Here is a 72,089-nt window from a genome sequence, read left to right as displayed (position 1 = left end):
GAGGTCTAGGATGAAAGAATGGTTTTGTGGGCTGGGCCCAGGGCCCTGCTGCCCTGAGCAACCTTGTGATGCTGCTCCCTGCGTCCCAGCTGCTCTAGCTCCAACCATGGCTAAAAGAGCCCTAGATAAGTCACAGGCCACTGCTCCAGGGGGTGAAAGCAGGAAGCCTGGTGGCTTTCATGTGGTTTTAAGCCTACAAGTGCACAGAGGACAAGAATTGATGTTTGGAGCTTCCACCTAGGTTTCAGCCTGGATGTCCAGACAGAAGTCTGCTGCAGGGGCAGAGCCCTCATGGAGAACTTCTACTAAAGCAGTGCAGAGGGGAAATGGGGAGTTGGAGCCCCCACACAGAGTCCCTACTGGTGCACTGCCTAGTGGAGCTGTAAGAAGAGGTCCACCATCCTCTAGACCCCAGATTAGTAGGTCCACTGACAGTTTGCAGTGAGTGCCTGAAAAAGTCACAGACAATCAATACCAACCCATAAAAGCAGCTGAGAGGCTGTACCTTGCAGAGTCACAGGGGCTGAGCACCCAAGGCCTTGGGAGCCCACTCCTTGTGTTATTGTGGCCTGGATATGAGACATGGAGTCAAATGTTATTTTTCTGGAGCATTAAGATTTAATGACTGCCCTGCTAGGTTTCAGAATTGCATGGACCTGTAGCCCCTTTGTTTTGACCAATTGTTTCCTCTTGAAATGGGAGCATGCATCCGTTGCCTATATCCCCATTGTATTTCGGAAGTAACTAAATTGTTTTTTACTTTGGAGGTTCATAGGTGGAAGGAGCTTGCCTTGTCTCAGATGTTACTTTGGACTTGGACTTTTGAGTTAATGCTGGAATGAGTTAAGACTTTGGGGCCGGGCGCGGTGCTCAAGCCTGTAATCCCAGCACTTTGGGAGGCCGAGACGGGCGGATCACGAGGTCAGGAGATCGAGACCATCCTGGCTGACACGGTGAAACCCCGTCTCTACTAAAAAATACAAAAAACTAGCTGGGCGAGGTGGTGGGCGCCTGTAGTCCCAGCTACTCGGGAGGCTGAGGCAGGAGAATGGCATGAACCCGGGAGGCGGAGCTTGCAGTGAGCTGAGATCTGGCCACTGCACTCCAGCCTGGGCGGCAGAGCGAGACTCCGTCTCAAAAAAAAAATAAAAATAAAAAAATAAAAAAATAAAAATAAAGACTTTGGGAGACTGTTGGGAAAGCATGACTGTATTTTGAAATGTGAGAAGAAGATGAGATCTGGGGAGGGCCAGGGGCAGAATGATATGATTTGGCTCTGTATTCCCATGCAAATCTCCTGTTAAATAGTAATCTTCAATGTTGGAAGAGAGGCCTGGTGGGAGGTAATTGGATCATAGGGGTGGACTTTCCCCTTGCTGTTTGACACACAATTAAACCTATTTTCTTTATAAATTATACACTCTCAGATATGTCTTTATAGCAGTGTGAGAATGGGCTAATACACATTTGTTGCTCAGAGTGAAGCAAAGTAATTTCTCTGGTGCAGGGGCCATATTTACTCATATGACTAAATGAGTAAGATATATGTGTGATTGCAAACATTTAAAGCAGTGATGAACTTATTGATCCGTTAGTTATCCAAGAAGCAGAATTGAAGCAACACATATATTTGTAACTTTTAACCTACTCTTTTCAAATTTTTATCTTGAGCATTTCCCAATACCCTTAACATGCTTGTCAAATATCTTTAATTGTTAAATTTTTGCTGAATGGTATTACCATTATTGACTTAACCAGCTTCATATTTTATGAATGTTTTCAGGTTTCACAAATACTCCCCAAAATCAAACCTTCTGCCTTACTTAGACGTATTTTCAAAAATTATATTTTAAGAAATATAAGGTTATTAACATTTTAAATTGTTGATGCATAATCCTGTTGCTCAAAAACTATAGCAACAATTTTTTCCACCTTAAATATTAAATTACATACCAAAGCTATTCATCATTATTTAACAAATATTTTTAGTTTTTTATTTGTATTCTGATTCAACTTACTTAATTATTTTCTTACCAGGACATAAATGTTTAATCTTTGTAAATAAATTAATTTCTTTGCACAGTATTTTCTTAAAGTACTTCCTTAGATATAAAATAATAAGGTTTATAATGTATATATCCATGTGTAAAAACATAAAAACATAAGCCAAAATAAAATGCCAAAATCTCAAATATAGTAAATTTCTTTTTGAGAATTAATTCATATTCTAACATTCTGAGAAGTTTATTATCTATCTAGCTGCTAGACATTTTCTTCTATTATATGAGAAATTTATTTGTAGTGTATACTGTTGTTTAGTTTTTGTCTTGTTTTATTTTGCTATAAAATATTGATTAAATTTGAACAAGAATTGGGAATATTCATTTTTGACATGATTTGATATTAAAATAATAATCAATATCTATTATACATACTTAAATATAAACACTCCCCCAAATTATAAATCCAAACTGATCATTACCAAAATGTCATATCAACATACCAACAAATAAACTAATAAACAAAATAAACTCCTTTTATTTGCTGGTATGGAAGAGGAGGACAAAAAGAAGATAGAAAAAAAAGAACCATTCCTGCTACTATCTTAAGGGTAAGAAAAAACAGTTTGAGTAATAAAAACCTTTCAAAAGCCAAATTCCTCATTTTAGCAATATGTATAACAACATAAATGTTTTAGGTATTAGAAAACATCACACTGAATTATATATTTATCTAAATAAAAGAAAAAATGAAAGAAGAAAAAAGGAAGGAGAAAAAGAAGGAAAGAGAAAGAAAGAAATAAAGAGAGAAAGAAAAGATTAAAAGGCAAGAACATGAAACAAAAAAAGTTATTGTAAGTAAAAACATCAGGTTTCAAGGACTGATTCATATTAATGTAAATATCTGTTTTACTTTCCTACAATAATGTCTTACATTATTCTAGTCCAGATATTTGCATTATATTAAATATTGCTGATATATCTCATTTGGATCACATAAATAAATTATCTGTCATCACCAAAGCTGAAAATTAGTGCTAAATTTCTGCACTATTAAAGGACTATGAAGTGTTTCACTTTTCTAATCTTAGAAAATGTAGTTTGAACAAGAAAATTTGCTAATTACTAAGGCTAGAAAAATCAGTTACTTAAAGTCTGAATGATGTATTAGTTTGCTAGGCTGCCATAACAAAATTTCACAGACTGGGTGACTTAAACAACTAACATTTATTTTCTAGAGGATAGAAGTCCAAGACCAAGTTGTGAGCAAGGGGATTCTCCTCTGAGGCTTCTCTCTTTTGCTCGCAGATCGCTACCTTTTTGTTGTGTCCTCATGTGGCCTTTCCTCTGTGCACCCATATCCCTGGTGTCTCCTTGTGTGTCCAAATTTCCTCTTCTTATAAAGACTACTTTGCTGAACCACATTTTAACTTAATCACCTTTCTAAATGCCCTATCTCCAAATGCAGTCACATTCTGAGTATGAGGGTTATGGCTTCAACATATGAATTTTGGAGGGACACAATTCAGCCTATCCCATATGGGAATCTCAATTCCTATGGTCTATAGCTATATTATTTATGTTTGTTTTCACCTAACAATAAAAGTAAACTTGCATTTAAAGCATACTGTTTCTTTTTAACAAACTCTAACTCGTCTTTGTTTATTTATAACCTTTAAAATGTATTGTAAGTTACAGAGTATTCAAATAATCTAGAAGCGTACAACTCAGGAATATGTGTCATTAAAATGTTGCTGCTTATCTTTCAGAGGTTTATATCAGATAGCACTTTTGTAATAAACAAAATTAAGATCATACTCCATGTAGTGCTTTAAAATATAAACAGTTTTTATCACTTAACATTACATTGGGTACATTTTATACAAAAGCTCATACAATAGCAAAACATGATTTATAAATATATATATCACCTATATTTCATAGCTTATTTTATCTTTTCTCCTTTTTATTGATGATAGGAATTTTTAAATGTATATTTTTCAGTAAAACTATGATAAACAAATTTCTATATAAAATTTTTATGTGCCTATAATTTCAAGTTAATAAATTCTGAGAAAGCGGGCATCCGCCTAGAATTTTAATCACATTAACAACTTTAAAAGCAGGAGCGCAGTGTAGTGGAATGAACATGGGTTTTGCAGGTGATGACAACTTGGTTTACTAAGCTCTCCTTCTTACCTATGCAATGTTTTACAAGATTCTTAGGCCTCAGTGTCCCCATCTGTAAATTGGGGAATATTTTATTCTCCATTTTAGGGAGGAAGATTAGGATTAATGTGAGAGCAAGAAACAACACACACAATAAGAATTTAATAAACACAGCTAGTATATAGTTCACTATAAAAGCACAAGAAAATTACACACTCAAAATAGCCCCATCAGGTACCAATGTGCCTTCCTAACTCCTGATTAGATCTGTTTAGTGCCTGACATTTCTGTATTTGCTTCAGCACAACAGAGCACACACTTGAATTCTTCCCTGTACCCCATCAGTGATCCATGAGCTGGTATTTGTTTATGCTAATGTCTCCACACTTTTTGTTCTAATTTACCATGTTGTCATAAAATTTCCGGAGAGAACTGTATCAGATGCTCACACCTTTTCCACTCTTTTCTAAAACCTGTGTGTATCTCATTACCCTTCTCTCTACCCAACTTAGACCCACATTCCCCTCATGTATCAGTTTTTTACTAGCTGACCTTGTTGGAAGAACATATGCCATTTTGTACTTACTCTCTGAAACGAGCTTCACTCTCAATCTTCCTTTACTAATAGTCTTCACCCTCCTTGTTATTATTAACTACAGGAAATTCTCCATTCCTTTCCATATTCAGTTGTCTTTCCTTCAATATCAACCAAGCTGTTCAGTCAATAGGCAGCAGTGACCTCTGGAAATTAGTTCTGACAATATCAGGCCAGTAAATGGCCCCTCTGCACACCAGCAACAAAAACAATTGCCATAAATGTATACATATTAACAAACCTGCACATTGTGCACATGTGCCCTAGAACATAAAGTATAATAATAATTAAAAAAAGAGTGATCTAAAGGGAAGAGAAATATCTCAAAATGAACTTCCCTTTCCTTATAGATTGTCTCAGAATGTTCAGATCATTATGGGTTCAGAAACTCAATGGATTTTAAATAATTCGAGAGCAAAATAAATAGAGGCAAATTGTGTCTTTTAAAAAACATGCTAATTTGGCTAAGATGGATCTACTTTCCTCAATATCCCTTCTGGATTAGAGATAGCCAACAGAGTCACTTGCATGAGTTGTAAAGGGTAGAAGTGAAGTGACAGGCATTACTTTGGGAAGATTAACTTCAGTGAGACTATGTAAAGTGTCTTGTGAGTTCCAGCTCGTGCTAGCTCACCCCACTTCATGTTCAGCTCTTATTCCCGACTTCTGGCTCTGTGGACCAGCAACAATTCCAAGCTTACCACCAGATGTAGAGGCTACAGCCTTCCACGGAATTCCCCATCAGTTCTCCTCCATGGTTACACACAGCAGCTGGACCCTCATGGCTTACCAGACTTTTCTGCAAGTTGTGTCTTTTCCACCGCAGCACTGTTTAGGAAGATGGGTCAGAACTTTTCCCTGATTCTCCAATTGCCCTTGTGACCCCGACTTCCTAGACTCCTCTCTCAACTATGTTGTGTCTAGTCTCTGTCGTAAGTTCTTACTCTATAATTTTTATAAGAGTTCTGTTTCCCCGATCAAATACAAATACAGACATTTTCTATTTTTCTTTATTTACCATTTACAACTAGCTACTATTCGTTTGTTTTATTCATGATTCCAAAGATTACAGCCTCTTATAATTAATCACTATGGACACATACAAAGGGGATGTTATTGGTAGTAGAATAGTAAGCATTAGGTTGTTAATCTTGATTTTTTAAGAGTAGTGCCTATACAGTATAGCCAGTTTATATTAAGAAAACAGTCAGGCCTCATATACTTGTGCAAGATACTTAAGAAATAACTGGAAACATCATCAAACATTTTGAGTATTTCAAATATTTCACATTAAAATAATAAATTGAGTAGAGAGGTGAAGAGTATGACTTTGGAATCAAATATACCTGATTTAAATCTCATCTTCATTTACTATTTAGGTAATTTGTCTATTTATTTAATTGCATAATATGTCAATTACATAGAGTTAGATTTCTGTAATCCATTTATCAAAATCCCTGGCCTATACTAAGCACTTTTATTATAAAGTGACTATCATTAACTAACATTCTATATTAATCATGTCACATAATATCATCTTTAATGAACAGTACTCCATGTGGCAGTTTTTATAATCTTTATTTTCCATACAGGAAGATTGATGTTTAGGGCCTCTTCCATACAGACTGAATATCTGTACTAATTCATAAATATGTATTTTAGAAAAAGCCTCTCTTGTACCTATAGAGTAAAAATCAAGAAATAAATAATAATTTTTATTCACTAGACTAACCAAGGAGTGTAGAGACATGAATAAACCAAAGAGGGAGGTGATCCAAAAATTATATCTATCTAATGTTCAAGCATGAATCACCTGCAGCTTCCTTCAGCAGATTTGCTTCCTGATTCAAAACAGTGAAATTGTTTTATACCATGTCAGTCAGCATAACTAGTGCACAACCCTCAGTTACTTCTGAAAAATGTTAGAAAACAGAAGGAAGCTGAACTCAAATTCAAAACTGTACAACAATAATCCTCAATGCACATAATTTTCCTAAAGACAACCAGAAATTAATAGACTTTAGAAAACACACTGGCTTCTGTGGAATAAGTATAGCCACAAGAAATTATCATGAGTTTCCAGTTCCAAACTAATCTTTGTACACGTTTTAAGACACATTAGGACTAGTTAAAAAACAAGTTTTGCTTGTTGTTTTAAATACTATTTTTGGACAAATCAAAATTGACAAATTAGAATTACATACGTTTGCCAGTCGCAGTGGCTCAAGCCTGTAATCCCAGCACTTTGGGAGGCCGAGACAGGTGGATCACAAGGTCAGGAGATCAAGGCCATCCTGGCGAACACGGTGAAACCCCGTCTCTACTAAAAAATACAAAAAACTAGCCGGGCAAGGTGGCGGGTGCCTGTAGTCCCAGCTGCTCAGGAGGCTGAGGCAGGAGAATTGCATAAACTGGTGAGCTGAGATCAGGCCACTGCACTCCAGCCTGGGTGACAGAGTGAGACTCCGCCTCAAAAAAAAGAATTGCATACGTTTATGCCATTATATTTTGCAATTGCATACGTTTATGCAATTATTACAATGTAATAATATAATATATGCAAACAATGTCTAATGATTAGATCAAGCTAATTAGCATATCAATCAAATTGCTTACCTACTATATTTTTGTGATAAAACATTTGAAATTTATTCTTTTAAATATTTTGAAATGTACAATATATTTTTATTAACTATAGTCACCCTGCTGTGCAATAGATCCAAAAACGCATCCTTCTTCTCTGAAACTTTGTACCTTTGAACGACAATGCCCCATTCCCTCCATCCCTATTAACCCAGCCTCTGGTAACCATCATTCTACTCTCTACATCTATTAGTTAGACATTTTTAGATTCCACATATGAGACAACGTGGTATTTACAGCTTAGTTTTGTCATCTGTAAAATGAGAACTATAAATCCTAACTTACTGGAATACTGTAAATATTAAAATGAAATAATATAAAGAAATAGAGTTTCATGATATATGGGCAAAAGATGTAAATAGATACTTCACCAAATGAAATAAATAGATGTGAAAAGCCATGAAAATATGCTTAATATCATTATTCATTAGAGAAATTTAGCTTAAAATTATTATGAGTCACCCCTACACACCTATCATAATGGCTACAAACCAAATGAAACAGTTCAAGTGAAACAAATATGCTGATACCACGTGCTGGTGAGCATGTAGGGCAACCAGAATCCTTATACAGCAGGACTTGGATAATGTTACACAGCTGCTTTGGAGAAAGTTTGTATAAAATTTAAATATACACTTACCCTATGACCTAGCAACCTCACTTCCAGGTATTTATTCAAGGGAAATTAAAAAAATATGTCCACATAATAATTTGCATGCTTTTATTTATAGCAGATTTGCTCATAATCATCTAAAGGGAAAATATCCAGATGTTCTTCAACTGGGTAAATGTGTAAAGAAACTGTCATAAATTCATACAATGATACGCTCTCCAGCAATACAAGAAAACAGACTATTGATGCACACAACAGCATGAACAAAGCTCAACTGTGTTATGCTAAGTGAAATAAAACAAATTCAAGGCAAAACTGGGTACAAAACAAATCAATGTTTGGTAAAGACCGGGGTCCTGAGGAGAACTTGACTATTTATAGGCATAAAGAATATTTTAGGAGATGATGATGGAACTCTTCTAAATGTTGATTTACTTATAGTAACATTACTGTGTGATTGTATCAACAAAGAATTGCACACTGAAAAGAATAGTTTTTACTTTGTGTAAATAATACCACAATAAAAAGACAATCTCATGTTTGTTCAGCCTTTTATAATTTACAATGCACATTTCATACATCATCAGTTTGATCTTCACACAATTTAATTGGTAGATACTATTCTTTTATTTCATAAGTAAAAAATAAACTTTGAATAAAAACAATCAGGATTGATGCCAAGTTTCATGATTCCTGACCAAGTATTCTCTCTGTCCGACATTAAGATGCCCATATTTGTTTGTGCTAATATAAGTTGCCTAATACTCCATGATAGTTTTGTGATTAAATAGTTTTGCAATGAACAACAACCCAATGTGTGATACTTTTCATGTTTTCATTTGTTTCTTATTCTTAGAAAAGGCTGAAAATTTTCCTAGATAATTGACTACCCATTGAAGTTTTATATTTTATATCTTTATTCTATTGCTATTCTGACCTTGAAAAAATTAATGCCTAGAAGATGTATCAACAACCCCTCTGCGAAACAACTGCAAGGGAGCTGCTTTTGGAGAATTTAAGAATAGGTTAGTTTTGTTTCTAGCTATAAACTTTCTCACCAGGGACAATAAATTAGACAAGCTAGGAGGTCAGCTTTGAAGGTACTCAAAGCAGACGTTTGGCACCAGACAGATTACTTTTCTTTAGTAAGACTGGTAGTTATCCTGTCTCTTTTCCCCTACAGAGAAAGAAAGCCACACAAAGGAATTCTAACCTCATGCAACAAGAAAAATAACACCTTACCCTCAGTGTAAAGGTACTCCCTGAAGAACAATAGCACATCTCTTTTCCCCTAAAAGTTAACCAGCAGCTGGAATGGAGAGTTTCAAACTGGTTTGCCAAAGAGTCCTTTTCCCGATCCCCACCCAAACTACAGAACATTCACATCTTCCATATTGCTCAAGAAATTTAGGCTGATTTTAACTGGGAATTATATGGACATCCCTGCAAGAACTGAAATAGAATTGGCTTGTCCCTTGTAAATGAGGAACCAAATTAACTAAAGGATTAGTGGAGAACAGATAAAAAGAACCATAGAGTCTGTAAATTTTTGGCAAAACTAGGATATATGAGGAAATGCAGTAACAGAAAAAAAATGGATTTAGAGTCATTTCCATGTTTGTTACTTATGACTGGTAGCTTTAAGCTAGGCCTGTGGCTTTTGTTTGATTGTTAGAAAGAATTCTTGGATCAACAGACCAAAAATTAGCTAAAATAGTTTAGAAGAAATGTTGCATTTAGCATAATAATAATGCTGGATGTCTTGTGGAGTCCCAGATAGGAAAAACAGCAGGATAGCAGAAAAGATAAAAGGAAGAGCTCAAGTTCCAAGAAGACACTGCCCCATTAAAAATCTAACTAGTTTCAAATGCCTCTATCTACACCAATAAATTATAGTCGGAAGGATGAGCAAATATATTGATCAATACTGAACAAATAAACTACATAGAGATGGGAATAATTTCTAATATGGTGTCTACATCCTCCACTCTGTAGATAGGGATACGAAAAGTTTCTGGTTAAGGCGTGATGGGTGAACATTCCAGCTACTCTCTAGTCCACTGTTTCTGAAAGTGTGGTGCCAAAACACCAGGTCATCAGAGATGTATTATAAAATGTGGATTCCTGGGCTCTTTCTCAGATTTTTCAGATTGGAATAAAAAAATGGCATTATCTCAAATTTCCTGGGACATTCATATGCACACTAAACACTGAGACTCAGCACTTCATGCCTTTTTTTCTAATGAATTGAATGTAACAGCTTCAATGCTTTCCCAGGTTCTTTTCCTTCTTGGAAAAGAATTCTTCTTTGTAAGTGTTAGCTCTGGAATCTATAATCTGGCTCTATAAAACTCTCTGGGTACTGGTCAAATGTAGAGTTTGCCAGGATACAATGTTTCCCAATTTTGTTTACTAATGTTTCTCCAGCACTTAGAGTAGCGGCTGGCACGTAGTAGGCACTCAAACCTTAGCTGTATCTGTTAAATTGTTAAATGGTTTTATGTATACTATTGTGATGGATAATTTCATATGCCAAATTGGGTGGGCCCCTGGATGTCTAGATTAAACACTTTTTCTGGGTGTGTCTGTGAGTAATATTAGCATTAGAGGTGGGGACCCTTTTCAACATGGGTTAACATCATCTGATCCATTGAGGGCCTGAATAGGAAAAAATCCCAAAGAAAGATGAATTCACCTCATTTTTTTTGCCCCATTGCTTGACCTGGGACCTCTAATTTCCTATTCTGCCTCAGGATTGGGATTTCCATGATTAAATTCCCTGATTCTCAAGTCTGCAGACTCACACTGAATTATGACCCTGCTTTTCTGGATCTCCACTTGCAGATGGAAGACTGGACTTCTCAGTTCGCAGCATCTTTAATGATGTAAGCTGGTTCTTAATAATAAATCTGTCTCTCTTTCTCTGTCTCTGTTCGTCTGTCTGTCTTTCTCCCCCTGTGTCTTTCTCTCTCCATTTCTTCATATCTCTTGACCCTCCATATCTGCAGTTTCCACATCCACAGATTCAATCAACTGTAGGTTAAAAAATACAATAGTCCAGGAATGCAGAACCCACAGATATGGAGAGACAAGTTTTCATACCAGCAGGTTCCTTTGGGCTGAATGGGAGACTTGAACATCCACAGGGTTTGGTATCTGCAGGATTCCAAGATGATACTGAAGGATGACTCTGTGTGTGTGTGTGTGTGTGTGTGTGTGTGTGCGCGCGTGCGTGTGTGTGTATGATATCAGTTATATGATAGATATATGATATATGAGATATATTAGTCAGGGTTCTTCAAAGAAATAGAACAAATGGTGTGTGTGTGTGTGTATGCGTGAATATATATTCAATTATTATTTAGTAGGAAAATAAAACTAGTATAAAATAACAATTACATTTTTGTCTAATAACAGACTCATTGTGATACCAGATCATGAGCTGGAGTAGTACGTTGTCACTCCACAATCATCTTTTTGTTCTCTTTATGTACTCTTCTCCTTAACTGTCAGCCCTTAAAGTAAGCCATGCCACCAAATTTCAGCCCAGATTCATGTGTTGTTTTTTTTTTTCCCACTTGAAAACATTCTTCCTCAAGGAATTTATTTTTAGCTTGTAAGTCCCAGTAACTTAAATACATTTGTTCAGTGAAATAATATTTGTCTAAGTTTACCTTCTTTAGTCAGGCAAAAAATAATAGCAAATCTCTGTGGGTATCGGAACAGAACATTGAAAAGACAGCTACTACTTTAATACATAGATGAGAAACTGAGGATCTTGGTTTTATATCACCCAAACTCTACTGTTTTCTTTCTTGTTTAAATGTTAAATGCATGTCGTATTATTCCATTTTCACACTGCTATAAAGAACTGCTCAAGGCTGGGTAACTTATAAAGAAAATAGGTTTAGTTGACTCACAGTTCAACATGGCTGAGGAGGCCACAGAAAACTGACACTTATGGCAGAAGGAGAAGCAGGAGTGTCTTACATGGTGGCAGATGAAAGACAGCATGTGTAGGAGGAACTGTCAAGCACTTATAAAACCATCAGATCTCATGAAAATTCATGCACTCTCAGGAGAATAGCATGGGAGAAACCACCCCCATGATCCAATCACCTCTGACCAGGTCCTGCCCTCAAAACATGGGTATTATGAGGATTACAATTCAAAATGAGATTTGTGTGGGGACACAGAGTCAACCCACATCATTTCTCTCCTACTCCCTCCCAAAGCTCATGTCCTTTTTGCGTTTCAAAACCAATCATGCCTTCCAGACAGTCCCCCAAAGTCTTAACTCATTTCAGCATTAACTAATACAGTCCAAAGTCTCATCTAAGATAAGGTAAATCCCTTCTGCCTATGAGCCTGTAAAATCAAAAGCAAGTTAGTTACTTCCAAGATAAAATGGGGGTACAGGCATTGGATAAATACTCCCATTCCAAATGGGAGAAATTGGCCACAACAAAGGGGCTACAGGCCCATGCAAATCTGAAACACAGCATGACAGTCATTAAATCTTAAAGCTCTGAAATGATCTCCTTTGATCGCATGTCTCACATTCAGGGCACACATGCAAGAGGTGGGCTCCCACAGCCTTGGGCAGTTCCACCCCTGTGGCTTTGCAGGGTACAACCCCCTGGCTGCTTTAATGGCCTGATGTTGAGTGTCTATGGCTTTTTCAGGCACAAGGTACAAGCTGTCAGTGGATTTACCATTTGGGGATTTAAAGGACGATGGCCCTGTTCTCACAGCTCCACTAGGCAGTGGCCCAATAGGACTCTGTGTAGGGGCTTCAATCCCCCATTTCCCTCCTACATTGCCCTAGCAGATTCTCAATGAGGGCTCCACCCCTAAAGCAGACTTCTGCCTGGGCATCCAAGTGTTCCCATACATCTGTTGAAATCTAGGAGGAGGTTCCCAAACCTCAATTTTTGAATTCTGTGCACCTAGAGGCTCAACATCAGGTGGAAGCTGCCAAGCTTGAGATTTGCACCCTCTGAAGCAATGGTCCAAGCTCTACCTTGGCCCCTTTTAGCCATGGCTGGAGCTGGAGCAGATGGGATTCAGGATACCAAATCCTGAGGCTACGCAAAGCAGTTGGCCCTGGGATCAGCCCAAAAAACCATTTTTTTCTTCCTAGGCCTCAGGGCCTGTGCTGGGAGGGGTTGCTGTGAAGGTCTCTGACATGCCATCGAGTCATTTGCACCATGGTCTTAACTATTAACATTTGGCTCCTCATTACTTATGCAAATTTCTGCTGCCCTCTTGAATTTCTCTCCAGAAAATGCCTTTTTCTCCTCTACTTCATGGTCAGGCTGCAAATATTCCAAACTTTTATGCTCTGCTTCCTCGTGAAAGCTTTGCTGCTTAGAAATTTCTTCTGCCAAATATCCTAAATCAAATATCGAAAGTTAGAAGTTTCACAAATATCTAGGGCAGGGGCAAAGTGCCACCAGTCTCTTTGCTAAAGCTTGGCAGGAATGATCTTTACTTCAGTTCCCAATAAATTCCTCATTTCCATCTGAGACCACCTTAGCCTGGATTTCATTGTTCACATCACTATCAGAATTTTGGTCAAAATCATTAAACAAGTCTCTAGAAAGCTCCAAAGTTTCCCACCTCTTTCTGTCTTTTTCTGAGCCCTCCAAGCTGTTACAATCCCTGTATGTTACCCAGTTCCAAAGTCGCCTCCACATTTTCAAGTATCTTTAGAGCAGTATCCCAGTCTCCAGGGTACCAATTTCACTGTATGAGCATGTTTTAATACTGCTATAAATAACTACCCAAGACTGAGTAATCTATATAGAAAAAAAGGTTTAACTGACTCAGTTCCACATGGCTGGGGATGCCTCAGGAAACTTAAAATCGTGACGGAATGAGAAGCAGACATGTCTTACATGGCAGCACGTGAGAGAGAAGATGTGTAAGAGGAACTGTCAAACACATATAAAGCCATAAGATCTCATGAGAACTCACTCACTATCAGAACAGCATGGGGTAAACACCCCCATGGTCCAATCGCCACCCACCATGTCCCATCCCTGACACATTGTGGGGATTACAATTTGAGACAGAGATTTGTATGGGGACACAGAGCCAAATCATATCACATGTTTCAATATTAAGTTGCACATGATCAATAAAACTAGTGAAATGATGCAGTAATTATGTAGAAAAATATAACTAGTCCCACCCATCACTTATGTACCTTAAAAAAACCTTATAGTATAGCTGACATATGTATTCACATGTAAAAGGTTTTTTTTGTTTTTTATTTTAATGAGATAGTATTATACACATTTAATTGCAACCTGTTTTCCTCAACAGTATTTATGGATTTCTCTCCTGGCTATTAGATTATCCAGTGCAATTTTATCTCAATCTTTTTTAATTTTTTAGAATTTAGATTCAAATCAATTTATTTTACTTTTTCTGTAAATATTCGGTTTGTCTCCAGTGCTTTGCCAAGATAAACCATACCATGATGAAATTTTCTATAAATCATATTTTCAAAAGTGCATCAAAATGCATATACTTTTTACTTTTAATGAACTTTTCTAAATTAGCTTTTTAAATAAAAGTTTTTGTTCTCATTAGCAATGAGTTCCTATTTTATATGTTCACTCATAAGATCTTCCTTTACTATTTTTTTCAAATTTTATAAGGCAACATCTCATTGTAGATTTTATTATACATTTTCTAATGACTGATGAGATTGAACAATTTTCATAAGTTCATTAGCCATTGCTGCAACTAAATTTCAAGGAATCTGGAACACTTAAATTATTTCTTCAGGAAACTGTTCAGAAACACTTCTGTCACTTGAAAAATACAAATACATTACTTGGTATCAAGTATACAGATGCTAATATTATGAGAGAATAGAACCATAGGAAATGAATGGTCCTCTGTCTTTATCACTTACCATATGGAGTATATTGAGGCAGTAGTCAAGGTGTGAGCAGGTAGCACCATAAACAGACTATACTCAGCATCATTCTGGAAGGACTCTGCACATTTGTGAGGAGTTGAACCGTGCTGTGATAGTATGGAGAAAGACGAATCTAAATAAGGTGAAAGGATAGCCATAGAGAAACTTTGTTCTAACTAGAAGCCAGGTCAGTAATGAATAAGAAAAAACCTGTGGGTGAAGTTCAAATGATGTCTTCTAAGAATTGATTAAACAGCTAAGCCTTCACATGTAAGTTAAACATACAAACACTTGCCAGCAAGTGACTTGTAGACTTTTGTCAATTCTGGCTATTCTTAGAAGGCCATGTTTTCTTCTGAGAAAAATGGAATAGTGCACTAAATAAAGCTCCTGGGCAGCATCCAAGTGGCCATGGCCATGCCAACTCAGAGAAGCACTAGCAATTTACTCAGGGAACTCCTTCAACTGCTTCCTCGCCATCCTGAGGAAGGTCAGGCTGTAGGTTTATGATGACAAAGACATAGACTAAATAGACAAAATTACTGAAGTGACTTCTGGATGTCTCTCCCATCATTTGAAGGAATTCTGCAATCCAAATCTTGGACATCACCTATTCCTTTGCAAGCCTGATGGATTTGGAATTATCAAACATGACATCATCATTTCTGCGAATCTCAACTTCAGCAGCAATCCCATTGTAAGCCATTGAACAAGCAACCACTTTTTGTCTTCAGCACCTCTCTTAACAGAGCTGTCACATTGCTGGAAGCCCTGAGAACAGTGGGCTGACTAATGCTGTCCCTTTTGCATGGAGATACGTCAGTGCAGACCTGTCTGAGGTCTCCCTGAATGACCTGGTTCAATGCAGGCTAACCAGTCAAGAGCAAGACACTTGTTCCTGCAGAGAAGATCTAGTTCTTCATAGGAAAATCACAAAAAGAAATGGCTCTGTTGCCTTTAAGAGAAATCAAAGCCTGCTCAAGATACTCATTTTTTTTTCTGTTCCAAGAGAGGTGTATGAATATACTGGACACATTTCAATCAAGTGGGCTCTTTTGACTAGTTTAATCCTAGCAAGATAAGCAAAGGAAAAAAAAAAAAAAGACTACCAGAATAAACTGTCACTTCCAAATTTTCCCTCTTCAACATGAATAGTCTGTCATCCAGATGAGTCATTTTGTCACACTGAATTACCTCATAGAGCAGGCCAGTGCTCATAATTCAAAATATTATGTCTCTCCTTTAAAACCAATTGTGACATAAACCCATTTATGATATAAGTGGTTGCAAGTTCCCCAAGTGTTTATCCCTGAGTATAATGAGACTGAGTAAAAATGGCACAAGATGAAGGTGAAGAGACATACCAGACATCGAGAGGGAAGAACCTCTTATAAAGATGTTGTCAGTGGGGCAAGATATTGATAAATCAGGTTGTGGGAATCAAATTATAAATTATAGCAGCCTCACTGGAAGAGCTTCAACCTCCGAAATGATGGAGCAATATTGCATGGTTTTATCCCTTTGGTACCTCCATTTGAGTATCTTTAATGATATTTCATGTTTAATAATGATATAACAGTATTTTTACTCACTGTTGCAGAAAAAGAATGCCAAGCTAACATACATTGCGTGCACTCATGCAAAGCAAATGGGTGATAAGGAGACTTAATTGTATATGTAGGGTTAATGTCAAAATGCTTTTATAAGTTAGGCTAGATATTATGATGCATGAAGTAGAAGATGATAATCTATGTGAAACTGATCATTTAATGTTAAATTTAGCAGATCAATATTACATGAATAGTATATTTTATGAAATAAATTTCAAGTAATTGTCTTGGGAAATTTAAAGAACAAGATGTTCCAGATATTAACTTGTAATATTTTTCCATTTTTGATACGAATTGAAAAGTATGGCACTAATTTTTCAATTGGGTTATGCACTGTGGACTCTTTTACCAACCTGTGAGATTCTGACCACTTCATTTTTACACCTGTCTATATACATCCACTGAGTGACTACTGTGTGCCAGAATCTGTGCAGGTCAGTGAAGACACAAATGCAGAGGGTTCACCCCTGACTGCAAGATTTGTATATTCTAATAGAAGGCAAATATGCAAATAATAGCAAAAACATGAGACATGTGCAGTATTTGAAACATAAACAGATGCAATAACAGCAGGTGGAAAACAGCATATAAATTTACCTAAATAAAAAAGATCAACCTTCAAAGAGAAAGTAAATTAGATTTCTAGAAATATGGAAATTTACGACTCCAAATCTTGGGAGGGCATTCTAGGTGCACATGAGAAATATTTGTGAATTAGGGCAAAAACAAGTAACATAATTTCTCAAAACAAAGAATAAGTCATACAAAAAAGTGTAGAGATATAGGAGAAGTCATATCACGACAGAGCTTTTATGTTAATAATTATTTTCTAAGAAGTTGAAAGAAATTTAAAAACATGAAGCACAGGAATTACAAGATCAGCTTTAGAAAATGTAGAGATTTTGGTTGTGCCAATCACACACTGGAAGGTGTTAGGGATCAGGTGGAATGAATGTCAGAAATTCCAGGACGAAAAATAGAGAAATTGTTAAGATTCATTTGCCAAGAGCCTGACTTAGGTCTATGAAATTTCTTGTAAATTGCCACAGTTATGTAGTTATGTTTGCAGAGCTGTTTATAGTATTCCTTATTATCATCTCATTATCTGTGAGGCTAGCAGTGAATATATTGTCTTTCATTCCTATTATCAACTATTTGTCTTTTGCTTTAGTCTTTCTAAAGTCATATCAACTTTGTCCATCTTTTCATAAAACCTCTTTTGTTTTCATTTTTCTCTGTGTTTTTCTGTTCTTATTTTTGTTGTTTTCTGTTATTATCTTTGTTACTTTCTTTCCTCTATTTCATTTAATTTTGGCTTATTTCTCTATTATTTTTCTAATTTTTTAATGTGGAAGCATGGTACTGTATTAACATATTTCTTCTTTACTAATACAAGCATTTTAGTGCTATAAATTTCCCTCTAAGCATTGTTCTCGCTGCATCTTACAAATTTTTCATTTTTATTGAGTTCAAAGTATTTTCTAAATTATGTTAAAATTACCTCTTTGCCTCAAATATTATTTTGATATGCGTTGTTTACTGTTTCGGTGTTTAGACATTTTCTTCATATCCTTCTCCTAGTAATTTCTAATTTAACTTCATAAGGTCTGAAAATATACTTTGTACAGTTTTAAATCTTTCAAATTTGTTAAGGTCTAATTTGTAGCACAGGTTTGAAAGATCTGGTTTAGTATTACAAGTACATTTAGGTGGAGTGTTCTATAAATGTCAGTCAGATCTAGTTAGTTTATGGTATTCTTAGTGTTTCTAGAGCCTCACTTATTTTCTTTTTTTTTTTTTTTTTTTTTTTGAGACGGAGTCTCGCTCTGTCGCCCAGGCTGGAGTGCAGTGGCCGAATCTCAGCTCACTGCAAGCTCCGCCTCCCAGGTTTATGCCATTCTCCTGCCTCAGCCTCCCGAGTAGCTGGGACTACAGGCACCCGCCACCTCGCCCGGCTAGTTTTTTGTATTTTTTAGTAGAGACGGGGTTTCACCGTGCTAGCCAGGATGGTCTCAATCTCCTGACCTCGTGATCCGCCCATCTCGGCCTCCCAAAGTGCTGGGATTACAGGCTTGAGCCACCGCGCCCGGCCTGAGCCTCACTTATTTTCTACCCACTAGTTCTATAATATTACTCAGAAGGAAGTATTGAAATTAATTATAATTGTGGACTTAACTATATCTTATTTCAGTCTTCTTAGATTTTGCTTCATGCATTTTCAAACTCTGTTTTTAGGTGCATACATATTTAGAAGTTCTAAGTTTTCTTGGTGAATTATCCCTTTTATCAATATCTCTGTTTTCCCTGGTAATTATTTTTTGTTCAATAGGAATATAGCCACTCTAGTTTTGTTTCATTATTGCATGAAAAAACTTTTTCTACACTCTTTTTCTTAATTCTACTTGAAGTGGACTTTGTGTAGACATCATAGAGTTGAATTATATTACATATTCCATCTGAAATTCTGTACTTTAATTAGTATGTTTAGATATTTACATTTAATGTAATTATTCCTATGCTTATAATTATGTATAATAAAATGTATATTTAATTTTTTCATATTCACCTTTAAAGACCATTCAGAATCAATATTTTACCATGTCATTTGGAATATAGAAATATTAACATTGTATAGGTCCCCTTGTTCTTTTATGCTACATACATGTCTTATACATTTTATCTACACACAGTAAAAACCTCATCTGGCAATGTTATATTCTCTGATTTTAGTTGAAATCAGCACTGCCAGAATGCTATTTTTAACAATTCAAGAGAAGAACAGACAAATATTTACCTGGATATTTTCCAATTCTGTTGTTCTTTTTTATTCCTTAAGTTCCAAGTTTGTTTCAATTTATACCTCCAGTAAACCACTTCTCAGTTTTTCTTTAACTAAGTGCCTTAATTTCACCTTCATTCCTGATTGAATATACAATTCAGGATTATTTTACATCTTTAAAAAATATTACGCCACGTCCCTCTGAACTCAATAATTATGAGAATTTTATATTCTTTTAAATACTTGTTTATCTAGAGGTTATTAATCATTTTTCTCTGACTACTTCCAATTTTTTTGTCTTTTGTTTTCACTGGTTTGTTATAATGTATCTGACTAGATTTCCTTCTTAGGTTTGTTCAGTTTCTTGAATTTGTAAGTTTATATCTTGTGTCAATGTAAGACATTGCCAGCTGTCATTTCTTCCCATTTTTGTCATTTCCTCCAGAGAGGAATCTCTGTCCTCTCTTTCTGGGACTTTGATAAAACAAATGTTCGAAATTTCATTGTTTGTTCCATGATCCCTCATCTTTGTTCATTGTTTCCTATTTTTTAAATCTCATTTTCAGATTGCATAAGTTTTACTGCTCTATCTGCAAATTTACCAAGTTGTAATTTTCTTCTCTGTTCTGATATGAAGTCCATCTAGTAAGGATTTATTTTGATGGTTTTTTTTAAATCTACAATTTTCTTTTGGTTCTGTTTTGTTTACCTTTTTGGGGGCTTTCTATTTCAACACATTTTTCAAGAGTATTTATCATTCCTAGTTAGAGCATTTCTGTAATAGCTGCTTTAATGTCCATTGGATATTTTCAATACCCATGTCATGTTGATGTTGCTGATTATCTTCTTCTACAGGAGTCAAAATTTTTCATGTTTTTAAAAAATATTTTATGAGTTTTTATTTTGTCCTGCATATTTTACATATTATGTTGTAAAATTCTAGGTTTTAAAACATCCTATGAAAATGTTATTATTTTTTGTTTTAGCAGGTCATTGAACTGATTAGGTAAAGCCACTAGTTTCATTCAGCTTCCTGAGTGTCCTGGTTCTAATATTACATCTATTTTCAAAACCTTGGTAGTAGTCTTCAAATTTGCTCAAGACATGTCCCATCTAATGGTCATTCTGGGACCTAGATGGTGGTCTATCTTTTAATTCATTTCTGAAAGTGTTTGGCATGCTGGTTAGAATCAGTCCTGCCATATAGAGCTTGGAGGTGAGCTCTGGAGTTCACTAGAGTAAGAAAATGTGGCACATATACACCACAGAATACTATGCAGCCATAAAAAAGGATGAGTTTGTGTCCTTTGTAGGGACATGGATGCAGCTGGAAACCATCATTCTCAGCAAACTATCGCAAGAACAGAAAACCCAATACTGCATGTTCTCACTCATAGGTGGGAATTGAACAATGAGATCACTTGGACACAGGAAGGGGAACATCACACACCGGGGTCCTATTGTGGCAGGGGGAGGGGGGAGGGATAGCATTAGGAGATTTACCTAATGTAAATGATGAGTTAATGGGTACAGCACACCAACATGGCTCATGTATATATATATAACAAACCTGCACGTTGTGCACATGTACCCTAGAACTTAAAGTATAATTAAAAAAATAAATAAATATTTTTACATATCTTTTCTTTGTCCCTTCCTCTACATGGCCTCCTTGGTCTTTTACGGTTTATTGGAAGTTCCATTTCAGTCCTGTGGACAGAAAATTGAGATTCTATTTTACCTGTTCTACTGTGTATTGCTACTTTTGTGCCTGCAATTCAGCCACTTTTAAATTGGTTCTACTAAATAATGCAGGATAATGTTCCCATACTGGGTTCTTTAATCTTAATCACAACTGTAAAGACAATGTTTCATGTGGAAATAGGTTTGAGGTGGTAGGGTATGGACAACTTTGTGGGTCAATTATTCTGCCTACCATAGCCCACTTTCTGGCCTTCAAAATTCACATCTTTCACACATGCAGAAGACATTCGCCACATCCCAAGGTCCCCAAAAGCATCAACCCATTAAACATCAACAAAATCACTTCTAAATTTTATCAGATAAAAATTCCAAATATTATCTATATTAGATATGAATGAGGGTCTAATTTGTTCTCAGGCGCAATTCTTCCTTATTTGTGAACATGTGAAACTTAACAAACAAGGTATTGGCTCCAAAAAAAATCATGATGGAACAGCCATGGAAAAATAATTTTAGACATACGAGTTGTAAAATGGAAAAATGAAAGGGGAAAAGCAGTTACTAACACCAATCAATTAAAAATTTCAGCTAAGTAAACTACATTTGTTTTCCAGAGAGTAATCCTCTTTGACTCATAGATCTATCTCTGGACTCACAGCTCTGCTCCCTGGACTTGCGTCTCTGGTCTCAGAAGAGAATAGAAATGCTGCTCATATGTGTCTGCAGCTGAGTGGTTGTTCTGATCTGATTCCTGCCAGGATAATTTTTGAGGTCTTTCATGTTGTACTCTCTGCCCCTTTTGATCCAAACTGTCATTGGTTTTACTATGTGAAATTCCCAAAAATCATGTGGGTTTTCTGTATGGTTAATATGGATTTACCTCATTACATAAAAGGCCCATCTACAAATTTTTCATAGAAAAATCCTTTTATATTTTTGACTTTTACTTATATGACTGAGGGAGAAAATTCTTAAGTTTTCCAAATGCTCTCTGGAGACAGTCTATGTGTTGCACTTTTAATCTCTTCCAGGCATCTTTGTGTGATTGAAAAGTCTGTTGTTCCCTTCTAAGATATTAGCAAAGGGTTGTATAGCCACATCCTCAATTTCACCTTTAGAGGATGCCTTTCTGACATGGAAACTCTTCATTTTGGAAGCTTTTTTCATCTTAATAGGCTGAAAGTTTTCACAATCAAGTCCCACGTCTTTTGTGTTTAACAGTTCTTTCTCTCAATTTACTGTTTTTCTCTCCAATTTTGCTCTAAGCAACATGAAGAAACCAGACCACATCTCTAACATTTTGCTTGAAAATCTCGTCAGCTGAATATCCAATTTGTCATTTACAAGTTCTATTTTTCACCTAATTTTAGGACACAATTGCAGTAAACTTACTGCCACTATATAACAAGGATCTCCTTTCTTCTACTTTCTGATAACATGTTCTTCACTTCCTCCTAAGCCCCCATCAACATTAACTTTAAGGCTGCTGTTTTTATTTGCAGTCTGTTCACAACCATTTAGGTGTTCTCTAGGGGGACATGGTTTTCCATTATGCTTCTTACTTCCTTCTGAGCCCTCACTGACAGAATCATCCACATTCATATTTTTGCTAAGTTTTTGCAAGGCAATATACATATTTTCCATCATGCTACTCAAAATTCTTCCAGTCTCTTCCTAGTGCACAATTCCCAATCCACTTCTGCAATTTCAGGTATTTTTTACATCTGCACTCCAGTTTCAGATATGAAACTCTCATTTGCTTTCTATTGCTGTTATAACACATTTCCCCAAACTTAATGTTTTAAAACAACAACAAAAAAAGTCAGACATTCAACATGCATCTCGTTAGGCTACAATCAAAGCGTTAACAGGGCTGCTTTTCTTCCTGGAGGCTCTAAATGAGAAGCCATTGCCTAGCTTTTCCAGCTTCTGGATGTCACCCACATTCTTTGGGCCCCTTTGTCTCTCATCTTCAAAGCTGGTAACAGTGCAGTCTCTCTGACCCTTCTGTAGACTGTATATTTTGCAGACTGCAGCTTGGAAAGGTTGCTATGATTTTAATAATTCATATGATTAGATTGGACCTGGTTGGGGAATTCTCATCTCAAATTTATTTATTTATTTATTTATTTATTTATTTATTTATTTATTGAGACACAGTCTGGCTCTGTCACCCAGGCTGGAGTGCAGTGGCACGATCTCGGCTCACTGCAATGTCTGCCTCCCATGTTCAAGGGATTCTCCTCCCTCAGCCTCTCAAATAGCTGGGAGTACAGGCACCTGCCACTGCACCTGGCTAATTTTTGTATTTTTAGTAAAGACAGGGTTTCGCCATGTTGGCCAGACTGGTCTCGAACTCCTGACCTCAGGTGATCCACTCGCCTCGGCCTCCCAAAGTGCTGGGATTACAGGCATGAGCCACCACGCCCAGCCAAATTCCTCAATCTTAACCACAGCTACAGAGTCCCTTCTGCCATGTAAGGCAACATATTTATAGCTTCCATGGATGAGGGTGTGGGCATCTTTTTGGTGGGGAGAGCATTATTCTGACTACCACATAATGGAAACTAGAGGTTAATCTGATAAGTGGAGAAAATATTCTGTATATGGTGAGTCGGGAAATAAAGCAAGCCGAAAATACTGTATACCCTTATGTCATGGGTTAAGAAGTAAAACAAATCTGTAAATCTTGGATGAACGAATGATCAAACTCATTTATAATACACTCTATGCCTAAATTGCATAAATTCTCTACCATGTGAAATCCCCAAGAGTTGATACTTTCAGGTGTGAGAGAGGATTGCATAAAGTTTGAAGCAGGTTTATAAAGCTATTTCAAAGGAAAAATTCATCTTTTATCTACTCTATTTTCTAAGTGTAGATGTACTTCAAGAGAGTATGAGAGTTGAGGGGTCAATTACAAAGGAGGCAGTATATCTTTAAGCTCAAGCTAACAAAAATGAGACTAATAATTTAGAAAGTTGGAAGAAGAGACTGTGGGAAAATTATGAATGGTAAAAATCAGAGTTACTGTATTAAAGTCTCTGGACACTTGAATGAGTTCTTAATTACTAAAAGAAATAAGTTTAATGTAAACAAAATTAACTTACATTGCAAGCAAACTATTAAGCAACTACTGAGATTGACTGCCCAAAAGGTATTTCCAAACCATTTCTCTGCTACTTTTGACTACAGAGGATTAAAAATCCAAAACCCTGTATTTCCTATCCTACCTTGTAGCTCTGCATAGATGGGAAATTCAATGTGGGTCTACGAGAAAATGATTAAGTCCTCTGTAAGGTTTATCTAGATAGCTTTTCGTTTTCTTGAGTAAAAGTAATAGATTTGGTTAAAACGCTACCATCTCTCCCTTCCACCCCACTTAGATAGGAAAATGATGCTTAGAATGAAGGCAGTGATCGTGTGACCATAATGGCATGGTGAAGAGGATTACGGAGATTCTTTCCCAGATACCATCAAGCCAACAGAAGCTGCCTACTGTGCAAGCCACTGTAAATCTAATCTTCATTGAGTCTAATATTTCCAATTAATAAAGTCAGTGAAATACTTGCAGTAATTTTAGTTTCACAAAAATATTCAGGGAATTGAATTAATGTTGGAAACCCAAATTAAGAGGGGGTGGGGATAGAGGAGGACTGCTTTCTAATCATTGAATACATTGTATCATTCAATATCATTCTTATTCTCTAATGCAGGACCTCTGTCAGATAGAGAGAGATGGGCTGAGTAAGCAGTCATGGTGCAGACCCAACCCATGCTAGTGTGAGAAAGATGTAATTATCAAATCAAAGTAAATAGTAAAGAGGAGGGAAAAAATGATGTAATTAGGGGAAGGCATGGTCTTAGGGAATAGGGACCTTAGAGATAAATAACGAATTTTTAATCTAATTTGTATCAAACATGCCTGAATTGCATTGCCAATGTTATGGATTAGGTTCTTATATTAATGACTTCCATGTTTTCAGCAACTGCCCTTTCACTGAGGATGTCAAATTTATGAAAAGAATTTTGAAGGCCACCCACTTCCGTATTTTCATGGGAGCTCTGCATCCGTACTCTGAATGTGTGAGCCGTCTGCCCGGCTCTTACGGGACCTTATTCGTGTCAAGTAGACTACACCATAAATAGCAGAGACAAGGACAAATGCCAGGTTTAGGATTCTTTATTTGAGAAAGATATGAACAATAAAACTACATATTCTACAGAATAAGGTGCTTCCCACTTGTGGCATCTGATAAGTCTTAAAATGTCCCTGTTATGATCCAGACTTTGCACTCAGATGTCCTCCAACTACCTTGCATGCAACTGAAAGAATAATTGACACTATTCTAGTTTATAGAGAAGGAATAGATTCTGGTTATATTGGACCATTAATTTGTTTAATGGTTGTGAACAGCTTCCGCCCCTCCTTAAGAACCGTCACCACTAAATCTCTACTGCTTCCATTTGGGTGTTTGATTTGGGCAGTTCCACATGTCCCATAAGAAATAATTTAGTATGTCTGTGAGATAGATGATAGGGTTTGGATCTTTTCTCCTGGGAGATTTAACCTGGAAATTCTTTTTAATGCTAATGGCAGTTATTCATGTCAAGGCTGGCATATTGATGGAGGAATACACTCCTAAATCTGTTTTTACAGTTTGTGTATACTTCGAAGGATTTTACCACCATATGGTCCTTAAAGATTTGTTATCAGTCCATCCACAGTGGTTACAAAGTCAGATATATATATCGTTCATACAGGTATTCCACTCCTCTAGCCTGGGAAAGAAACCTGAAATAAAGATGTTAACTGCTAAAGGAAAGTGAAGAGATGTAACCAATGTAATAAGACTGATTCTCACTTATCTTTACACTTCCCATACAACAGCAACCTGGTGAGCTATAGATGGCCATTGAATGAGTGATGTACACATTTTCCCTCTTTATGTGTCTACAAACGAAAGACAGGTATAAAGGACACCAGAAATGGTTGCTCTCTGGAATGAAAACTTGACTAGAAATTGGCATACGGCATTCCAATTAAGAAACCTAATTGCCCCAGTTCAAATTCTAGCTGTGCCTCCTTCTAGCTACATAATCTTAGCAGAGTTATTTAATTTCTCTTTGCCTCAGGTTCCTCATATATGAAGAGGGTAAATAGTATTATAATTCATCCACTTCCAAATTAAAATAAGTTCATATATTTAAAATCCTTAAAGCAGTGCCTGCTGTAGAGTAAGCATAATTTAAACTCTTATTACTACTTAGCTCACTATATCATTAAGATTTACACCTTTAAATAATTATTTAGAATTTTCTGCCTATTTTTAAGAAGATACTTGTCTTTGACTCACATAATTTTTTTTACAGAAAATAAGACAGTATCTGTGAAGGTGTATTGAATCATCAAAGTAACATAAATATAAGTGAAGATTACTATCCTTATAGTCACCCATCCAAAAGATAGCAGTTTTAAAGTCAAGACACTATGTCTGAAAGCATTCACTCATTTCTTTCTTTAAGCCCAATTTCTGCATATGCAAAAATCTCATTTACAAGTTATGATTTTAAATTATCTAAATATGAAGCTGTCTGTAAATCATAATTATATTCTTTATCTAGAAATTTGGTGTGGTATTTTCACAGATCTCATCTCAATTCTCTTCCTATTTTAGCTACTAGAAATAGTGTTAGCATTTCTTTTTTCAAATTTTGGACATCAGTGTTCTGAACAATAATAATGATAGTAAATTATAAAGTATCTGATAAAGTAGCCTGGGGATACATTTCTTCGACTTGCAAAGGGGACTTTTAATATGTGATTAAGGTTATATACTTGAGATGTGGAGACCATCATGGATTATCCAGATGGGCCTAATCTAGTCACAGAATCCTGAAAAACAGAGACACTTTTCCAGTGTTCAGAGAGATGTGACGGTGGAAGCAAAGACAGGAGAGATCCAAAGTGTGAGAGGTATTCAAGGCACCATTGCTGGTTTTAAGGTGCAGGAAGAAGTCATGAACCAAGGAATAAAAGCCGTCTCTAGAAACTAAGAATGTACTGTACTTGACAGTGGGCAAGGAAATGAAGACTTCATTCCTAAAACCACAATAAAGTAAATTCTGCCAATAACCAGTTTGAGTGAAGAAATGGATTCTCTCCTAGAGCCTCCAAAAGGGAACACAGTCTTACCAACAATATGATTGTAGCCCAGTGAGACCCATTTTGGAAGTCTGACCTCTAGAACTGTAATATAATAAATTTATGTTGTTTTAAGCCTCTAAGTTGACGGCAATTTATTACAGCAACAATAGAACACTAATGGTTTGACATATGGTATGCACTATATGTGTTTATTCTTTTTATTATTTTGCTAATTATATTATTCCTAATTTAGTATAACCAAGCAATACCTAGGAGACTCCTTAGTCCTTTATTTGCATGTGTAGCTGATCCTACAGACTGATTTCTGAGCTCTGCTCTATGTCCTGGTATTTGGATAATCACAGAAGCAATAATGAACTTAAGGAGATAATTCTCTGAGAAGATGAGCAGAAATAGAATGGGGATTATTAACCTTGAGACAAGTGAATAACTGGGGGCTTTGGGTAACTGCAGTTACCAGCCAAAGACAGCTGTGAGCCAGCGTAGAGAAAGCTATCATGGTTAGTTAGTTTTGAAAATTCTAGAGGTTTCTCAAAAATTGAATTTCTTGAGAAATTTGGATCCTCAAAAAAGCTATTCAGTTCCAAAGTGGGGTTTAAGCAACTCAGCAAGAAGAGTCATTCCCAACTGCTTTTTGGTCCACAACAGCATTTAAATTGGTCCCTGAAATACCACTTCAGTAATTTCTGACTGCTCCATATTGACCATGCGGGACTGTGATGTCCCCAGAAAAGCAAGAATCAGCACTTTCCAGGCACTAGTGAAGACTTTCCTGGTCACCCTATCTAAATTGCAACTTTTTCAAAGCTATTGATTCTCCTGCCTTACTACATTTTTTCTGCTTAACACTTAACACACTATAACGTAGGTGTAATGAGGAATTTGACCCCATTTTTTGATGTCCGACTGCTGACAGGTTTTAAGTCTCACTCCTTCCTCTTTTCCTTGTGCCCAACATGTGGGCAAGCTGATAAGAAAGTCCAGCTGCGCCCTCCTTTGGCACCAGCAGGAGATTTAGTCTATGAAAGCTCCGCCCATAGGCAGAAATTTTCACCTGACTTGAACCTGTAACCCTTTGCCCACTCAAGCCCTTTCAGACTTGCTAGGAGAGTCTTGCCCTGCTCTCCCCAGGAACCTCAACTAGGTAATATATCTTTTCACATCCTCTTTGTGCACCTGTAGCATCATTAGTCTTGATATCCCAACAAAATTTTAGGTGGAGGGTTCCTCCCAATTTTAGAAAGTAACTATACAACAGAATACATTTTCTAACGTATCTCCTTATTTGTCTGTATTTTACTTTAGATTAGAGACTCCATGAGGGAACATATTCTGTGTTGTTCACTGCACCCAGGACAGTGAGTAGCACGTATAAGGAACTGAATCAGCTGGGATTGTGTGTTTGCAAGTGTGTACATGTGTATGTCAATTATTTCTTTTTTAGTATAGTAGGTACTCGTGGAGCAAAAATGATCACCCAAACCATACACCTATTTCTTTTGCAAGGAAATGTAGTTTACGAACCCCCAAATTAGAAGACATTATAGAATTTTGTGCCCCCTCCCCCCACCAAAAAATATTGAAAGTCAACCATACTCTAAGAACTAAAGTTTAATGCCAAACAGGATAAACTTAGGATCTACATTATTTATTTAAGAAATACTTGTTAGGCATCATATACAACGCAGTATTATAAGTACTCGGGATTCTGTGATAAGTAAGACAGAGATAAGAGCCTTGATTTTATGAAACTTACTGACATTTTAGCTGTCTTTCTCATTCTCTTTTTTAAAAGTGAAGATATTACATTCTGTATTTTACTACCTAAGAGCTCATTTTTAAATGTTAAAAATTAGTACATTGCTTAGTTTCCTAAAAAGTAATATTTGTTTTTAATCAATTATCCAATATAATCAATTGGTGAGACAGAGTTAACACCATTCACCACAACCACCTCTTTCCTGAACATGTAAGAAGAATGTACTTCCTGCACTAAGGTTAAAGGCTGTATGACTAAGTTCTGGTCAATAATAAATTAATTGTAAGCTACTTCCACTCCTGGCTTTAAAATTTAGCTATTCAATACTCCTAACCTTCTAGAGAGACCTCAGAAGCAATGTATTTCAGATGATTTCACAGTAAAGTACAAGCTATCTGGGCCAATTTATCACCCTTTTGAGAGGAGTCATTAATAATAGCTCTCATTAATGACTGTCAGATGATCAAAAAAATAAAAGTTTATGGTGTTAAGGCTTTGAGATGTAGAGATTGATTGTTACTGCAGCAGACCCTAGACTAGGCAGACACGTCAGGAAAATGAGATTTTACTTCCCTGCTTCTTTCTATACCTAATACAACTGTTAACCATGCTGTCTTTAATAATATCTCTTGACATCAGCAATTACATTGACTACTCACCACTTTAAAAAACATTTTAACAACAATTAGTGCAAATATTAATGTAAATTTCAAACTCTGCTCATTTCTTGACTGTGATATTAACATATTCATTCATTATTGACTGGATTGGCTGTTCAACTTGAGTAGCTCAAATGTCGGATATTTCCAAGAAGAATTAAAGCCTGTTTGTATTTTACCGCTGTTACAGAGAGGTGAAAATAAAGGCACTACTTTAAATATTTCTATTACTCATTTGGCTCCCTTCTTATTTTCATCAGCTGCAGGGAATTGCCCTCTAAATGACTAATGAAGACTGGTGTCCTGAGGTACCAGCACTCCTAGATGATAATTACTTGAGATTAAAAGCCAAAGACCAACAGGCCTTAAAGTGCTTAATGGGGCAAAATAACAAGGCTGATGTATGGACTTCCCTGAGCTTGTAGCTGACTGAGATGACCTGGGAAACATAGATGAATCTAGCTTCCTAGGAATGGTCTCAACCTGAACTTATGCTATTCATGTGTCAAGAAACTCGGGGAGTTGGTGAATCAACATTTCCATTTCAGGCGCAGCTCTTGAAGAAATACGAAAAGCACTTGAAGCGGGCAGCTCTTAGAAATGTGTCAGTGGACGTTATTCATCAATTTTACTTTAAATTCATAACATTTCCGTGAGTTTGGGAGAATCTTCATGGTTACATATGTTACATTAATATTACACACATTTGGAATAGGCTCTGGATGCTATTTTTGGGCCCCAATGCCTTGATCTCCTAGTGACAGACTGATTGAAACTTTCGACTATTAGAAAGCAGTTTCTCAGAAATTAGGAATTAAGATTTAGAGATCCTAATGAGTCTGTCTTTAGAGTGTGACTTGAGATATGTGCGAACTTTTGCCACAAATCTGCTCCCATGTACCTGGAAAAGAAATATCACTGATCTACAGAGAGATAACGTTGAACAGACATCAGCAGAGAAGTAGAAATAATGGACTACATACTCCCACAGAAAGGGCTATGCAAGCATAGCTCTTTTTGTTTCAGTTTCTAATAGCTAATTCTCTCTGACACTAAAAATGGTGGTGGTGATACAATTTTATAATATATGAACTTTTTTTTTAGTCTAAGGTGTTGAACAACAACAAAACCACTAAAAAAAAAGCAGCATATTTAGAATTGGCTTAAAAACAATACTAAGATTAGCTCATGTCGTCTTTCTGATATTAAAATAACCATTCAGTTTCACCTATAACCTACCATAGAGTAATTAGGCACTGGGGAATAAAATGAGTAACATCTGATCTTACACAACAATGTAACACCCAGTCAGTGGTAAATTCCACGTACAAATAGTTACATTGGCCGCCCGCGGTGGCTCAGGCCTGTAATCCCAGCACTTTGGGAGGCCAAGGCGGGCCGATCACGAGGTCAGGAGATCAAGACCATCTTGGCTAACACGGTGAAACCCCGTTTCTACTAAAAATGAAAAAAAATTAGCCGGGAGTGGTGGCGGGCTCCTGTAGTCCCAGCTTCTTGGGAGGCTGAGTCAGGAAAAGTCTACCACTTTTCAACTCTCCTCTTCTGCGATCCAGGGTAATTTATTTTGAGAGTAGGATTTTCCTGATGTCTTGGTCTTCATTCTTTGCCCCTTTTTAAGCTTGAAATACTCTGAGACCTTTTATTAACTGAACTAAAATCATTCCCCTTAGAGGCCTGTTTTGTAGCTTTATAAAAGTTTGCACTTCCCCCCAAAGTGTCACAAATGTTATCAGTACCACCTCTCAGGTAGACCCGAGAGGTGGAGCTTGCAGTGAGCCGAGATTGCGCCACCACACTCCAGCCTGGGCGACTGAGCGAGACTCCGTCTAAAAAAAAAAAAAAAAAAATTATATCATGACTTTATGGTAAGTTCCCCTGGCTATTTGTGTGACTTGGTTGGACTGGGGTCATCAGAAACTGGAAACTGAGAAATACACAATAGATGTTTCTCCCAGTTCTTTCTCTTCCTGTTGGTCTTTTTGTAGCAAGTTTCTCTGGCAAAGGGAAAAGGAGCAATGGATGTTACGATTTGGGAAACTGCTTTCTAATTTCAATGTTCAGCAACCACAGCACTCACTGAGATTTATTTGCAGCAAGGAAATTGTTTGGGGAACATAATTTTTACAGGACATAACAGCACTATATGCTTTTCACAGCTCCCACTGATAACATTTGTGACACTTCGGGGGGAAGTGCAAACTTTTATAAAGCTACAAAACAGGTCTCTAAGGGGAATGATTTTAGTTCAGTTAATAAAAGGTCTCAGAGTATTTCAAGCTTAAAAAGGGGCGAAGAATGAAGACCAAGACATCAGGAAAATCCTACTCTCAAAATAAATTACCCTGGATCCCAGAAGAGGGAGAATTGTAAAGTGGTAGACTACATAAGGAACTCAAGCAGGTCTTGTAGAATATTTTCTCTAACCTACTTCCATTTAATTTTATGTTGCAGTGATATAGAGAATACTGGAAAGATTTTTTTTTTCAGGCTTCCTGCTCTTTAAGTCAGAGTTATATTGAAGAGAAAAATAAAAGAAAGAAGGCAAAAGAAAAGACATTTTAGGAACAGGTATTTCTAAAAAGGATAGGGTTATCATGAGAGCTTATGAAGGTAAAATAAAGTGCTACACATTTTGACTTTTGCCATATGGACATTATAATTAATAAATATAATTTTGTAGTTGAATAAGAAGGACTTTATTTCATTTTTTCATAATTTCATTTTTTATAGAGATGGAATCTCACTATGTTGACCAGGCTGGTCTTGAACTCCTGGCCTCAAGCGATCCTCCCATCTTGGCCTCCCAAAGTGCTAGGATTACAGGCGTGAGCCACCATGCTCTGCCAAAGAAGGACTTTACATTGGAAATCAGATAAGTGAAAAATCTGGTACGTTAAATAGCTTACCTATTCCTTAGTTATCATACTGTTAAATGAAAAACAGGAAACAAACTAAATGCTTCAACTTTAGGCTTATCTATATTACATTCAAAAAAATATATTGCATGCCTGTTTGACTGTGGTAGTCACCCTACCCCCAAGATACTTTGTATAACCTTTAAAAATATTCTGTAGTTAACAGTTTTCAGAGTATTTCTGAAGATTAAACATAACATTTGGAAGCATATAACACAGTCCTAAGAATAAGACTGAGAGTCAGAATTCAAAATATCAAAACTATTTTAAATATAACTCAAGTGAACAGTTAAGTTGCACTATTTCCTGCAACATATAACTAAAATGAATAGGCTCAAAATACACTCTTGAAATAGAGATGTGTAAAGGCATGTTCAAGGAGTTGTAGATAGTAAGAGGATGAGTGAAAGTTCCAACATAATATTTGTGATGTAAGTTAAGTACGGTCTCCACTTTACCTATTTTCTCATAATCTAATAAAATAATGTATGGGAAAATGTTTTCCTTTTTATAGTTTTTTATGTTTTTAAAAAATTTTGTGGTGTACAAAGTAGGTGTGTACATGTAATGGGTACATGAGATGTTCTCATATAGGCATGTGATGTGAAACAAGAATATCATGAAGAATGGGGCATCCATCGGCCCAAGCACCTATCCATTGAGCTGCAGCCATCAATATTAGGTCTTATTCTTTCTTTCTAACTAGTTCTTTTATACCCATTAACCATTTGAGCCCCCTACTACACTTTCCAGTCTCTGGTAACCATCCTTCTACTCTCCATGTACATAAGTACAATTGGTTTGATTTTTAGATTCCACAATTAAGAGAGAACATGTGATGTTTGTCTTTCTGTGCCTGGTTCATTTCACATAAAATAATGATCTCCAGTTCCATCCATGTTGCAAATGATTGGATCTTATTCTTTTTTATGGATGAATAGTACTCCGTGATGTATATGTACCATATTTTCTATATCCATTCATCTGTTCATGGACACTTATGTTGCTTTCAAATCTTAGCTTATTGTAAACAGTGCTGCCACAACATAGGAGTGCAAATATTTCTTTGATAAACTGATTTCCTTTATTTTGTGCCCAAAAGTGGGATTGCCTGATCCTATGGTAGCTCTATTTTTAGTTTGTTTGGGGAATCTCCAAAGTGTTCTCCATAGTGGTTGTATTAATTTACATTCCCATTAAACATGCACAAGTATTCCCTTTTCTCCACATCCTCACTAGCATTTGCTATTGCTTGTCTTTTGGATATAAGCCGTTTTAACAGGGTTGAGATGGCATCTCATTGTAGTTTTGATTTGCATTTCTCTGATCAATGATTTTGAGCTCCTTTTCATATCCCTGTTCGTTATTTGTATCTCCTATTTTGAGAAAGGTCTATTCAAATATTTTCCCCATCGTTTGATCAAATTATTAGATGTTTTCCTATAGAGTGTTTGAGATCTTTACAGAGTGTGGTTATTAATCCCTCGTCAGATAGGTAGTTTGCAAATATTTTCTCCCATTTGGTGGTTGTCTCTTCAGTTTGTTGATTGTATGTTTTGGTGTGCAGAAGCTTTTTAACTTGACATGATACCATTTGCTCATTTTTGCTTTGGTTGTTTGTGCTTATAGAGCATCACTCAAATTCTTGCCCAGACCAATATCCTAGGTATTTTCCGCAACGTTTTCTTATACTAGTTTCATGGTTTGAGGTCTTGATGTAATTCTTTAATCCATTTTTATTTCATTTTTGTATATGGTGAGAAATAGGGGTACAGTTTCATTCATTTGCATATAGATACCCAGTCGTCCTAGCATAATTTATTAAAGAGATTTTCTTTTCCCTACTGTTAATGTTCTTGGCACCTGTGTCTAAAATAAGTTACTGTAGGTGTGTGGACTGTTTTATGGGTTCTCCATTCTCTTTCATTGTTCTATGCGTCTGTGTTTATGCCAGTGCTGTGCTATTTTGTTTACAAAAGTTCTGTAGTATAATTTGAAGTCAGGTAATTCCTCCAATTATGTTCTTTTAGCTTGGAATAGCTTTGGCTATTCTGGGCCTTTTGTGGTTCCATATAAGTTTTAAGAATTTTTTTTTCTATTTCTGTGAAGAATGTCATTTGTATTTTGATAAGGATTTCATTGAATCTGTAGATTGCTTTGGTGGTACGGACATTTTAACAGTTTTGATTTTTCCAATCCATGAACATGGAATATTTTTCAATGATTTTGTATCCTCCTTAATTTTTTTCAGCAGTGCTTTACAGTTTTCATTACAGAGATCTTTCACTTTTTTGGTTAATTCTTAGATATTTAATTTTATGTGTGGCTACTTAAATTGGATTACTTTTAAATTTATTTTTCATTGTTCACTGTTGGCGTAATAAATGCTACTGACTTTTATACGTTGATTTTGCATCTTGAAATGAGTGAATTTGCTTATAAGTTCCAATAGCTTTCCTGCGGAGTCTTTAGGTTTTTCCAAATTTAAGATTATATCATCTGTAAACAAGGATACTTTGACTTCTTCCTTTCCAATTTGGGTGCCCTTTGTATCTTTCTCTTGTCTTATTGCTTTAGCTAGATCTTTCAGTAATATGCTGAATAACAGTGATGTCAGTGGGCATTCTTATTATGTTTCAGATATTAGAGGAAGGGCTTTCAGTTTTTCCCCATTTAGTATGATACTAACTGTGGGTATGTTATGTATGGTTTTATTATTCTAGTGTATGTTCCTTCTAATCCCAGTTTTTTTAGGGTGTTTATCATGAAGGGATGTTGAATTGTATCAAATGTTTTTCAGCATCAATTGAAATGATATGGTTTTTATCCTTCATTCTGTTGATATGATGTATCACACTGAGTTGTATATGTTGAACCATCCTTCCACTCCATTGATAAATCCCATGATCACAATCAATTGACTTTCTACTGTATTGTTTAATTTGGTTTGCTAGCATTTTCTTGAGAATTTTTGCATCAATATTTTCTAGAGACATTGGACGGTAGTTTTTTCTTTCTTCTTTCTTTCTTTCTTTCTTTCTTTCTTTCTTTCTTTCTTTCTCTCTCTCTTTCTCTCTCTCTTTCTCTCTTTCTCTCTTTCCCTCCCTCCCTCCCTCCCTCCCTTCCTTCTTTCCTTCTTTTCATTCATTTTTGTATAGCTTTGGTATTAGGGTACCCTGTACTGCTTGTAGAGAGTACAAGAGTGTAAGAGTTTGGAAATATTCTCTCCTCCTCTGTTTTTCAAAATGCTTTGAGTAGAATTGGTATTAGTTCTTCTTTCAATGTTTGCTAGAATTTAGTAGTGAGACCATCAGGTCTTGGGCTTTTACTTTTTATTACAGCTTCAATCTCGTTACTTGTTATTGGATTGTTCAGGTTTTGGATTTCTTCCTGGTTTAATCTTGGGAGGTTGCATGTTTCTAGGAATTCATCCATTTCTTCTAGATTTTCCAATTTATTGACATATAGTTGCTCATAGTAGCAACCAATGGCCCTTTAAATTTCTGCATTATCAATTGTAATGTCTGCTTCTTCATTTCTGATTTTATTCATTTGGGTCTTTTCTCTCTTTTTAATAGTCAGATTTAACATTTGCCAATTTTGTTTAACTTTTCCAAAAAAAAACCACATTTTTTCATTGAATTTTTAAGTTTTTTAACTTCAGTTTTATTTATTCCTGCTCCAATTTTTACTACTTATTTTCTTCTGCTGGTTTTGGTTAGGTTTGCTCTTGCTTCTCCAGTTCTTCAAGATACATCATTAGACTGTTTATTTGAAGTTTTTTTCTTGCTTTGATGTAGGCACTTATAGCTATAAACTTTCCTCTTAGTACTGCTTTTGCTGTATCCCACAGGTTTTGGCATGTTATGTTATTATAATCATTTGTTTCAAAAATAATTTCAGTTTTCTTCTTAATATCTCATTGGCCCACTGGTCATTCAGGAGCATATTGTTTAATTTCCATTTATTTGTGTGATTTATAAAATTTCTCTTGTTATTAATTTGTGGTTTGATTCCATTGTGGTCTAAGAAGATGGATGTTGTTATTTTAGCTTTTCTGAATGTTTTAAGGCTTGTGACATAACATGTGGTCTGTCCTTTGAGAATGACGCATATGGTGAGGAAAAAAATGTGTACTGTGCAGCCATTGGATGAAATGTTCTGTTAATATCTATTAGGTCCATTTGGCCTACAGTGCAGATTAAGTCTGTTGTTTCTTTATTTTCTGCCTGGAAGATCTGTCCAGTGCTGAAAATGGGGTGTTAATATCTCCAGCTATTATTGTATTGGGGCCTATAGCTCTCTTTAATAATATTTCCTTTTTATATCCAGCTGCTCCCATGCCTGGTGCAAATATATTTAAACTAGTTGTATCCTTTTGCTGAATTTAACCCTTTATCATTATTCATTGACCTTCTTTGTCTCTCTTATAGCTTTTTTCTTCAAATCTATTTTGTCTGTTGTAATATTGCAACTCTTGCTCTGTTTTGGTTTCCATTGGCATGAAATTTACTTTGTAAAATATTATTTTTTTACTTCTTCATAATTTAAGTTATGGGATACATGTGCAGAACGTGCAGGTTTGTTACATAGGTATCCATGTGCCACAGTGGTTTGCTGCACCTATTAACCCGTCACCTAGGGTTTAAACTCCCCATGCATTAGGTATTTGTCCTGATGCTCTCCCTCCTTTGCCCTCCCTTGACAAGCTCAGGTGTGTGTTTTTCCCTTCCCTGTGTACATGTGTTCTCATTGTTTAACTCCCTCTTATAAGTGAGAACATGTGATGTTTGGTTTTCTGTTCCTGTGTTAGTTTTCTGAGGATAGTGGCTTCCAGCTTCATCCATGTCCCTGCAAAGCACATGATCTCATTCATTTTCATGGCAGCATATTATTCCATGGTGTATATGTACCACATTTTCTTTATCCAGTCTATCAATGATGGGCATTTGGGTTGGTTCAATGTCTTTGCTCTTGTGAATAGTGCTGCAATAAACATACATGTGAATGTATCTTTATAACAGAATGATTAATATGCCTTTAGGTATATACCGAGTAATGGGATTGCTAAGTCAGATAGTATTTCTAGTACTAGATCCTTGAGGAATTGCCATACTGTTTTCCAAAATGGTTGAACTAATTTACATTCCCACTGACAATATAAAAGTGTTTCTATTTCTCCACCACCTTGTCACCATTTGTTGTTTCTTGAATTTTTAATAATGCCATTCTAACTGGCGTGAGATGGTATCTCATTTTGGTTTCCATTTGCATTTATCTAATCATCAGGGATGTTGAACTTTCTTTCATATGTTTGTTGGCCGTATAAATGTCTTCTGTCTGTCTGTTCATATCCTTTGCCCACGTTTTGATGGTGTTGTTTTTCCCTTTTACTTTTCTTTCTTTCTTTCTTTCCTTCCTTCCTTCTTTCTTTTCTTTTCTTTTCTTTTCTTTTCTTTTCTTTTCTTTCCTTTTCTTTTCTTTTCTTTTCTTTTCTTTTCTTTTTTTCTTTTTTCTTTCTTTTTTTTTTGATGGAGTCTCACCCTGTTGCCCAGGCTGGAGTGCAGTGATGTGATCTCGGCTCACTGCAACTTCCTCCTCCTGGGTTCCAGCAATTCTCCTGCTTCAGTCTCCCAAGTAGCTGGGATTATAGGCACGTGCCACCGCACCTGGCTAATTTTTTGTATCTTTAGTAGAGATGGTGTTTCACCATGTTGGCCAGACCAGTCTCAAAATCCTGATCTCGTGATCTGCCCGCTTCAGCTTCCCAAAGTGCTGGGATTACAGGTGAGTCACTACACCCAGCCTGTTTTTTCCTGTAAATTTGTTTAAGTTCCATGTAAATTCTGGATATTAGACCTTTATCAGATGGGTATATTGCAAAAATTTTCTCCCATTCTATACGTTGCCTGTTCACTCTGACGATAGTTTCTTTTGCTTTGCAGAAGCTCTTTAATTTAATTAGATCCCACTTGTCAATTTGAGCATTTGCTGCAATTGCTTTAGGCCATTTCGTTATAAAATCTTTGCCCATGCCTATACCCTGAATGGTATTGCATAGGTTTTCTTCTAGGGTTTTTATGGTTTGGGGTTTTACATTTAAGTCTTTAATCCATCTTTAGTTAATTTTTGCAGAAAGTGTAAAGAAGGAGTCCCATTTCAGGTTTCAGCATATGCCTAGCCAGTTTTCCCAGTAACATTTATTAAATGGGAAATCCATTTCCCATTGCTTGTTTTTGTCAGGTTTGTTGGAGATCAGATGGTTGTAGATGTGTGGTCTTATTTCTGAGGTCTTTATTCTGTTCCATTGGTCTATATGTCTGTTTCAGTACCAGCACCATGCTGTTTTGGTTACTGTAGCCTTGTAGTATAGTTTGAAATCAGGTAGTGTGATGTCTCCAGCTTTGTTCTTTTTGCTTGGGATTGCCTTGGATATGTGAGCTCTCTTGATTTCATATTAATTTTAATGTAGTTTTTTTCTACTTCTGTGAAAAATGTCAATGTTAGTTTGATGAAAATAGCATTGAATCTATAAATTACTTTGGGCAGTATGGCCATTTTCATTGACTTTTTTCTATTCATAAGGATGGAATGTGTTTCTATTTGTTTGTGTCCTCTTTTATTCTCTTGAGCTGTGGTTTGTAGTTCTCTTCAAAGAGGTCTTTCATGTCCCTTGTTAGCTGTATTCCTAGGTATTTTATTTTCTTTGTAAGAATTGTAAATGGGAGTTCTGTGGCACATCTAAAAAAAACTTATCCACCATGATCAAGTCGGCTTCATCCCTGGGATGCAAGGCTGTTTTAACATATGCAAATTAATAAACCTTATCCATCATATAAACAGAACAAAATGACAAAAACTACATGATTATCTCAATAGATGCAGAAAGGACTTTGATAAAATTCAACATCCCTTCATTTTAAAAACTCTCTGTAAACCAGGTATTGATGGAACGTATCTCAAAATAATAAGAGCTATTTATGACAAACCCACAGCCAATATCATACCGAATGGGCAAAAGCAGGAAGCATTCCCTTTGAAAACTGGCACAAGAAAAGGATGCCCTCTCTCACCACTCCTATTCAACATAGTATTGAAAGTTCTCACCAGGGCAATCAGGCAAGAGAAATAAATAAAGAATATTCAAATAGGACGAGAGGAAGTCAAATTGTCTCTGCAGGTGATATGATCCTATATTTAGAAAACCTCGTTGCCTCAGCCCAAATACTCCTTAAGCTGATAATCAACTTCGGTAAAATCTCAGCATACAAAATCAATGGGCAAAAATCACAAGCATTCCTATCCACCAACAATAGACAATCAGACAGTCAGATCATGGAATTTTTTTCATCCCTTTATTTTCAGTCTATGTGCATCTTTATAGGTGAAGTGTGTTTCTTTTAGGTAACAGATCAATGGTTTTTATTTGTCCATTTATTCAGCCAATCTATATCCTTTAATTGGAGAGTTTAGTCCATTTGCATTCAAAGTTATTATTAATAAGTAAGGATTTACTCCTGCTGAATTGTTCTTTGTTTTCTGGTTTTCCTGTGTTCTTCACTACTTTCTTAAATTTATCTGTCTTCCTCTAGTTATGATGATTTTCTCTTGCGATTTAACATAGTCTTCTTTTTTATTTTTTGTGTATCCATTGTATGTTATTTTGTTTGAGGTTACCATGAAGTTTGCAAATACTATCTTTTAAATCATTGTTGTAATCTGATAACAACTTAACACTCTTTATGTAAACAAACTAGCAAGCAAAGAGAAAGTTATAAAAACTTGCCTTCACTTTGTCACCCTACTTTTTAACTTTTTGCTTTTTCTGTTTATATTTTGTTGTACTGTGTGTTGAAAAGTTGTAGTTATTATTTTTGATTAGTTCATCATTTAGTGTTTCTACTTAGAGTAAGAGTAGTTTACACACCGCATTTACAGTGCTACAATATTCTGTTTTTCTATGTATTTACTATTATCAGTAAGATTTTTTCTTTTTCTTTTTTTTTTTTACCTTCCGGTGATTATGTATTGCTCATTAACGTCCTTTTCTCTCTGACTGAAGTGCTCCCTTAAGCATTTATGTAGGACAGGTCTGCTTTTGATTAAATCCCTCAGCTTTTGTGAGTATAGGAAAGGCTTTATTTCTCCTTCAGGATAAAAGGACACTTTTGCCAGATATTCTGTTCTAGGGCAAAAGGTTTTTACCTGCAGCACTTTAAATATGTCATACCATCCTCTCTTGGCCCATAAGGTTTCCACTGAAAAGTCTGCTGCCAGATGTATTAGAGCTCAATTGTATATTTTGTTTTTTGTTTTGTTTTGTTTTTTGTTTTTTTCTCTTTCTGCTTTTGGGATCCTTTCTTTATCTCTGACCTTTGAGAGTCTGATTTTCAAATACCTTGAAACAGTCTTCTTTGGGTTAAATCTTCTCGGTGTTCTATAACCTCCCTATCCCTGGATGTTGATATCTTTCTCTAGGTTGAGGATGTTTTCTGTCATTATACTTTTGAATAAACTTTCTACTCCATCTCTTTCTCTACTTTCTCATTAAGGCCAATAAAGCTTAGATTTACCCTTTCAAGGTTATTTTCTAGAGCTTGTAGGCATGTTTTTTAAATTCTTTTCTTTCCTTTCTACATCTATCTCTTTCTCTACCTTCTCATAAAGGCCAATAAAGCTTAGATTTGCACTTTTGAGGTTATTTTCTAGAGGCTGTAGGCATGTTTTTTATTATTTTTCTTTTTTATTCGCTGAATATATTTTTAAATATCTTGTGTTTAAGCTGACTAATTATTTATTATCGTTGATCCATTCTGCTGTTAAAGGACTCTGATGTATTCTTCAGTATGCCAATTGCATTATTTAGCTCCATAATTTCTGCTTGACTCTTTTGAATTATTTCAATCTCTTTGTTAAATTAATCTGATAGAATTCTGAATTATTTATCTGTGTTATCTTCAATTTCTTTGTTTCATCAACACAGCTATTTTAAATTCTCTGTCTGAAAAGTTGCGTCTATTTGTTTCTTCAGGATTAGTCCCTGGTGCCTTATTTAGTTCAGTTAGTGAGGTCACGTTTTCCTGTATGATCTTGATACTTATAGATGTTTGTCTGTGTCTGGTCGTTTAAGAGTAAGGTATTTATTGTAGTCTCACTGTCTGGGTGTGTTTGTACCTATCCTTCTTGGGAAGGCTTTCCAGATATTTAAAAGGAGTTGGGTGTTTTAATCTAAGCTGTTTTTGCCTTAGGGGACACCTCAAGTCCAGTAACACTGTGGTTTTTGCATACTTGTAGGGGCACTGCCTTGATGGTCTTGGACAAGATTCAGGATAATTCTCTGGGTTTCCAAGCAGAGACTCTTGTTCACTTCCCTTAATTTCTCCAAGACCAAGTTTCCCTCTCTCTTTTCTAAGCCACCTAACACTGGGGGTGGAGTGACAGACAAAAGCACTTCTGTGGCCACCATCACTATTACTGCTCTGGGTCAGAGCTGAAGCTAGTACCGTGCTGAAGGTCTGCTATAACCACTCTTTGGCTACTATTTATGTCCACTCAAGGCCCAGGGACACTATAATAGGCATGTGGTAAAACCAGGTAGGCCTGTGTCCTTCCTGTATTAGTCTGTTTTTACACTGCTATGATGAAATATCTGAGAATGGGTAATTTATAAAGGAAAAAGGTTTAATGGACTCTGTTCTGCATGTCTGAGAAGGCCTCAGGAAACTTACAATCATGGTGGAAGACAAATGATAGACAGGCACCCTCTTCACAGGGCAGCAGACTGGAGTCAATGCAAGCAGGGGAAATGCCAGATGCTTATAAAACCATCAGATATTGTGATATTCACTCATTGTTACAAGAATAGCATGGGGAAAACTGCCCCCATGATCTAATTACTTCCCACTGGGTCCCTCCCATGACAGGTGCAGATTACATGAACTGTAAGTCAATATGAGATTTGGGTGGGGACTCAACAAAACTGTATCACTTCTCCTTCAGGGAGGTGAAATCCCTCATCCTCAGGTGGGTCCAGAAGTGCCATCCAGGAATCAGAAACTAGAGTAAAAACCTTAGAATTCTACCTGGTGTTCTATTGCATTGTGGGCTGAGTTGGCAATTCACACCACAAAATACAGTTCTTCCCGCTCTTCTCTCCCTTCTCTGAAGGGAGAGGAGCCTCACACCAGAGGCACCACCACTCCTTGTCAGAAAGAGTACTGCCAAGCTACCACTAATGTTCTCTTAATGCCTAAGGTCTCTTAAGTCAGCTTGTAAATGCTGGCTGGCCTGGGATTCACCCTTCATAACAGTGGTCTCCCCCATGGCTCAGGGCAGGTCCAGAAATGCTGTCCAAGATTTAAGTCCTGGAATTGAGGACCTCAAAAGCCCACTTGGTGCTCTACCCACCATGGCCATGCTGGTACCTAAGGTGCAAGACGAAGTCCTTTTTACTTTCACCTCTGCTTTACTCAAGCAGAAGGCGTGTTGCCCCATATCCACCACAGTTGGTAAGGTTCTGAGTCTCACCTGAAGCCAGCAAGTCTCAGAGGCTCACCAAGACCCTTGATGTAGCACCTGGATATTGTTGCTGGGTATTTAGAGCCCGAGGGCTCTTTAGTTAGCAGTAAGGCAGTGTGTTCACCTTCTAGCCAAGGGTGTATCTGGAAATGTAATCTGGGAACTAGGGCGTAAATAAGGGACCTCATGATTCTGACAGGTGCCTATCCTGCTGTGGCTGAGCTGGTATCTAAGATGCAAGACAAAGTCCTCCTCATTCTTTCCTCTCCTCCCTTCAAGCAGAAGGAAGAAATAGATCTCTTTTGGAGCTGCAAACTGTGCAACCTGGAGTTAGGGAAAGGGTAATGAGAGGACTCCTCTGGCTAACTCAGTATGTCTGTGTGTTGCCTGTCCCCCACACAGTCCACTGTCTCTGGGCCTACTTCAGCCTTAGAACATGCCTAAGAGCTTCAGTCCTTACAGCCTACCTAGACTGTCTTTCAACTTTACGTAAAGACTAAGAGCACTTTGGCCCTGGGTGGTGAGGTTTGTGGGCACTAAAGTTTTCACCACTGGGAGTGGTAATTCCCCTCTGGCTAGGGTTGGTTTCAATGCCCCTTCTGTGGGCAGGCAACGATTGAGTTTGGTCCAGTACTCCTTTCTTCTCTAACAAAACAGCATTAAGTTCTATGCCTCCCAATGGCTGTTTTCGCCTCCGCATCACCCAGAGCAGCTCTCTGCACCATGCCTCCCCTGCTGGGGGCTGCGGGTGGTGGTAGGGGTGCCGTCAAGGATTCTGACCTGTTTTTTAAACATCTCTTCGTTGCCTCTTTTAGTGATATGAAGTTAAAACCAGGTACTATGAGTGCTCATCTGACTTTTGGTTCTTATGAAGGTGTTTTATCTGTGTAGATAGTTGTTAACTTGGTGTCCTTGTGAGGGGGACAATCAGTGGAACTTTCTATTCACTATCTTGCTCCACCTCTGTGTGAAAATGTTTTCTTAAGTGAAAAATAGTACAAAGTGTCTATCTGATAGTGACAAGAGACACACAAATTCCTAGAGAGACAGGGATGGTCACCTGTGAAGCCCAACCTTCAAGTCAAAGATGGCCTGAAGCCTAAAAGTCAGACTTCCTGTTCCGGATAGAGTTTATGACAGAGTGAAAACTTTTATCCCTGTCTCACCCACTCTCTCTCTCAATCGGTTCCTTCAAGATGATGCCTTTTAACCACTTGAATGGTGTTTTTTCCAGGACCATAAGAAAGCTGAAATGCTTTGACTATGTGTTAAAGACAGATGGTATAAATGTGATTTGGGGAGAGAGGCAGAAGTGGGGCAAATCAACTAAGCTGTCAGCCTCATCATTGCAAAGAAAGCAGACTGAGAACTCAGATATATTGTGGAAGCCTTAGTAGCTAGCAGTTGTCTCTTCTCTTCTCTTGTCTGTTTCTTAAAAAAATACGTACATATATATATATATGACATATATATAAAATATGACATATCTTTCAGAAGCATTGGCCCATTAGGAAAATCAAATATTTGTCTATTAATTCCTGTTAGGGCCATAATTTTCACATTGAGTCTGACTGCAGCATTAAAGCTGCTTATCATACAATCAATAATAAAACACAGTTTTACAATCTATTCTGCATTATGAGAAAATCAGAACTGTACTTGGGCTGATTTTCAAGTGTGCATAATTTACCATGGGAACACTCTAAGTATGTTCCTGCTCCATTTTTTTTTTTTTTTTTTTTTTTAATTATTGAAGCTGGATGCGATATATGGAGACAACAGTTTCTCTGCAGTGTGACAACCTTAACAGGGAAGCACTAGAGAAAAGAGACTGGATTGATACAAGGAATCACTTTGAGCTTAACAATATTGAATAAACTTTATAGTTTGAAAAGAAAAAAAAAGACCGAATGTGATTTACAATGCTTATGATGCCTACTTTACTGTAAAGAACTGTTATATTCATTAACACTTTTTCTTCCCATTTTTGCTTTTTCACTTTTTGTTTGTTTGTTTGTTTTGAATAGGAAATTTCTTTCCCGAATGGGCATAAGCGAAAATATGGGCAGAAAGATCAGCCAAATTTGTGCTGTTTTGGCCACTTTCGGGATTATGCCCTCTCTAAAGATAGAGGAGTAGCCAATCAGATTTGTCAAAGCCCATCAGCTTATGTTAGTGTCTAGCGTCTGTTAAGGTCAGGTTCCACGTAGGGGGAAACCCCTTTTACCTATCATACTCCATTAGTTAAGCACACCTGAAAATACCCCAATATATTCTTCCTCTTATACATCTGGCCCTCATTGGTAGTCTAAGTCACTCATCTTGTAGTAGTAGGGTCTGAGCATTACGCTCTATGCGACATGTTCACCTTGCCTTAGGATGGATAAATCAAACCAAAGGCATCACCACAGACCCAGGCATCTTAGACTTAAGGGAGAAGAAGTAGGATGTAAAAGGCTGGCGCAGACTTTTTTTTTTTTTTTTTTTTTTTTTTTTTTTGAGACAGAGTTTCTCTCTTGTTGCCCAGGCTGGAGTGCAATGGTGCAACCTCAGCTCCCCGAAATCTCTACCTCCCAGGTTCAAGCAATTCTCCTGCCCCAGCCTCCCAAGTAGCTGGGATTACAGGTATGCACCACCATGCCTGGCTAATTTTGTATTTTTAGTAGAGATGGAGTTTCTCCATTTTGCTCAGACTGGTCTCGAACTCCCGACCTCAGGTGATCCACCTGCCTCAACCTCCCAAAGTGCTGGGATTATAGGTGTGAGCCACTGTGCTTGGCCTGGCCCAGATTATTTAGACTAAGCTACTTTCTATAGTCCATTTGTTATGAAACCTCTATATTTGGTGTATACACTTATGTATCCATGATTAAAGTGAACCTTTTTTCTTATGTCACTTAAGATAAAATTCAACTGTAAATAACTTATAAATTCCACAAAGAATAAATCAAACAGGATTTCTTGGTTAGTGATTTGTTTTAACATTTATTCTTTTTTTACATAACTTTATTCTTTTTTTACATAACAAGATGTCTAAAGCTAGAGCTAAGCAGCCTAAGGCCAGTGAAAATGCTCCATGATTATGCCAGGAATGCAATGGATAATTAAGCGGTGATGCAGCCATTCAAAGAAGCAGCTAACTGGGGATATAGCATGAATTGTGTTATATAAGCAACAGCAGTCACGATCATTTATTGAGAATATGCCTTTTAATAGGATGTTATGCAATGCTTTACATATATTACATCCATTAATATTTATAACAACAATAAAAAGCTCTAAGAAAGAAGCAATATGATGATGATTCTCATTTACACATAAAGAAATGCACCCAAGAAGAAGCTTGAATGTCTGGAGTAGATAGCAGTATGTCAGGTAGATTATGAAAAAGTGGCAGATGCAGTGTCAGACATAATCTCTTGTAGTGTCAGGAGACGTAAGTTAAATAATGTATAATCAGAATCCAAATTACAAGTCATCGAAAAACAGCGGCCAAGACAGAGGAAGTGAAGTACAGACTGTGAAAGCAGAGTCACTGCAAAGCTGCTAGTGAACCAACGAGGGGCTTAGCCTCCAGCTTGCTCTGAGAAGCTGCCTGAACTGGTACACGTAGGAGGAATCTTAATGTAGCGTTAATCAGTGAGACTTTCCACCCACATATAAATTGTATTTTGATAGGCTATGGGGGAAGTCATGACGATGACACATTTCCTCTGGGGTATGGCTAGAAGGAATAAAATTAAGGGGAAGAGCCCAAAAAAGAGCCCAAACTCCTGTATGGAATGTATTGGTCAATACTTTTATGCAATGAAGTTCTTTTATCTGCATCATAAATATCAATTTTTTAAAATAATTGATCTTGGCATCAAAGAACATAATAGACTCAAAAGGTAATCCATGGAATGGGAGAAAATGTTTGCAAATCTTACATCTGATAAAGAGTTAATAGACTATATAAATAACTCTACAACAACAAACCAAGCTGTTTACAAAATGGGCAAAGGACTTGCATGACATTTGTCCAAAGGAAATATACAAATTGCCAATAAAAACACAAAAAAGAGTCTCAGAGCAAATCAAATCAAATGCAAATCAAAGCCGCAATGAGATATTACCTCGCATCCATGAGAATGATGCTATGGTTTTAGTATTTGTCCCTTCCAAAACTCATGATGAAACTTAATCCTCATTGCAACAACAATTAAGAGGGTGAAAAACCTGACTATGGTATTTGAGAGGGTGGGAACTTTGGAATGTAATTAAGATTAGATGAGATCATGAGGTCAGAACATTAGTGGCTTTATAAGGAGAGAGAGAGGAGCCTGAGTGAGCAAGAATCACACTATGCAATGGCCCGCAGTGCCTCAGGACCCTGCGGAGTCCTCACCAGCAACATGGTCCTCACCAGATATGCCCTCTCAAGCTTGGACTCCCAGCCTCTGGAAATGTAAGAAATAGATTATTTTCCTTTATAAATTACCCAGTATCAGGTATTCAGTTATAGCAACAGAAATGAACTAAGTCAGATGGCTTCTGCAGAAAGAAAGAAAAAAAAGGAAACGATCAAAGAAAACATTGGTTAGGATGAGGAGAAAATCAGATCACTTGTTCTCTTTTAGTGAGATGCAAAGTGGTATAGCCCCTATGAAAAGCAGTATGGCAGTTTCTCAAAAAAATTAAAGAAAAAAAGAATCCAGCAATTCCACTTATGGATATATATTCAAAAGTATTAAAAATGAAATCTCAAAGAGATATTTGTGCACTCATGTTCATAGCATCATTATTCATAATAGCAAAAAGGCAGAATCAACCAAAATATCTCTTGATGAATGAGTGGGATCAACAAATTGTGGTATACACCGTGCAATGGAATATTATTCAACCTTAAGAAAAAGAAAATTCCAACACATGCTCTAACATAGATGAACCATAAGGACATTATGCTAAGTGATATAAGCCAGGCACACAAAAGACAACTACTACATTATTCTGCTTGTATAAAGTACCTACAGATTAATAGAGACAGAAAGTAAAATGGCAGTTGCAAAGAGCTGAGGAGGGAGGAATGGGAAGTTGTGGTTTAATGAGCATAGAGTTTCAGTTTTATAAGATGAAAAAATATGAAGATTGGTGGCACAACAATGTGAATGTACTGCTGAACTGTACACTTAAAATTGTTAATATGATTTTTTAAAAAGACCCTGGTCTGGAATGCCAAACAAATTGGAGTTTTTTCTCTAGTTAGTGTACAGTTAGCCACTAAAGGTGTATAAGAAAACATTTGTAGTTTAGAAATATTCTCTTACCAACATCTAGCGGATGAACAGCTGGGAGACTGGAAGTAAGTAGGAATCTATCCAACACAGAGGAACCTTGAAAATGTTATGCTAAGTGAAAGAAGTAACTCACAGAAGAACACATATTGTTAGAATATGTGCCTGTCTGTATAAAATGTCCAGAGTAGACAAATTTAAAGAGACAGAAAGTAGGTTAGTATTTTTCTATGACTGGGAGTGTGCAGGGGCTGAAGGCAGGCAGCTAAATGGTATGGGGTTTCTCTATGGGTGATGAAAATGGGGTAAAATTGATAGTAGTTACAAGTCGCATTACTCTGTGAATATATCAAAACCATTGATATATAGGAATCATGTAAATTATATCTCAAGAAAACTCTATCATCTATCTATCTATCATCTCTCTCTCTCTCTCTCTCTCTAATTGAGCTTTAAAAATTCTTTCACAGGGTTGCATATATTTAACATCATAAAGTCCTAAGCAGGAAGATCTTCTATGAAAGCTTCCACTGGTATGTGTTCTTGAGCCTCCTGAGCCAACAAACAAAGTAATCATCTTTGTTTTCATCCTGTATCACTGAATGGGATGCCTCACACTTGCAAAACCTCTCTAGTCTTGGTTTTTCAGGGCACACAGTTCACATAATCAGGGGATGGTATGAAGACTGAGTCTGCATACAAAAGACTTAGAGCAGAATATGAGAGAAGTGACAATATTTGCACTGAGAAAGTTGTGGTATTACTGAGAATGAAGAAATATCAGGGGAAAACTACATGCTGGAGGCTACCTGATTCTCTCACCCTTAAGCTACCATTTCTTACACAATCGTAAGGTGAGATGGGGTTGCACAGAGCAGAAAAGGAAGGAATGCAGAAGGAAAAAAACAGACTGTAAGGCATTACAGCAATATGTACTAAGTCAAAATTTATGGAGAGGAATGAACTTTAATAAAAGAAGATATCAATGCTTCTTCTTACAGTAGGAGCCAGGAAAGATAAACCATCATTGATCCTGTAGACCTGGGCTAGTGAAAACTGGAACAATATCGGTGACAAGATTTCAGCTAGAATCCCTTTCATATTAAAGCTATATTCCAGAGCATTCTGGAGAGATATCAGGATTTAGAAACTGGAAACTGTCTTGATTTTTTAACTTGACATTTGCATCATGATCTCATAGCTTGTAATATATTCTTTGGTAAAAATGTGCACCTTCCAAATGCCTGATACTTTGTGAAGACATTAAGAAGAATAGTTGAACATTGACATTATTAGGTCAATCCAGGAAATTAAAAAAAAAAAAATCATGGCTGACAAGAATGTAGAATACGGCTCTCCATGAATTAATGAAGAAGAAAAAAATAATAATTCTATGCCCTTCTCTAAACTAATAATTCACTTGGCAAGAGCAGGCTTGAAGGGGTTTGGCAGTAGAATTTTTCTCTCAGGATTTATTACAGTCCATTCAAATCGAGATGGAACTCTCAAGAGAAAAGTGGTGAGAAAGATGTGAAGCGTTTATGATTTGGTTGCCATTTGCTTTGCAAGAAAAAAAATATATAGTTACTATTACGGACTGAAAATTTTCTATCACAACAAAACAATGGTTTTAAAACTGCAAAGTTCTCCATTCCTCTCTGCATTGATCTGGATTCTTTTTACATCAAATAACCCAAGTCAAGGCTTCATTTCCTATAAAACCTATAAGGGCCAGCCTTAATCGACCTGACCTTCATTTTTTCCAATACCTCAATATTTGCATATAATATCCAGTATTTGATGTACACTCTTGTCTTATAATGCCATCTCCATAAGTCTTTGTTTTTCCACCACAAGAGTATTTCTCTTTTGTTTTTAGATGTACCTCACCTACGATACAAATCAGACCACTAGAATGCTGTGAGAGAAAACTGTGTTTACTCATTTATGTGTAGAGGAAAAGTGTGTTGTTGTAATTTTGCATTATTTGTGTTGTATTTCTCCATCTCAATGTCTCACTAAACAGTTTTTGAACTTTGAGCTTATTAATCGTATGTTATACAATCCTGGAATCACCTCTTAGACACAATGACAAATTGATTCCAGTTTTGTTTTTAATCTGCCTACTCTCATGGATAAAGTTTTTCCTTTAAGTTTTTATCTATTCTGATTTTTCTTAGCTACCACCTAACCTATCACACCCTGGTTTCCAGATGCCAGTGTCAAGACTGGGGTAACTCACCGGAATGTGTGGCTAAAAACATTTTGACTTGTTGCAGGAAAGCTTTTCTTTGATTATGTGTGTAACTTTCATGCTTCCAGCCATCATTTGGGGTCTATAAAGATAATTTTTAAATATTTTTATTTAATTACTTTATCAAAATTTAGCAAAGCATACTGGGAAATCAAACAGTTTGTTTACTAGGCTTCAAAAACAGGTTTAATGGATTATTGTTCTTCTGTCAAGTTAAGTGAATGTATCAGTGGCCCTAGCCTTCTGTAGACAAAACCTAAATGAACCCTGGTCGTTGATGGATCATTGCCATGGAAAAGACTTCGTTGTCTCTTCAGTACATACAAAGAGCAAGAAAACAACAATGGAGCAATTCTATCCAAGATCACATTTGCTATTATAATTACAGGGTGTCATGACTGCTGCTAGTTTTTAAGCTTCTGAAAGACTAGGTAAAAATAATGAGCATTTCATCAAACTTGATGTATACCCAGCAGCAAATCTTTTTTTTCTCTTTAGATTGTCTGTTTTCTTTTTCTTTTTATCACTTTTTAGCAAGCATTTTGTATTACTTAGAGGTAGTTACTGTCGTTGTTTGTTTTATACTTACAGACTTGATAATAAAACACATGCTCACCCAGGTATCCTAGCAACTCAGTTCCTTTTTTTATTTCTCTCTGGTGCTTAAAGTAGATGCTCTGAGAGCCTTTCCTCAAGCTATTAAGGGACACATATGGCTAATCTAGAGCAACACACTTCATCTTGGTCTAACTCACTGGAAATCAATATTCATTATCATGGATTATTCACCTCAAAAAAGGACACTATTGGCCCTGAAAGTTATCAGGAGGCTGGAAATAACTACAAAATGGCGATATAGGAGACGGCTTGAGGAAAGGAAGGCCACAGATTGGAAAGGAGGGACAGAGGAGTTATGTCTTATTCTCCCACTGGGTTCTGGCTCTCATTGCCCCAGCTGCAAGCTGCAATCCCTGGCCTAAGGATGTAGGAGTTACCAGACTTAAATGGGGCCCCAGCTCTGTCATTACTAAGGTGTGTGATTGTCAGCAGGTCATTGAAGCCCAGGTTTATCTATGATCGAACAAGAAAAGGCAGTGTCAGTGATCTGGAGAGATTGGCTGGGCCCCCCAGCCTTCTGGGTAACCTCTAAAGTGTTGACTAAAAACCCAGGACACAAGGGTTTGTGGGAGATGCCCATATAGAGAGCAAGACAAAATGAAAATATGAAGACTATAGCTTTGTTTAGGGAAACAGACTTGGGACAGAAGCTTCTAGAAACACAGAGACAAGTAGAAACAGTTCTAGATTCCTGGAAGGGAGAAGGGTGAGACTGGCTACAGCTGTCATGTGAGAGCTGATTATTAAATTTTTAGGAATTTCGCTAGCTGGTCATTAAATCTGCCACTGGTAAAATTTAAATTATGTAAATGTAGAATAAAAATACATTAGAAACAAAGATAAAACACAAAATTAATCATTCCTTTATTATTTTACTATATTTCAATAGTATCTATGATTTGGTACTATGTACACCATTGAATTAGCAAATCCTAAAATCAGGGGTTTTTTTGGAAGAGAGTGGAGAGGGATATCTATACTGGTTTTCAGAACACTTTTCACATACCTTGTGAGACAGTCAAGGTAATCACCAGCATCTTACCTTACTACAGATTTAAATAATTAATGAAGTAAAGTGACTGGCTTGAGTCACATAGTAACTGGCTGCATACAGGTAGGATTCCAAGTCTCCTGATTCTTAATCCAAAAATATAATTATCCTCTGTCACACTTCATCTTAGTTCATTTTCTGTTGCTTATAATGGAATATCTGAAACTGGGTAATTTATAAAGAAAAGAAATAAATTTCTTACAGTTATAAAGGCTGAGCAGTCTAAGGCCCAGGGGCTGCATCTGGTGAGGGCCATCTTGCTGATGGGGATTTTCTACAGAGTCATAAAGTGGTGCAGGGATCACATAGGAAAAACTGGCAGAATGTAGCTCAAATAACAAAAAAAACTTATTTTGTTTATTTAGTCATTAGATAGCTCAGGTCTCTCTTCCACTTCCAATAAAGCCACCAGTTTCTTTCCCATGATAATCCATTAACCCATTAATCCATTAATCATTAATTCATGAATGACTAATCCATTCATGGGAGCAGAGCCCTCATGACCCAGTCACTCCTTAAGACCTTACCTTTCAATACTGCCACATTGAGGATTAAGTTCCAACGTGATCTTTGGAGGAGACAAAGATCCAAACCATAGCATGTTTCACTAATTTTTCTTTTTATAGGAGGCCATAGAGGAAACTTGTAGTGATTTTATGTAGGCTCCCTACCTTGCTTAGCAGAATGTTGTGTTACGTCTGTGACACACCTAATTCTCTGTCACTCTTTAAGCCAGATACTCCACTTGTCTCAAGGGTAATGACATTTTCCCTGCCTTACAGGATTCTTGTGTGAAAGAAGTGATAAATGGATAGAAAAGTGTTTTGAAATGAATGTAGAGCCGTTAGAATTTTATGGAGTAATTTTTATTAAAACTTTTGCATTTTGTTATTATCTCCACAATGATAAGAATTAAGCTAGTAGTAAAAGGATACAAACTTTTAGCTGGGACTTAAAAAAGAGACAAGTAAATCGCAGAACATGAATTTTCTGTCCCATTTACTCTCTCTTCAGTCTGTTTAGATTCGCTATATAGGTGTGGGGTTTGTGACTCAAGTTAAAAGAAGTGTTAAAGGTAAGACCTCAAACTATAAGAATCTGAGAAGAAAACATAGAAAATATCATTCTGGACATTGGCCTTGGCAAATAATTTATGATAAAGCCCTAAAGAGCAATTGTGACAAAAACAGATTGACAAGTGGAACCTAATTAAGCGAAACAGCTTCTGCACAGCAAAGGAAACTATCAATAGAGCAAAAAGACAGCCTACAGAATGGGAGCAAGTATTCACAAACCATTTGTCTGACAAAGGGCTAAGAACCACAGTCTATAAGAAATGTAAACAATTCAAAAAGCACAAACCCAATAATCCCCATTAAAAAACAGACCAAAGACATGAACAAACTTTTCTCGAAAGAAGACATACAAGTGGCCAAAAAAACACGTGAAAAAATGTTCAAGATCACTAATCATCAGAGAAATGCAAATCAAAATCACGATGAGATGCCATCTCTCTCCAGTCAGAAAGGCTATTGCTAAAAAATCAAAAAACAAGAGATGCATGTGAGGCTGTGTAGAACAGGGAACATTTCTACACTGTTGGTGGGGCTGTAAATTAGTCCAGCCACTGTGGAAAGCAGTTTGGAGATTTCTCAGAGAACTTAAAACAGAACTGCCATTTGACCCAATAATCCCAGTATTGGGTATATATCCAAAAGAAAATGCATTGTCCTACTAAAAAGATACATGCACTCACATGTTCATCACAGCACTATTCATCATAGCAAAGACATGAATCACCCTAGGTGCCCATGAATAGTGAACTGGATAAAGAAAATGTACATATACACCACAGAATACTATGCACAGCCATGGAAAAAAAGAACACAATCATGTCCTTTGCAGCAACATAGATGCAGCTGAAGGACATTATTCATTATTCTTTTCTTTCTTTCTTTCCTTCCTTCCTTCCTTCCTTCCTTCCCTGCCTCCCTCCCTCCNTTTCTTTCTTTCCTTCCTTCCTTCCTTCCTTCCTTCCTTCCTTCCTTCCTTCCTTCCTTCCTTCCTTCCTCTCTCTTTCTTTCTTTCTCTTTCTTTTCTCTCTCTCTCTCTCTTTCTCTCTTTCTTACTTTTTTTGAGACGGAATCTCTCTCTGTCGCCCAGGCTGGAGTGCAGTGGCGCGATCTCAGCTCACTGCAAGCCATTCTCCTGCCTCAGCCTCCCAAGTAGCTGGGACTACAGGCACCTGCTACCACGCCCAGCTAGTTTTTTGTGTTTTCAGTAGAGACGGGTTTCACTGTGTTAGCCAGGATGGTCTCAATCTCCTGATCTCGTGATCCGCTCGCCTTGGCTTCCCAAAGTGCTGGGATTACAAGCATGAGCCACCGCGCCCAGCCTGAAGGACATTACTCTAAATGAATTATCACAGAACAAAAAAACAAATACTGCATATTCTCACTTATAATCGGAGCTCAGCATTGGATGGCCATGGACATAAAGATAAAAACAGTATACACTGGAGACTACTGGAGGGGAAAGGGGGAAGCCAAAGGGCTGAAAAACTACCTGTTGGGTATTAGGCCTATTACTTGGATGATAGGATCATTCATACCCCAAACTGAAATGTCATGTAACATGCCCATGTAACAAATACACACATGTACCCCGAATCTAAAAGTTGAAATTAATAAAAAAAAACAAAAGAAAAAGGGAATTTACTACTTTTTATTAAATGTATACAAGTAATTGAGCAGAAGATTGTGACTGCAAAAGAAAGAAGAAGTAAATAGAAAACCTTTGACCAATAAAGAAGGAAAATATGTCTTAGCAATATAAAGTGCTCTTTGTTGATGGGAGAATGTGCACTAGGATTATGATGTAGTTAAGTTATCTGCGGTTTGTAAAACTCAAAACCGATCTCCAGTAATCTGGGATTCCATAAGAATCAGATTCCCTATATACCTATGAGACAAAATTATACAAGGTGTCTGGGTCAACAGACAGGGCTATTACAAGCAAAAGTTGGAAAATGCAAATTTTGGCAGAAAATAATTCTTAAGTCTTAAGATCTTCACAAAATTATGTATTTGAAATTAAGAAGATAAAATCTTCTGACTTTTCTGGTATCAGAGGAGCATTTTTTATATTTTCTTATTGACTTTTAATTTTTCTGTTTTCTTTCTACTTTAGTGGTATTTTGTCGTGTTTTATTTAAATCTGACTATATATGGTATATATATCTATCATATATATATGTTATGATTTATATATCTATGATATATATATGTTATGATATATATATATCAACAATTTGTTCAACAACTTGAACACAGAAGCAGATAAAATAATCTACCTATTAAATATCTAAATATTGTTTTTAGAAGCCACTCTTCTCAATACTTTGTTAAAAAGTAGTCTTTCTTTTGGCTGGGCACAATGGCTTATGCTTGCAATTCCAACACTTCGGGAGGACAAGGTTGGCAGATTGCTTACGCCTAGGAGTTCGAGACTAGCCTAGTCAACATGGTCAAACCTTATCTCCACTAAAAATGCAAAAATTTAGCCAGACATGGTGGTGAATGCCTGTAGTCCCAGCTACTCAGGAGGCTGAGATGGGAGAATCACATGAGACCCAGAAGTCGAGGCTGCAGTGAGCCATAATCACATCACCGCACTTCAGTCGGGGCAATGACAGGGAGACCCTGTCCCTCCCTGCCAAAAAATAATAACAAAAGGAATCTTTCATAAGACTGTAAGACTATTTTATGCTAATATGAAAGGTGTTCATTGTTATTTTAATAAATAGACAAATAATAATATTAAAAATAGTGATACCTGTATTTTATACTAAATATTTAAAATGGTAAATGTTGATAGATATAGTCCCCATGAACACAAACTCTTTGGAGTCTTCAATATTTTCTAAGAGTGTAAAGGAGTCCTGAGGCCAAAAAAAAAAAAAATTAATGTAAAAATTGATTAGTTGATGAAAGAAATGTGGACCTTTGGTCTTGAATTTCTGTAACTTTAGAATACCATTTATAACAAAGTAAAAATAAGACTTAGTGTAACCCCCAAATCTACTGTAGTTGGCACTGCAAACTGCAAGATGTTAGTAGTGTGTTTTATTAAGTTCCTGTCATTCATCAACAAGAGATGAGCACACGTTCAGCTTTTTATAATCTAGCCTAATGGAAATTAAAACCATCCCTCTCACGCCTCTTTTATGCACACAAACCTACGTGTGTCTTTGGATGAGAAATTGATGAACACTGTTACAACACGGGATACACAGATATCAAAGTTGGTTCATGCACGTTGACATTAAAATAATGAAAATTGTATAAACTTTTAATTATATATATAATTTATATATATAATATATATATAATATAACTTTTAATTATAGTTACATAGTGATAATTGGACCGAAGAAGACTTTAATTTTTAGAATCAAGAATCCACTGTCTAGAGAACATTCTGTCATGCAAACTGTTTACATTATAGTTTTTACATTAAGTTTTTTTTGGTCTAAATAGCCTGTGCTTTATACAAATGTCCTCTGTGGATAAGCAGAATGAGAAAAAAAAAAAAAAAAAAAAGCAGAAAACTAAAACCAGACAGAGGGCACTGAAAAGACTTGAGTAGAAAAGGCAAAGTTCAAGATGAAGAATAGAAGCAAATCAAGTTGGATTGTTCAAGTATATCAAATTGTGATGGCCAATTATAACACATGCAATCTGTACTTAAAACGTACTTCAAGTGAAAAAGGTGGTGAGGAGTGACCAAAGTGAAATTTAACTTGGTGATAATACAGATAAAATCAGAAAAAGCATTCTAGAGATAGAGATACTATAACAGGAAAACTTCAGTTCATTTTTTCATTATTGTATATTCAATGACTCTATGGAGATGAATTAAGTACTAGTCTAGATACCAGAAATACAAGATTAATACAACATAGACTTTGTCCTTGAGATTCAGGAATTGTATCACTATGCTTATATATTTATTACAATTGATTAAAAAAAGGATTCCATTAAATCTAAATTGATACAGCTTCAAATAAGATTGTTCACCGAAGGATATTTTCATCAAGAGTGTAAGTGGATGCTGTTGAAAACATTTTTTTTTCTTTAGATTCTGTCATAGGTTTAGATTTTGGCATCTGACACTTTCTTTCCCTGGCAGACCTTGGAAGAAATTTCTTTGCCTTCAAATAAGAATAATAAAAGTGGCATTCAAAATAATTGTTGCCTTAAGTTTGATTTTGTGACAAAGATAAAAAACAGTGGCTTTATTCCTGTGCTATTGATGAGAACAGTGCTGAGACAATCACTCCCTTTCCCTGCCCCACAGTGAGAGTCAGTGTGAAATATGTTTAGAAACTGAATTATATTTTATTGATATATTGCAAATGTAAAGCATTTCCCCACAAGTACGTTAATAAAAATCCATTCTTTTAAATAAATGAGAATACTATTTCCCTACTGGATTGAGCCACCTAACAAAAAAAATCCCAATTAAAAAGTTACATTCTATTTTTGAAATGAAAAATGAAGACTAGCACCAGAGAACTAATGTCAGTAAATGGAGGCCATGTAAAATATGCTGTAGTTTGAACGTTGGGATAATGAAACCCTCACACACAAGAGGCTTCCAACCACTGAATCTCGCTTTGATCCTGATCATACATTGCCCTCAAGCTTTCATGTGAAGTAGGCCAACAGAGCTTTCAAAATTACACACACACACACACACACACCCCTATATACAGGAGAGGAAGCCTGAGAACATATCCCTGGGAGCTGTGGTAGAAGGCAGATCGATTATCAAGAAAAATATTTCCCAAGGAAAGCTCATATGTAAACAAAAAATTTCCTCTACCTACAACTAGGAGAAGCTCTTTAAAATTAGGAAGAAATCTGAATTCAGTCCTAGTCTTTCTTTTTATCAGTGTCCGTCTATGACCCTTTCCTAAACATGTTTCACACTAAAAACTGACCTCTTCCACCCCTCCTGTTGAAATCCCCATAACCTAATGGAACTCATTCCATCCAGTAAGACCATTTAAGCTGAGTGGCAAATTGTTGTAAATGGCTACCTGATATTGTATCTGTCCAATTTCCATGTCTAAAAAGGAATCTTAAATCCAAAGTAATCAATGTATCTTTTAATTTTTGTACTGAGGTGAAACTCATGTAACATAAAATGAACTATTTTCATATGGTGAAAGACATGTTATTAAAGGCACAAAACCACTTCTATCTAATCCCACTTTTTTTTTTTTATCACTCCAACAGGAAACACCATATCCATTAAGAGGTTGTTCCATATTCTCCCCTCCACCCAGCTCCTGTCAATCACCAATCAGTATTCTGTTTCTGTGGGTTTAACTTTCACATATATTTCATATAAATGGAATCATACAATATGTAAACTTTTGTATTTGGTTTTATTTACTTAGCATAATATTTTTGAGGTTCATCCTTTTTTTGGTATGTATCATTCCTCATTTCTTTTTGTGGCTGTATAATATTCCATTATATCTATGTACCATAATTTACCCATTCATCTATTGAGGGATATATGGGCTCTTTTTATCTTCTGGCCCTTGTGAATAGTTCTGCTATAAACATGTGCGTACAAGTCTTTTTTAATACTAGTTTTTAATTCTTTGGAGTATGATGCTTTGAGGAATTGTACTCCTGAGTGCAATGGTAGTTTATGTTTAACTTTTGAAGAATGACCAAACTGTTTTCTATCACTCCTAAACCACCTTAAAGTTCCATTATCAATGTACAAAAGTTCCATTTTCTCAATTTTTTTTTTTTTTTTTTTTGAGACAGAGTCTCATTCTGTTGCCCAGGCTGGAGTGCAGTGGTGCTATCATGGCTCACTGCAACCTCTGCCTCCTGGGTTCAAGAGATTCTCCTGCGTCAGCCTCCTGTGTAGCTGGAATTATGGGAGCCCACCACCATACTCGGCTAATTTTTTTTTTTTTAATTTAGTAGAGATGGGGTTTCGCCATATTGGCCAGGCTGGTCTCAAACTCCTGACCTCAGGTGATCCACCTGCTTTGGCCTCTTACAGTGCTGGGATTACAGGTGTGAGCCACTGTGCCCAGCCCCCTTTGCACACTGGGTGTAATGTGCTCCATACTTGCAATTTTAAATTGCTTTTCTCTAATGTCAAATAATATTGAGCACCGTCTCATGTGCTTTTTGGCCATTAGTGTATCTTCTTTGAAGAAATGTCTATTATTCAAATCCTTTGTCTGTTTTTTTGTTTTTGTTTTTGTTTTTTTTTACTTGGGGAAATCAACTTTTTTTCAACTTTTATCTTAGATTAAAGGGGTACATGTTCAGATTTGTTAGCTGGGTATATTTTCTGATGCTGAGGTTTGGAGTACAAATGATCATGTCACCCGGGTACTAAGTGTACCCAGTAGTTCATTTTTCATCCCTTGCCTCACTCCTGACTTCATCCTCTGATAATCTTTAGTGTCTATTTTTGCCATTGTTATGTCCATAAATATACAATGTTTACCTCCCATTTTTTATACGTGAGAATATGCAGTATTTGGTTCTCTCTTCCTGTGTTAATTTACTTGGGATAATGTCCTTCAGCTGCATTCATGTTGCTGCAAAGGACATGATTTTATTCTTTTTTATGGATGCATAGTATTCCATAGTGTATATGTACCACATTTTCTTTATTCAGTCCACTGTTCATGGCACCTAGGTGGATTCCATGTCTTTGCCATGGTGAATTGTGTTGCAATGAACACGTGAGTGGATGTATCATTTTAGCAGAAGGAGTTACTGTCTTTTGGGTATATACCCAGTGATGGGATTGCTGGGTCTAATGGTAATTCTGTTTTAAGTTCTTTGAGAAATCTCTGAACTTATTTCCACAAGGGCTGAGCTAATTTACATTCCCACCAACAGCATATAAGGGTATAGCAAGAATTCAGCGACATATTTAGAAACAAAGGAGGAGAAAGAAAGCAAAGAATGGAATCCCTCCTGCTGCCTTGCTGCTGCTCCTCCTAAAACCACCCTCCTTATGAGGCTGTTTATTTTCTTCACACCCCAGGTAGCTTGAAACGATGGGACTGTTACCCAACTTGATACACAATTGGATTCGTAATTATTTGAAATAATCACTATGTACCCACTTGCGACAAACAAACCCAAAAGGAAAGAAACAGAAAAAAGAACAGCAATAAAACATTTCTGCCCTCTACACCCCTACCTTAGCCCCCGTAAAGCTCCTGTCCTTTGAAAGTATGCTGATGGCTTGGCAGTTGGGCATCTTGTAAGAATGATTACAGTGCAGTCAGGTTGCCCAGGTTCGCTCAAACTCTGACTCTGTCACTTTCTAGCTGTACGATTTGGGGAAAGTTGCCATGGCCTGCTTTATAAAATTACTGTGAAAATAAGAGAATCCATACATGATGAAAAATAATAAAATGTCCAACATAGTGTATTCACATAAAAATAACTTATGAATAAACAGTAGCTATCAACGTTTTTGACTATCTTACATATCCCTTGTACTGTTATGCAACTGGCTACAGAACACTGTTCATTAATTGAATGGATTGGTACTGGGTGCATATCTCCCTCTCAATTCAAAATCCAGCTGGTGTGCTTATTTCTATTTCTTCCCCTACCTTTCCTTATTCTTTCCTAGTCATTGTTTACGTATTCTCTACTGACATTCACATTTTAATAGACTCTAATCTAGGACTCTTCTCCACCTGGATTACTGTTTTTCAGTTATTACATACAAATAATACATTTTAGTTGTCATCTGACTCCACTACCCCTCACTTCATTCAAACTCTTTTCCACACTCTGATATAGCCTTCTCCTTGAAAAGTACTCTCCCTTTTTTTTTTTTTTTGGTCTCTTTCCTCCCTTCTTACTTTGAAGGTTTACGCCCTGTGCCTGGTCATTAAGCATTTTGGCATTTTAAGTCTTATGCCTAGATCCACTTTGCTCTATTTTCTCTTTCTAGCCAATAATATTTTTTGTTAGGTGAATCAGTGTGTGAATAAGCATGTAAATGCCACTTAGTTCCATGTCTTCTAGGTAATGAGTCAATACAATTTTCCTTAGAAATTTTCCACTTATAAATACATTTGCTCCTTCCTTGGTAAAGTTTTTGTTGTCTTGTCTTACTTCATTCTGAGGGTGTGGTGTTAAATATTGCCTACAGGTGCTTATCATCCACAAACTTCTAATGAACCCCGCATAATAGTTCAATAATTTTAATATTGACAATAACTTTGCTAGGCACTTTATGTTTCTCGTTTAATTATCACCGCAACCTGCTAGTTGTGTATTAACAACCACAATCTGAAGATGAAGACATACCTTCCAGAAGTTTAGCAGCTGCACAAACTGAACACATCTAGTTAATGTTGAAACCAGAATTAATATAATGTTAGTGATGCTCTAAACCACTGCTCTTTCCAGTGTTTCAATTTTCCTCTCATAAAATTAGATCAGTCACATTTGTGCCTATACATAAAAACCGACTTTGAGAAAAAAGATATTAAATCAAGGATCTGATTCTTTTCAAAACAGAAATGAGTAACCAGATGTTGTCAGAGCACGGTTATGTGTGTCAGTGTAGTGTCAATTTGCCTGAAATTGACAGACCTAGTCTAAGAAACCATGAGAAATTGACAAATGGTAAGAGGGCAATTTAGAAAATAAAAATTCTCTCTAAGAGCTAATAATATTATTAAAAATTGCTGCATCACACTAAAGCACTTTAAACTATATTAAATCAGAATATGAAATTTAAGGTATGCAGCAATCTGTATTAAAAATATCTGTGGGTGATTTGGGAATTAAAAAATATATATTGAGGACTCCCTTCAGAAACACTCTGCAATCTGTGACAGTAAATGTATCAATGTAGAGCTAATGAATAGAAGGCATATTACTTGATTAAGAAAACCAAGAATATAGCAACAAAATGTTTATTTTTATTAGTCTGCATACAATGGGCATATTCAAAAATGCCTTTTGCAAATGGTAAAATTATCTAAAGTGTCTTATATTCTTTCAGTTTGCATATGCAGTTGTTTGTAGGCAAAAAGGCAGTCTTGCTTCCATTGACAGAAATTGAGTTTGTATTCTTTTCAAACTTGATAGTATTTAAAGAGCTTTGCACACAAATAATTTAGATTATGACTTTTCCTCTGTTCTGTGTAACAGTTCTACCTTCTGTTCTGTACACATAGATATTCAAAGGACTATACCAAAAAAAGAATCTTCTAAATGAGTTCAAATAAAGTGAGTTTGGTTGATTGGATTAGAAAGTAGTGCTTTCATGAAACATTTAGATGAAGTCTGGAATGGTGGCACTTGATAATTTAACTTTTGTCTTAGTTCTCATCTCACCTAGATTCTTCAATAACAAAGGAGCATATTTTCAAAGTTTTGTTTGTAGCTCAAATAATAGTCAGGTCCTTCTAAAAAAAGAAATAGCTATCTATGGTGCAGTGAGGCTGGGCCATTAGAATAGCAGGATCAGTGGGCAGTAAGTCCTGAGATACAAAATTTATTGCAGGTTGAGGTATAATATAAATATTTGAAATCCAAAATGCTTCCAAATCTAAAACTGAGTACTGAGATGATGCCACAAGTGGAAAATTCCACACCTGACCCCATGTGCTAGGTTGCAGTCAAAACAGTCAAAATTTTGTTTCATACACAAAATTATTTAAAATATTATACAAAATTACCTCCAGGCTATGTGTTTAAGGTATATGAAGCATAAATAAATTTTATGTTTAGAGATGGGTTTCATTCCCAAGATTTCTCATTACGTGTATGCAAATATACCAAAATTCACAAAATCTGAAATCCAGAACATCTCTGGTCTCAAGTATTTTGGATAGGGAACATTTAACTTGCAGTTCTAATTCTCTGATTAAAGGTTACAGTCATCCTTGCTTAAAAAATGATCCCAAAGAGAGTGCAGGCAAAGAAAACAGTAACAGAAAGTGGAAAACTATAACAGTTAGAAAAGAGTAGGCTTTACAGTCCTTTTTATAGGATTGACTTGAGTTTGGGAAAACTATGTAGCATCACTGACATATAAAACAATGCTTACTATAACCATTTGCAAGATCAGAAATTGTGGATTGATTCACACGTGGGAATAGTAAAATGGTAAAGTGAGAAGAGAATCTAAGGAGTTCTGTGTAGAATTCACTCATTAAATATGCAGTTCCCATAGAAAATGGTAGAAACCAAACACTTCATTGGTTACAGGACATTTGTTCCAGTAAAACAGTAGTATCTAAACATGGTAAACTACTTGGTAATTTTTTAAAATTTTAATTTTTTTTTTTTACATAAAATCTCCTAAATACCTACCCAAAGTTAAAGTGTTAGAATGTATGTGGAAAGAATTTCAAAATTGTATTTTAAAGAGCCCTCCAGTTAATGCTGACATGTGATCACCCAGGAACCCCTAAACTCAATCTGAATGGCTGTTACGCTCCTGACAAGTTAATATTTCTGTAAAACAGGAAGGAAGGTCTTCATCTCTCGTTCAACTTTTCTAACTAGTGAACTACAAAGTTATATTTCTTATTTAATCATCATAACCACAACAACAGCCTAACCAATATTAAGCACCTTCCAAACAGGCCTATGGAAATTACTTTCCATGTGCTCCGTAATTCTATTCACACAATTACGAAAAAGATAGGTACTATTGTTTTTCTTACTTTATATTAAAAAGAAATTCAAGAGATCAAGTACCTGCCCAGTGTAAAAGCTGATACATTTTAGAGCTTTGATTCATTGCGTAATGTGGCAGACATGGAGATGCCCTCTCCAGATCCCTCTTCATAGAAGGATTTGTTGCCCCAGGTGCTGAGAGTGTGGTCAGCAGACGACTTCCCGCTGATAGCTTCTTCAGAGTTTGTCTTAGGTAACAGAGCTGCCTTGCCCAAGGAAACGTTCATCCTGGAGCTGCCCACATGCAGTGACTAATTAAGGCAAGTGTAAAGTGTACAAGGAACAGGCCATCCCAGCAACGACGAGACAGTTTTGACAGGTCAAAAATGCTCCTCCCATTCCTGTGAAGTGACTAAACTGTTTATTCCTAATAAATGCCATGCATGCTAATTTTCATCTCAGCATCTGCTTTGGGGATGACAATCTGCAATACCAGGCAGATTGAATGTTTTAATCCATTGTTTCAAGGCACCGTATTTCTCTTACTCTTTTTCCTTCATTCTTTTCTATTTTCCATTGCATGATGTTGGACATTATTGGGAGACAAACTCTGAGATACAGATCTGTGTGTAAAATATTTACTGGAAAGTACTCTCAAAATCAACACCTATTTCCTCAAGAGGAAACAGGATTGGGCAGAGGGCATAATAAATTGCTATACAGTCACAAGAAGGATTTTAAGGTATTCTACAGCGTTCTGGAGCTGAAGTGACCATTCAGACTCTTTCTGCAATGAGGCAAAAGGGCCAGGCTATGACATCCCAGAATTATGATCAGTTGTAAGCTGTGCCTAGGAAAGGAGTTTAGTAAGTAGCTCACCAGTTGAGGGTAATTTTTAGAGAAGGGGTAAGCTGAGAGCTGAAAATCATCAACAATGCCAGCTGCTGGGGGAATGCAAATAATGCAGTGTCTGGAGACATTTTCCCCATTGTCTTGGGGATTAACATTCTGCTCCTTGTTACTTATGCAAAATTTTGCAGCCAGCTTGAATTTCTCCTTAGAAAATGGGTTTTTCTCTTCTATCACATTGTCAGGCTGCAAATTTTCTAAACTTTTATGCTCTGCTTCCCTTATGGTGAGGGTAATAAAAAATTGGAAGAAAAAAAGGACATATTTGATATCATCCAAAGACTGAAAAGCTCTGAAACTGCGCTTCTCACCTTCAGTCAAAATAGAAAATAACATATATATGTTGCAGTCAGAAGGGGTTATCAATTATTTACTAATCTTCCTTTTGTGTTTTCCTATGAAAGGAATTCAAGAAGATTCCTGAAGTAAAAGTTCCTAAAACCCATCAAATAAGACTGTGGACCCAAGTGGAGTGAGAGCTGGATTATAGCAGATGCTTTTGGCAGACTGCCTAGAAAACTCCTCATTTACACTCCAGGGCATGTTAGAGATCTTCACGACAGCCATTCCCTTCACAGGTCCAAAGGCCTAAGAGAAAATGGTTTACTGGGTCTTGCCCAGGGTTTCTGTGCTGTGTGCAGCCTAGAGACTTAGTGCCCTGTGTCCCAGGTGCTCCAGCTGTGGCTGAAAAGGGCCAACACAGAGGTTGGGCCATAGCTTCAGAGGGTGCAAGCCCCAAGCCTTGGCAGCTCTTATGTGGTGTTGAGACTGCAAACACATGGAAGTCAAAAATTGGGGTTTGGCTGACAAAAACAAGCAATGGGGAAAGGATTCCCTATTTAATAAATGGTGTTGAGAAAACTGGCTAGTCATATGCAGAAAACTGAAATTAGACCCCTTCCTTACACCTTATACAAAAATTAACTCAAGATGGTTTAAAGAGTTAAAAGTAAGACCTAGAACCATGAAAATCCTAGAAGAAAACCTAGGCAATACCATTCAGGACATAGGCATGAGCAAAGCCTTCATATCTAAAGCACCAAAAGCAATGGCAGCAGGAGTCAAAATTGACAAATGGGATCTAATTAAACTAAAAACCTTCTGCACAGCAAAAGAAACTATCATCAGAGTTAACAGGCAGCCTACAGAATGGGAGGAAATTTTTGCAATCTATCCATCTGACAAAGGGCTAATAATCCAGAATGTACAAAGAACTTAAACAAATTTATAAGAAAAAAACAAATGACACCATCAAAAAGTAAGCAAAGGATATGAACAGACACTTCTCAAAAGAAGACGTTTATGTGGCCAACAAACATATGATAAAAAGCTCATCATCACTGGTCATTAGAGAAATGCAAATCAAAACCACAATAAGATACCATCTCACGCCAGTTAGAATGATGATCATTAAAAAGTCAGGAAACAACAGATGCTGGAGAGGATGTGGAGAAATAGGAATGCTTTTACACTATTGGTGGGAGTGTAAATTAGTTCAACCATTGTGGAAGACAGTGTGTCGATTCCTCAAGGACCTAGGAACAGAAATACCATTTGATCCAGCAATTCCATTACTAGGTATACACCCAAAGGACTATAAATCATTCTACTATAAAGACACATGCATATGTATGTTTATGGTGGCACTATTCACAACAGCAAAGACCCAAACCAACCCAAATGTCCATCAATGATAGGCTGGATAAAGAAAATGTGGCACATATACATCATGGAATACTATGCAACCATAAAAAAAGGAGAGTTCATGTTCTTCGCAGGGACACGGATGAAGCTGGAAACTATCATTCTCAGCAAACTAACACAAAATCAGAAAACCAAGCACCACATGTTCTCACTCATAAATGGGAGTCGAACAATGAGAACACATGGACACACATGGGTAACATTACACAATGGGGCCTGTTACAGGGTGGAGGGCTAGGGGAGGGATATCATTAGGAGAAATACCTAATGTAGGTGATGGGTTGATGGGTGCAGCAAACAACCATGGCATGTGTATACCCACATAACAAAACTGCACATTCTGCACATCTACCCCAGAACTTAAAGTATTAAAAAAAAAAAAAAAAAAGTATTGGGGTTTGGGAACCTCCACCTAGATTTCAGAAGATGTAGGGCAATACCTAGATGCCCAGGCAGAAGTTTGTGCCAGGGGTGGGGCCTTCATAGAGAACCTCTACTGTGGCAGTGCAGAAGGAAAACATGGGATCAGAGACCCACACAGAGTCCCTACTGGGGTACCACCTGGTAGAGCAGTGAGAAGAGAATCACCATCCTCCCTATCCCAGAATAGGAGATGCACTGATAGCTTGCACCATTCACCTGGAAAAGCCACAGACACTCAATGCCAGCCCATGAAAGCAGCCAGGAGGGAGGTTGTACTCTGCAAAGCTACAGGGGCGGAGCTGACAAAGACCGCGGGAACCCACTCCTTGCATCAGCATGACCTGGATGTGAGACCTGGAGTCAAAGGAGGTCATTTTGGAGCTTTTACATTTGACTACTCTGCTGGATTTCGAACTTGCATGGGCCCTGTAATCCCTTTGTTTGCGCCAATTTCTCCCATTTGGAACTGCTGTATTTACACAATACCTGTACCCACAATGTATCCGGGAAGTAACTAGCTTGCTTTTGATTTTACAGGCTCATAGGCAGAAGGGACTTGCCTTATCTCGGATGACACTTTGGACTGCGGACTTTTGGGTTAATGCTGAAATGCGTGAAGACTTTAGGGGACTGTTGGGAAAGGCATGATTGGTTTTGAAACGTGAGGACATGAGATTTGGAGGGGTCAGGGGTGGAATGATATGGTTTGGCTTTGTGTCCCCACCCAAATCTCACCTTGAATTGTACTCCCATAATTCCCTTGTGTTGTGGGAGGAACCTGGTGGGAGACAATTTGAATCATGGGAGCAGTTTCCCCCATACTGTTCTTGTGGTAGTGATCCTGTCTCGCGAGATCTGATGGTTTTATCAGGATTTTCCACATTTGTATCTTCGTCATTTTCTCTTGCCGCTGTCATGTAAGCAGTGCCTTTCACCTCCCGCCCTGATTCTGAGGCCTCCCCAGCCATCTGGAACTGTAAGTCCAATTAAACCTCTTTTTCTTTTTAGATGGGTATGTCTTCATCGGCAGTGTGAAAATGGACTAATACACTTATTAACGGGCCTAATTTTAATATTGCTGATTCTGGGGATAGAGAGGCCCTGGAAGAAGGAGAGAGAGAGTGGAACGGCCAGTTTGTGGAGCAGTCAGAACACACACAATATTTATTGATTAAATTTGCTGTCTTACATGGTCATGGTTCATGACACCCCCCCATGACAACAGTAACATCAAATATCACTGATCACAGATCACCATTACAGATATAATATGGAAAAAGTTCAAAATCTTGTAAGAATTACCAAAATGTGACACAGAGACACAAAGAGAGGACATGCTGTTAGAAAAAAAAAAAAATGGAACTGGTAGGCTTGCTCAACACAGGGTTTTCACAATGTTCAAGTTACAAAAATTGAAATATCTAAGAAGTGCAATAAAGGTGCAGCAGACCAACATGGCACAAGTATACATATGTAACAAACCTGCACGTTATGCACATGTACCCTACAACTTAAAGTATAATAATAATAAATAAATTAAAAAAAAAAAAAACAAAGTACAATACAATGAAGTATGCCTGTAAACATGTTTGTGCATACACACACATACCGATACCCTTCAGGCTACTTCTTTTCATAGACAATCTGGCTGGCCAGGCACACAGACTAAATTCCTGCTGATTTACCTCCCACTGCTTTATTTCTGTTATCTCTGAGTGAGCCTTTAGTGCAGCCAAAAAGCACTTTTCAACTGCATCCAAAATTGAAGCTGACAAATCCATAAAACAAACATATTTTCTCTTCTCCTTCAACTTGTAATGGTGATGGCTGCTGAAGCATAGATGTAAACTGAGGAAGAGCTACTGGGGGCAAAAGCTGTAGCTGACATACAGCTCTGAGTCTCTAGTTGATGTGGTTTACTTGAGACCTCCCAAATGCTTGACTGCTTGACTATGATATTAGATGAATTATTTTCTTTTCTTTTTCTTTCTTCTTCCTTTTTTTTTTTTTTTTTTTTAATAGATGGAGTCTCACTCTGTCACCCAGGCTGGAGTGCAATGGCACAATTTTGGCTCATTGCAATCCTGCAACCTCTGCCTCCCGAGTAGCTGGGATAGCCAGGCATGCACCACCATGCCTGGCTAATTATTCTATTTTTAGTAGAGATGGGGTTTCACCATGTTGGCCAGGCTGGTCTCGAACTCCTGATCTCAAGTGATCCTCCCTCCTCAGCTTTCCAAAGTGTTGGGATTATAGGCATGAGCCACTGTGCCTGGCCTAGGTGTACTATTTTCATCTTAGCTCATGTCGGTATGCTCTAACAAAGACCTCATATATATCATAGCAGGTGCAAATGGGACTGCTACTAGGATAGCTTTTCAAAAACCCACTGTCATCCTCCATGATCATTTAATTTTTATAGGAGCGAGACTTGATATAAATAAAAATATTAGAAACACTACACATGTATCTTTTATGTTATTAAAATCATCACTAACTTCTGCTATTCCACCTGGAGTGTGTTATACACACAGGTACGTACACACACACACACACACACACACACACACTTTTAAAAATATGCTATCTAGGCTAAGCTGTAGTCAGTTTCAGAGGGAGGCTTCTATTTGACCTTACCCCCTATAATTTTGCTATAATAAATCTTACCACAGACCTTGCATCAGTCAGGACAAGAGAAACAGAACTGACACAAGATTATATTGCACATACATACACACATACAAAGTGTATAGGTTCTGTATTCCTTTGATGCTTCCAAATTTATTGAGTCTCAAATCCATTTTCATTTCCATAATACCTAGAACAGAGGAAGGAAACAATTGCTATAAATAAAAAATATATTTTCAATACCAAGTCATATCATATCTACATATTGACTTCTTATCTTCAGGTCCTTAACCTGGCATCAAAAACACTCACTACTGGTTATGGTAAAATGTAATTGTACCGTAGGCCTTTGGAATGCTCAGAACACAGCTGATGTAATAATTTTTAAGACCTTTTTGTTGAAAGAAAAACTAAAAAACTAGAGTTAATTATGAGTACATTGGCAAAAATGGTAAAAATTTTAATATTATAACCAGAAGAATGCAATAGAGGTTCTTCAGCCTGAAAACATTACCCATTATTGGGCATGGGAAGGCATGAAAGAAAGATATATTGACATCTTTAAAGGAATTCCTTCATGTGTTGCTAAGAGAGTAAAAGAAGGCTCAGGTGAAAGCTATGAAGAAAAGACTTGAGATTTAGTAGGGGACAAATAATTGAGAAATAAGATTGTACAAAACATAGAAGGGCTGGCTTGTGTCTCATTCCCCAGTTCATTTATTCTTTAAATATTTGTATTGACTGTATACTTTATACTAAGTCTTTTCTGGGTAGACGGGATATAGAAATGAATCAAATATGGCCAATTTCTGCTTTAGAGATGTCATAGCTTTTGGGAGAAGAAAAAATGTAGACAAATGACTGCAATCAAGTTCTATATTTAATGATGGAAAATATTGAGATAACAAAGTGGGTGAGGTGAGTTATACTTGGGCAGGGGACATGAGGCAAGAGTGAAATGTCCACTGAGAAAAAGTTTTAGAGGGTAGAACATGTGCAAGTAAAGGCAAAATCATCACCCTTAACCTTTGCTATGGTGGAGATTCCTACATTAATAAAAGTTGAAGTGATCCACTCTTCCCCACTCTCTGCATTCTACAAATCCGTTTCCTTTTCCTTGTAGATTTTCTGGCTAACTGAAATAATGTTGCCCATCTATTTGCTAATATCCTTATTGTCTTTTCTTCTCCCTGCTGGAGTGGGAGAACACTGTTTACAGTTCTATCCCCAATGTGTAGGTCTCTGCCTGGCACAGTACAGGTGCTCAATAAATGTCTTCTAAGTGAAAGAAGAAAAATCATCCTAGATTTATCTATGACTCTATTATCTTATAATTCTAGGTTCCTTTGAATAAGATGCATCTATAAATGTTCCTATACTTCATGTAGCACTACTTAGGGTGGCAAATATAAAAATCTCATTTTGAATAACAGTCACACCTGGGTGTCATTTTACATTGAAATGCTGTATGTGCTTTAATTCAATGGCAATTAGACTTAAAGCTTGACTATATTGATTGAAGGGCAACAAACTGCAGCGTTTTGGTCATAGTTATTAAGTATTCAAGCCAAGTACTAGTGATTAATTGGCAAACAGCAGCATGTGGGCCTATATGTCCCCAGGCTCAGCTACATAGACATGAATGCAGATTTTTACAGGGAGGCCATCTCTTCTCATCCTTTTGACTCTCAATGCCTGGAATTTCATTTTCATACCAAGAGGATTTGCTCGAATTACTGAGCACCAAATTAGGTATTTTAGAAGCCTTCAGTAACAGTTCTTTCAAGCTAAACGACCCAAAAGTATCAAACTATGCAAGTCAAACAATAAGCGACTTGTGGATTTGGGAAAACTGTAGCTATGGTATAGGTACCAAGTGTAATATATGCTTTCCTGAATTATCCAGCAGATTTAGAAGAATCCCTGAAGTCAGTTTATCATTTTCATTTTGCTGTTGTTTTTTTTTTTTAATTTAATTTTATTCTCAAAATGTAATGGAGGAGAGGCTTTTGATACATACTTACGTTGTAGGTCTGTCTTGTGTGTCTTAATTTACAATATTAAACTATAGGGCCTTAAAAATTGTATTTTCAAGCATATAACACACGCCATGTGACCTCCTCTAGCTCAGTTTTATGCTGCTAATTATTTGGCTCCTAGAAGCAGCAGGAAATTGTCCAAAAAAATGAGGCTGATTCCCAAGGAAGGAGCATTGAAAATTATCCAGATAGTAGGAGGCACAGTTCATTGTTATTCTCTCACTGATGTGGGAGGGGAAAATACCTGACAGAAATTAAATGCAAATATTCCCTTTTTTTTTTTTGGTCAAAAACACTTGCTCAGGGCCAGAAATGTCTCAACATAGGTACCAGTATGTGCTTGACTTATCAAGGGAGATGCATTTCACGATCTGTTGTACTGTTTCTGTGA

Source organism: Theropithecus gelada, chromosome 12 (assembly GCF_003255815.1).
Source record: "Theropithecus gelada isolate Dixy chromosome 12, Tgel_1.0, whole genome shotgun sequence".
NCBI classification, from domain to species: Eukaryota; Metazoa; Chordata; class Mammalia; order Primates; family Cercopithecidae; genus Theropithecus; species Theropithecus gelada.
This window is presented reverse-complemented; position numbering follows the sequence as displayed.